Consider the following 72,089-nt stretch of genomic DNA (forward strand, 5'->3'; position numbering starts at 1 on the left):
CGAAGCTATGATATGACAAAGATACTTTTTTTTTTATTGAAGGAGTAATGGGAATAACAAAAACAAAAACAAGAGTAGGTGTTTATTGTGTGTATGTGGAAAATCCTGGAATAAACAAAATTTGAAGGGAAAGAGATATATTCTAGAACCTACAATGTAAACTTCTTTAAAATTACTTATAAAGATATGTTAAAAAAAAAAAAAAAAGAAAGAAAACCTCTCAACCAGGTTAGATCAGCTAGTATGAACTGGTTAGAACTCTTATCTTAGGATGAGTTCTTGAAATCTCAACTATTCATAAGAGTATAATAGTGTTTTTAATTGGACCTCTTACTACTCTTCAGTGAGCACTTTTCCCAGAGGAAAAAGCCCTCCTAATCCCATTATAAACCTGCAGTTTTCCTTCCTGCTGTCTGCTGAAGGCTTTCTGCACATAACCTTCAAAATTCTTCAGCTTGCCTCCCCCCCTTTTTTTTTTTTTAATAATTTCATTCTTGCATGGTGAGTTAAATAGTTTAAACTGATTTCTGAGACTTATCAGCCTGGAAATTAATTTTAAAATTTATTAAGAACTTTTCAAAGGAATGCTTGTGCTTATTTTTTCTCACCCACAACTTTCATAGTATTTCAAGCTCCCCTCCCAGAGCTTGTAAACAGAGGCCTCGAAGACAGCAGAGAAATATGCTGTTTTTATCATCAAAATAATTGTAAAATTGTATCTTGGTTGCATGGACAAATATTGCTGTTACCTTCCTAGTGGCATAACTAAACTGGAGAAGAATATGATCATTGTGCCAGATGTATCTTCAGCGATTTTATTTTTCTAGTGAAATATTCTTTTTTCTTATACTGGATTTGTTAATATAATTCTCTTGCAGTTCAGGTGACAATGACCTGTTCCCTTTCTCCTTACTCTCCAATATGAACATGAATTCCCCATTACTCTTTTGGGTCTTGTCACTATCTGTCATGGCACGTGTCTCCTGTCTCCCTTTGATTTGTAGCAGGGGAGAAATCAGACTGACTAAGCTTCAACTAGAGTGCCCTCTCCGGAGTTTCAATATAAAAGGGTTTAGGGGTGAAAATCTAATTGCAGGGAGAGCTACTAGTCTTAAGACTGCACTTGTTTAGAAAATACACTGTTTTAAATCTAACCTTGTGTTATTTAGCATGTCTTTGGGGTGGGAGGGGCTGAAACTGCATCAAGACTCTGCTAATTACCCTTAGAGACACTGCCACCTTTCAGGCTGCACTTTTGAAACTGTCCTCTTCCAAATCAGTTCTCAGAAGGAAAGGCAGTTGAGCTCCCTGACATTCAGTGACCCACAGTGATGTACAGGAAATGTGGTGATATTTGGCAAATAAGTAACCCAAATGTACTCATTATGGAGCGTGGAACTCTATTATGGTACCCCATATTTTCATACTTTTGTATTATTTTTTTCGAAGGTTTCTACATACATTATTTCACCAGGTCATTTGTTCCTTCAATAGATATTTCTCTGCCTACTTGTTGGAAGGCTTTCTGCTAGCAACTGGATATATACTAGTGGACATGACATCAGTATTATAAGAAAGGTATGGTCTACACAGTTATGAGGTATATATTATAGCAGGCTGGACAAATGCTGAATACCCAACTATAAAGTGAATAATGTAGCTATAATAATTATTAATGCTTCTGAGAAGTTTGGGAGCCCTGATCTTGTTTTGTCTCTGTGGTTCCAGAAGATTTCTCTAAGGAAACGGTATTTAACCGAGATCTCAAAGACAAGTAGGACTTTACTAGCGGAGGGGCTGGTGATGATGATGACAGTACGTCAAGTGAAGGGAGAGCATCTGCTGAGACCACACGGAGACCAAAAGGGACCTGCTTCTTCTGAGGAAAAGGAAGAAGGTCAGTGTGGCTGGAGCCTCAGGAGTGAGCAGAGGAAGAGAAGCCGATTCTCACACTCACTCTGTAAGGGATGTGAACATGCATCCTCTATGCTGTTTTAACAGATGCAGGTGGCAAACTTGGTCAGATTTCCCCAGAACCTTTGCTCTTTCTCTCTCTCAGCCCCTCTCTTCCTTCTCTACACACCCTCTGAGTTTCAGTTACACATCAGGTAGCATTTCCAGATTGCAAGAAATAGAAATATTCACTGACACTTAAAAACAAGGACTTTATTGGAAGCAGATTGGGTATCTTCCATAACTGAAGGAAAAGTTAAATAACCAGGACTGAGTTAGATAAAGAATGAGAATGATTCCAGAGAATTCAATAGTAGCAACTCATGGAGAGTCATCAAAAGGCCCAGTTACAACAATGTTATATCCTAGGAGAGAAGAGTTTGATTGGCCTGGTTTGGGCTAAGTGCCTATGTCTGGGTTTAGCAGAAGGAAGGTCCCGGGATTGCCAGTTCCAGGAGAATTACATGAGGGGTAGGAAGTATTGGGCACACTGGGCACCAAATGATTGCTTCAAAGCAGGTCTGTTACCTCCTTCTCTACTTCCTATTTTGCTCCCAGCTAAACTCCCATTTAGTGTTTATTGGCTGCTACATTCCGGAGTGACTGCAGGGGGATCTTGAGTCTACATCTAATTTATCTAAGGTGTGAATCTCTTATGTAAGTTCAAGGGCTTTGTGTCTCTGGACTTCTGACTGAACTAGTGACTGGAGCCCTTGCGAGCCCACTGTCTTCCAGAAGATATTTATGTTGAGGGACTCTATTCTGGGAAAGTTATGCTTAGATTACTAAGATTATTTTCCAATCAGTTACACAAGAACTACTTTAAAAATCATTGTAGCCATTTCTCTTTTTATTTTCAAATGAATCATTCTTTTTTTTTTTTTTAAATTAAACGTGTTTTTTAAATGGTGGCTTAAAAAATGGCAGCACAAATGGCTGTGCGAACAATGACAACCTTAGAAAAGGAAATTTGATATTGAAAAAGCTGATTTAATACACCTTTAAAAACACTTTTAGGACTATTAAGTGTTTATTTAAAAAATTTAAGCCTATTGGAAAAAATATATAAGCAAATATAAAATCATCCATTGTAAGATAAACACTGTTAACATGTGGCTGTACTTCTTCCAGTCTTTTTCTTTGCGTATTTATGTGTGCTTTTTAAAAGTGGTTCGTATTGTACATATTTTGTATTACTGCTTTTTTCACTTAACATTAGACAATGACCATTTCTCTAGGTCATTAATCTTCAACAGCACGTTCTTTCAGATGCCTGCTTAGAATTCTATGTTATGGATAAATCACAATTTATTTACTCATTCTTCAACTGATGAACATTTGGGAAAGTTGTAAGTTTTATTATAAGCACTGCTACAATGAGCATGCCCAATACATGAAACTCGGTATGCATGTCTGATGATTTTGAGAGATTATCTTCCTAGGAGTACAATTACTAGGTCAAGGAGTAAAGACATTTTAACCAGAAAATTTTACTGATTTACTCTCTCAGCAGCAATGAACCTCTGGGGCACAGCACCAGTTTCCCACTTCTCACAAAATTCATTGTAAAGAATTTGGAAAATGCAGCAATGTATAAGAAAATAAAAAATCCTCTGTCATCTCATCAGCCAGAGGTAACTGTGTGTAACATTTCAAATCTAATCCCTTCCAGGATTTCTTCTCTATAACTATGGATATACACTCTGCATGTGTGAAAGTTTATGCAAAACCTGGAGCTTTGCTCTGTCCACCGCTCTATTTCCAGCTTTATTCATTTTTTTCCTATATAAGAATAATCTTTAGGAAATTTTTCTTAACGGTTTGCAATATTCTCCCCTGTGGATTTTATGTGTTAAATATTTCGGTTGGTTACTTCTGATTTTTATCATAAATAATGCTCTGATGAGCATTCATTCACAAATCTTAGTGTACAGCTCTGATGAGATCCTTGGCATTAACTTCTAGAGGTAGAACTATTTTGAGCAAAGAGCATAAGTATTATAGAGATTTTTGATACATGATGCCAAATTACCTTTTAGAAAGGTTTTAGCAATTTATAATTCCACTAGCAGTGTATGAGAGCATCCATTTCACTCTAACTTCCTTAATGGTGAGTATTATTAATGTTTTCCCATCCTGGCTATTGAATATTCAAAAGTGGTACTCTGTTTCTTTAATTTACATGTCTTTGATAACTAGTGATTTTGATTTTTTATATCAACTGTCCATATGTATTTTCCTTTTGTGGTTTTCCAGTTTAGCATCCTTGCAATTTTTTAAATTGAGAGACTCATCTTTTGCTTTTCTTTTTTTTATTTTAATTGAAGTGTAGTTGATTTACAATACCGTGTTAGTTTCAGGTGTACAGCACAGTGATTCAGTTTTATATATGTGTGTGTGACACATATACACATATATATTCTTTTTCAGATCCTTTTCCCTTATAGGTTATTAAAAAATATTGAGTAGAGTTCCCTGTGGTGTACAGTAGGTCTTTGTTGGTTATCTATTTTATGTATAAAATCTTTTTCTAGTTGGCTTATAAGAACTATATAATAAGAACACTTTCTCTGAGGAAGAACAGAAAGCAGCTGTGCTCTCAGTGATTCCTGGTCTAGCAGCAGCAACACCTGGGAACTTTGTTAGAAATGGGAATTCTCAGGCCCCAGCCCAGCCTTCTGCAAGCTGTGTCTTACCAAGCCTTACAGGTGACTGGGGCATGCTGAAATTTGAGTGCCACAAGTTAGAATCAAGATGCCTTCTAAACACAACAGGATGTAATCACTCTCTCCTCTGAGTGCCTTTAACACCTGGTTTGCATAGAATGAACTCTATGAAACTGCTGATACGTGTTCTTGAATGACAAAAATGGCAGTTTCATGGGCTCCAGACTTTTTACAGATTTAACAGTCCTTTTTACCAGAGATGATATTCAAAATATCTAAAACCTGTATCCTCATCCATCAGAAAGAGTGCCTTCAGTGTGACAGGGTCCTTCATGGTCCCTTGCTGTGTAGGTTTTTAACACTTCAGTTGCCAGAGGAAGAGTTGGGAAAAGGAAGGTCCTCCCTGAAAAGGAGCTGGGTGGCTGGGATGGGGGCGGGCACTCGTGGGGCTTGGGGCAGTATTTATTTACCAACCTGTCCAGAAGTATACAATATTTTAATAATATATACAGCTGGACCTGTGCCTACATGACCTGGACGTCTGCTCTGTTACTAGTCTCTATTCTGTTTCAGTGTTCTTGATATAATTTTATTGTCCTCCTTCAATGACGACAAACTCTGTGGAGTTAGAAATTGCGCCCTCTTAATATTTTTTACAAGCCGTAGAGATAAATATTATTCATTTCACACAATAAGTACTCAAAAAGTGTTTGTCGAATGAATATTGATTTTCAATTATGGCTCATTTTGAGGAGGAAGAGATGAGATTTTGAGACGATGCTGCTTAAAGAGAATACACACAGAGAGAGGAATGAAGTCCTTGAGGATTTCATATTGTAACTCACCTAGCTTATTTATTTTCCTGGATCTGTATACACATGACAGAACATTCTGGTGTGATACTTAATTGCTGTCTGTAAAGAAACATCCTCTGGGAACAGGACTCAAAAGTAGTCTTAGTGCTTCTTGCATCAGGAGAATAGTTTTCTTCAAGACCCCACCTTTGCCTCCAGCACCTCTGCAGGCTTCTCCCCAAAAAGTGAGTTAAATGCTGGGCTCTTTGGTGTTTGTGTCAGTCCTTCCAACCCCACCGACTAGGCCAAGCGTACCCGTGTTCTGAACCCCACTGGAACACAGTTGCATCTTTGAGCAAACTGAGAACATTGCCAGTGACAAGGACATCTGTGATTTCAAAGCTTTTTTAAAAATATAAATATTTGTATATACTTTAAAAACATATTTCTGTATAAGATAGTCCATAGTGAAACTGTTTGATATTGAAACATGTAACCAGAGAAAAACTTTTACAAATCTTATTGAATCCTCCTAACACTTTCTTATAAGATCTAAATCAGTGCTGTTTTCCCAAATTCAGCAAGCAAGAGTTACTGCACAATATATCAGGTTGTTATGACAACTGATGATCTAGAACAAGTAAAACCTGTAGGGGTGAAGTACACCATTCAGCATAATGCACTTTATTCTGTTCAAAAGAAAAGTTATTTTTTCCTCTGCAAATGAGACAATATGATGGGGAAATTAAATTAAATGGTGATGTTATTCCCTGAGGGCAAAACAATTCCATTCAATAAATTAATTTTACATCAGTAACTCTTTCTTTTCTTGAAACTGACAGTAATAACCTGACAGCTTAAAGCTCTAATAAACTTCAAGATCAGAATTACTACTCTACTTGTACAAAAGGGAAGTCGGGAGTATCACAGCTATGATAATCATTCCCTGTTCATCACAAACAGGAGAAAATCCTCCAGATTCAATTGAACTTATTGCATTTACCTGATGAAACAGGGTACTTAAAATAGTTTTTGACAGCATGTGGTTTGAGCATCCTAACATTCCCTCCCATTCTTTGGGAAGGTCTCTAAACTTCCCTGCCATATGACATTAAGCTATTCTAAATAAATAATACTTGAAACCTGGAAACCTATCAGAGAAAGAATTGTATCATCCTAATGAATACAAGAAGGAAGAAGGAGAGGAGGGAGAAAGGTGTGATGGGGATCTGTGGCTTACATAAAACCAGCCAGGGCCAATGTTTCAATCTAGTGACGTAGGGATTTGTCGGGGCCGCTAAATTTGGGGCAATTGAGCCCATCTAGAAGCTACTTTTTATATTGAGCAGCAGCAAGGGGGGCACTCGAAGCTTTGTGCCTTCATTTCCCCATCTCAACCTCTGCTACCCTCAGTGGAGCCAACAAGAACAAATACTAACCCCCAGGCATAGAAGAAGTCGTCTCTTTTACTATTCTTCTCATAAAAACTTTATGTTTCTCTGAGAGTATTTTACAAGCATGACAGAAAACATTATCGCTAATTCCGGTAGACTCACACTGGCCGAAACCTGGGAATTCAGCCAGAACTGAAGACCAAGTCGCCTTTGCATCCTCTCCCGGGTATGACTTCATTGCTAACACTTCTGTACCTAGACACCAACTCTTGGGTAACACAGCGGCTGCACTGTGCCAAACATCCCTGTGCTTATCATTTTTCATTTCCAGGTGATACTGATGAGTGATTTGTGAATGTTAAAAAAAACCCATTAAGTGGAATATAATAAAGTTGCTCAGTTTCTTTGTCTCATTGAGTGGTTCCAATTAGAGGCCGAAGGAGCCCTGCTGGTTTTTCATCATTCAAGTTTATGACAAAGCACATAGCCCAGAGGTACCGGGACTCTGAAGACTCAAAGAGAGATGTCACCTGTACATCCAAATAGATTACAGAGGTTGGCTAATCTGCAAAGAAACGTGGGTCTCTCTAAAGCAGAAGGCATGTGCTGCCTGTTTTGCAGAAAGTACAATTTAATTGCCATGGTTCTGCAATTATTCACAAATCATGTTGAACAGTGAACAATTAAACCCCAATCTTAGCCCGGCGGTCTTTACTCCAGCTAGTGAGTTATATTTTAAAATGTTTAAGGCAGTTAGCAGAGCACATTTTTCAGCTCAAGCTAACAGACTACTCAAGGTTTTGTCATCTTTGCCATCAATCAGTCTAACCTAGAAACCCATGTTTTTTGAATGGAGTATGGAGGTGTCACATAAAAAGAGGGGAACACTTCTGCCTGAAAGAGTCCCAACCCCCCTTCTAAAGAGAAGGGTCTTATGTGCCATTTCCTCTGTGAATGGTTCCCTGGGAAAGAAAGGAGGCATTGATTTTGGTTTTACTACTGAAAATCTCTAGTGCCACCAGAGATCAAACAAAATACTCTCAACCTTATCTTTTCTTTGGAAGCAATAGCTTATTCTGTTGCCTAAAAGTGCAAAGCCAGAGAGGTACTATATTTTTGGCTGGACTCAAATGACCTATACCTACTATAATCTTAGGTTCAAAATGGTTTAGCTCTTGTCTCTCACTCGGTGAGTAATAAGATGAAAACAGGCCTGGAAAGGGCATGCAAGTGATTTCAACTGGCACCTTAAGGCAATTTTAGTCCTAAATAATGGCTCTCGAAGGGCTTGTGTAATTGCCCTATTATAGGTGTGATTCTGTAACAATAAAATTGGCATAATAACAATACCTCCACCAGTTGCTTTACATTTCAATTAAAGTCAACACTACAAAATGACCACTGTTACTTAGAATGAATGATATAAAGAAAATGACTTTCTAAGTTGAAAAACAACAAAAACAACTTTAACAAGACCCTCCAAAATGTCTCCTGTGGATCCCTAGTCATATGGAAATCCAATTCAACTTCATTCTCCTGTGAAGTTCCTGAAAGTGTAGGGCCAGTTGTATTTCATTCATTCATCATATATTCACCAGAAAGGAGATTGTTGTCAAATACCTAATATGCACCAGGCATGACTCTGAACTTTAGTGACAAAGAGGAGAGCAAAATAAACAAAAACCCATGTTCTTCTGAAGTTTATATTCACAATGGTAGAGAAGCCTTTTCTTCAAAGGGCTTGAATAATAAAACATTTTTGGCTTTGGGGGCCATCTGAAAGCAGCCATAGATAATACATAAACAAATGGGTGTGGCTATGTTCCAATACTTTACTTACAAAAAGAAGCGGGGAGTTGGCTTTGGCCCCTGGATGGTAGTTTGCTGACCCCTTTGCATCCAATGGGATAGTCAGACAGCATAAGAAAAAGATAAATAAGCGAAATCTTTATTAAGAAGAAAACCAAGCGATGAAATACACCGGCTTGGAATTTTTTTTAAAGGTTCTATCAAGGAAGTGAGGTGTACAATAGATGGCAAGAACACAGTTGTGTTTTTATGTCATACTGGAATTTCCGTTAGACCTTCTACTCGCTGAATTTTTGCTGATGGCTGCATTCTTATTGTGGATTAATAATAGGATAGTGCCCTTAGAAAACGTTTTAGTTTTGTTTTACATTTTAAATTAAGAGATTCTCAAATGCCCTCTTTTCCCTCATCTTAGGGTGGGATGAATTTTTTGTATATAAGCAGTATTTATTTAACTATTCTATAAAATTATCGAGGGCTTGCAAAGGCTTTTAAACATTCCTAACCTTCCTTTCCATCGTTCTTAAATGACATAAGTAATTGTGCAATGTTCCTGATTCTGCACCCAGCAAACTGCATCCAAACTCAAATCTGTTGTAATGAGTAAGCCAAAAAAATGCAGTTTGGATTACATCGCCATCCTTTGACTTTGTATGAAAGAAGTACTCTCCTACTCTCCTTTCAGTGAAGGATTAATTATCACAGTGTTCACTGGATGAGACTGACCCAGGGGTCTTACTGTGTTTTACATGTGCCTGTAAATTATGTTCAAAAAAGAAATAAAAAAGAAAAAAAAATAGTGTCTTAACATGGCAACTACCAAACTTCCTTAAAAATGAATGTTGGTGACGTAGCCAAAAAAAAAAGAAGAAAACCAAGGAGGAAGTGATGATAGAAGTGTTGAGTGCATGCACGTGAGTGTGTGTGTGTGTGTGTGTGTGTGTGTGTGTGTGTGTGCTTTTGGTGTCCAGTTTGCAATTTTAGATAAGGTGGCCAGGGAAGTTTGATTGAAGACCTCAAGGAAGTGAATGAATCTGGAGTAATAGCCCTCCAGGCAGAGAGAACTGTTGGCGCAAAGGCCCTAAAGAATCCTCCATCAGATGCTCCAGCCAATGGTGTCCAGTGATCAAGGGGGACAGGCAGTAGGAGAAGATGAGGTCCAAGAGGAAATGAAAAGATGGGCAGCAAATGTGGGAAGTGGGGCCAGATAGGAAATTGCAAAGACTGTTTTTTTAGCTGGGTGAGATGGGGCCACAGAAGGGATTTCAGTAGAGGAGTAGAATGATCACCTTTGTTGCTGCCCTGATAAAGAGATTGCAGGGAGGCAAAGGTGGAAACAGGGAGACCAAGTAGGAGGCCAGAATGGTTATCCAGGCAGGAGCTAATGGTGACCTAGACTAAGGTGATAGCAGTGGAGGTGATGACACGTGATGGGCATCTAGGTTATGTTTTAAAGCAGAGCCAGGATTTCCAGAGCATTTATAGAGTTTACGAGAAAAAAAATGAGTTAAGAGTGACTCCAAAGTTTTAACTCAAGCAACTGGAAGAGTGGAATTGCCATTTATTGAAATGACTACCCCTGCAGGAAGAGCAGAGTCTATCAGCGCCATGGTTTTGGAGGTAATGTCTCAGATTTCTTACACCAAAGTGGAGATGTCAAATAGGCAATTAGATATATGAGTCTGGAGTTGAGGGGAAAGTTCTAGGCTGCAGTTATAAATTGTCAGCATATAGATGGTATTTAAAGCCATGAGATTGGATGATATCACTAAGGATATGAATGTAGATAGGAAGGGAAATATCTGAAGACTGAGCCCCAGGCCATTCCAATGTTGAGAAGTCAGGGAGAATAGGAATAATCAGCAAAGAAGACAGAGTCCCTTTACACTTAGGTGCTTTAGATATCAGTTTGCATCTTTGAATATATGTCTTAAAATTGAAAATTTAATTGAAAGCTGAAAATAATGGCAAATATTTTGTACAAATTTAAAGAAAAATTTTAACATAACAATATTTTGTTCTTCATTAGGATTTTGTATATGTATATTTCTTGGCCTGAAGTCTACCAAATACAAACAACGCTTGGCAAGATCTATGTAAGCGGGCCTGGGTCTTTTCCATCTTTCTGCTTAGGGCCTGGCACATACTGAACTTTCATATCATTTTCTGCAGTGTAATTGATTTTATGTTGGTGCTTGACCAAATTACTTATACTAATCTGAGAATTTCTATGTTTGAGAAAGTACAGCTAGGTCTATGACTCTTCCATTTCATATTCAGAATTTTATGTTTTATATTCGCAATAAGTTTTTGCTAATGTCACTCCCACGCTGCCTGCACAACACAAGAGCTACCTGTTGAAAAGCAAATCAATTGTTTGTTTGATGTCAAACAATTAGACGTATATGATATTGTAGTGACAAGGAGGCAAATGACATATTCTAATCCTGGTTCTGCCATCAGTGTAATCTTGGCAAATCAGTCTCTCCGGGTACAATTTTCTTATCTACAAACTGCATGTGCTAACATTGTTTCATAACCTTTTGGACATTTTATCCTATTGCATTGATAAATTGTTTTGGCTTGGGTTAAATTTTCCAAATGATATATGCTATAATAATGGATGGTAATGTATGTTACATAATTCTTTAACTGTATTGTGAATTCAGAATTTTTGCAAAGTATTCCACAAACTTTTTATATTTTACACAAAATTCGAGGGGTATGTGTGGTTCTCCATTTGAACAGATGTGGTATCTTCTAGGCTGAATTTACATTTTCTCTACACAATAGCAACGAAACAAAACAAGGAAGACTTTCAAATAAAGGTGAAGAAGTAGATGGAAAAGATGGTCACTTAACAATAGCTGCACTGACTGCTTCCATCTTCCTTTTTTCTCCATGCTCTTTTTGTGTGCTGCCAGATTGTCTCCTAGCTGGAGGTGACAGACAGCCCCAGTCCAGATTGCATCTACAGACAACCCATCTGGGAATTGTCTCTGTGAGTTTCAAAGATGTTCCCTGTGGCAAAAACCACTTTATAAGTCTCTTTTCAAGCTTGAGGTTCTGTTTAAACGTGTTTGAACAGTTATGGTCTGCTGTGTGATGGGGGTGGGCAGTTCTGCAGAGGCAGGGTGGACACTTCCTACTGTGGTTTCTCAGGAGCCGTGTCCTGTGGGATGCACCCTGGGGGTGGAAATAGGCTTGGGCTGACTGCCCTTTACTGCCATTTTGTGTTTGACACTCCTGCTGTCTTATTCCTTCTGTGAAGACTTATTTCCTCATTTTTTTCAGATTCTCTACTTAGGTATACACAGGACAAGGGGAGTTTTCTTTTGGGGGGGGGACAATGTCTTTATCCACTTAAACTTTTTGATTTCTCTCATACTTACCCCTGTGGGTACAGGTCATTTATGTAATGTCTTGTGAAACATTTAATATATATAATACAGGGCATTTTAAAGTTATGCTATGATGGGTAAGGGAGGTTTGGCGTGTTGGTTCTTTCAGCTGAGGAACCAGGGTGAAAAAATATGAGTTTGTCTTGGCCAAATGAGATGAAAAGGAATTGCTGACTTAAACACATGGGTTGACAGTAACATACAACTGGGATCCTGGGTTGGGAGGAGAGAAGAGAAATATAGGAAAGCAACGAGGTAGACCAGGAATTCAGCGTCTCCATTCAAAGTGGAATGTCCAGATAAAAACTCAGTGGAATCAGTAAAGAAATATTTTGTAGCCTCTCTTTGCTTCTCAGAGCATTTGGCTATAAATACAGCTATTTCTCCCCCCTTTCTGATAGAAGATTGGGCCTATATCGTTTTCAGTTATAGCAGGATGGGATGACGTAGTTACATTTGTGAAGGCTAAGTTTCAAGACTATGGAATTTTGGACAGTAGCACTGTTAGCTATTCTCCCAAAAAAGTACACTACAGAAATGAGCTAGTAGCACGCTGTGTCATTTTTGGTGTTAGCAGAAGGAGCCATGGAAGGAGAAAAGTTCCAGTGTAAACATTTATGGTATTAGCAATATTCCCTTCTTGGGAGAAAAATCATATGAGGACAAATGTAATCATAGAAGAGCTGCCAAGTGAATGTAAATTTTAAAAATGGAATGATGCTTTATTAAGTGAGTTTCTTCAAAACATTCCAGTTAATGTTCTACAGGAGATATTGAGAAGGAAAACCCATAAAGAGTGATAAATTCCTTGGGAATTTTTTTTTTTTTAATAGTGGATTTTTGACAGGTAGAGATAAAAGCCCCGGGAACAATGTGGTGGCACTGGTGGAGAAATCCCAGCCAGTAAGAGATCTGGCTGTGAGGAGAGCAATAGAATACGTGATGCTACATGATGCTCAAAGATTAGAATTTGGGGGACAAAATAGATCAGGTGCCAAGGGAACTATGGATGGAACCCACTAGGGTAACATGATGATTAATTTATGTGTCAACTTGACTGGCCTAAGGGATGCCCAGATAGCTGGTAAGACATTATCTGGGGATGTTTCTGTGAGGGTGTTTCTGATTAGCACTTGATTCAGTAGACTGAGTAAAGAAATCTGCCCTCACCAATGTGGGTAGGCATCACCCAATCCCTTGGGAGGTCTGAATGGAACAAAATAGGCAAAGGGAAGGGAGAGAATTCTCTCTCTCTTCTTGAGCTGGGATGTCCATTTTCTCTTTCCTTCTGACATCGAAGCTCCTGGTTCTTAGGCCTTTGGACTCTGGAACTTACAGCAGCGGTTCCCCCAGTTCTCAGGCCTTTGAACTTCGACTGAATTCTATTATCTGTTTTCCTGCTTCTCCAGATTGCAGATGGCAGACTATGGGAACTTCTTGGTCTCCATAACTGTGTAAGCCAATTCCCATATAAAACTTCGCTTCTATCTATCATCTATCTATCTATCTATCTATCTATCTATCTATCTATCTAGCTATCTCATATTGCTTTTGTTTCTCTGGAGAACCCTGACAAATACAGGTCATGTTACCAGAATAGAATGCTTCAGCAACTTAAAATGCAGGCAAGCATTGGAAAACACAAAACAGTACACATTTAAAAGGGTGGCTCCTAGACAAGGCAGGCTGTTGATTCTAGAATAGACATTCAGAGTAGAAATCACTGAAGAAACGTATCCCAATATCTTGATCTCCAGGCAGAAAGAATATAAAAGAACTTCCAACTTTACATTAAGCCTAGAGAAATCTGTAACATAGGTTAGTTGAGATTAGACAAATCAGCAAAGACCAAAATAAGTTCTGGCAGTAGCTCATGAAGGGCCAGGCTCAGCTAGCCAGCTTCAGAAAGCTTGAGAGTCATGTGTGCCCTCCAGGAATCTCCCTGTTGTCACAATAAATTCTGATTGAAAGAAGAGAGAGCTAAGGCTATCAATAATCGGGAAGAAATAGAATGGTAACTCAGTTTAGATTTCTTCCTTAATAAATAAGCCAGCAGTAACTCTACAGAAGCTAGTAATTGCCCACTGCCTTATAAATGGTTGGAATTGGGAATTGATAAGCTTTTCTTTTATGAAGATGAAGGGAGTTGGGGACATCTCCTGCCTCCTCATCTCCCCTCCTCTATGCACGGAGCACCATCTCCCATCTGCCTACCAGTGTAGAGAGGCACTCTGTAGGCTGGCAAACTGTGGGACACTTGCAGCATTCCTCCCTAATGTCAGTGGGGAAAATGGGAATAGTGGAGGTGGCTTGGGAAACTGGTGTGGAGCTCAGGACTGATCAGATGGCAACAAGAAGTAAATGGTTCAAATCCCCAACAGCATCCCAAGCTCTGAACCTTCCAACCTGCGCTATAAAATTTCAATCAGCTCTTTCTCATGGAGGCTGGGAGTTTCACAGATTTTAAAGACAATAACAACATCTGCACAAGAGATTGGTGATTCTTATCCTTATGCACACACATATGCCAAATTGCTGAGTGTGGCACAGGTGTAGAGGTTAAATTTCTTCTTGGTTTACAGATCCATTCTGATCAAGGGAGAAATTTGGAGAATTGTGCCTTTGGAAAGAAATCGAAATGGCAGGAATCAAAAGTTTAAAGTTATGAGGCTAAGAGAACCTTGGTAACTCTGCTGGGTAACCTTGTGCAGGGGCAGGAGAGGCAGGAGAGCCTGCAAATGTCCATCTAGATCAGACCACATGGAAAGAAACCGCTGGTTTTACAATTTCTGTCTTGATATTTAGAAGGAACTCCAGCTGCCAACTGACCTGTGTCTTACGATTAGTGGCAAAGGAACAGTTCGGGAAGACCTGACTCAAGATGCAGCTAAACCAAAGAGAAAAACCTCAAGACCCTTTGTGGATGGCAGCCCTGGCCGTTTATCATAACACTGAACACTGTTTCACTTGGGTAAGGTGTCCTGAGTTTCAGTCAGGGATTGAGATCTTGTACAAGATTTGGGAGTAAGAGATCAACAAAGCTGAAGGACTGTAGAAAGTGCTTGCTCCCTGTATATATCATTGTGTAATGATATGATCACTGCCTCTGTACGATAGGATCTTACAGCCAAACCTGTGGCTATTAAGAACATGCAATTCACCATGGAAAACTTTTAGGAAGGGGAGAGGATTCATGTAAATCTAGGATAATGATAATAAAGTCCATGATTTAAATTAGTTATCATCAATCATGTAGGGTCAGTAAAGAAACCCCATCTTCACCCTCACAGAGGAGACAGATTGAGAGAAAAAGCAAACAGAAAGAAAGGATAATGAGTGACTTGCCTTAAAGGTACAGACTCAATGACACTGGCCTTTGGGGGGTGGGGTGAGATCTCCCACTGCCTCTCCAGGAGGCAAGTGCCTTCCTAGAGAGTAATCTGGAAGCCCCAGATATCAAGTCTGCAGGCCCTTGCCTGTCTAGGAGAGGAATGTGGGGAATGTATTGTGTTAGAAAGGACGAATACCAATGAATCAGGAAGAGCTCCCCAAAGGAGTTTTGGGTAAAGTCACTGACACGGTGACTATTCGAAAATTAGTGATCTCTCTCCAAGAAAATATTGGCTGGATGTCTATGGAACACGGACAGAATCCCAGTCCAATTTTTTGGAAAAAAATGACACTTTACTCTGGGAGGGCTCAAGTAATTTCCAGTTGGCAAGACAAAGGTCTTCGTCCCCTTAACCTCCCCATTCTTTCCTGTTCTCACCCACAGTAGGGAGGGTGTCTTTTAGCTTACTAACACTGCAAAGTATCAGGGATGATTTTTCGGGCCTCTCACTGTTGTGACCTTTCCCGTTGCGGAGCACAGGCTCCGGACGCGCAGGCTCAGTGGCCATGGCTCACGGGCCCAGCCGCCCCGCGGCATGTGGGATTTTCCCGGACCAGGGCACGAACCCGCGTCCCCTGTATCGGCAGGCGGACTCTCAACCACTGCGCCACCAAGGAAGCCCCAGGGATGATTATTATAATGTCATGTAGTTTCTCCCTTCTGAGTAACAGGGAGCGCTAGGATGAGATCGCTGGGTGAATGGACTGTGCTGACTTTGACCACAAAGGAAAAACAAAACAAGAGAATGTGACATCACCTGGACTTCCAAGGCTGATTTTTTTAATATGAAAAGGAGAAAGATCTTTCAGGGATAACAAAAAAGCACTCTCACCATCCTCCCACTTCAACCATGGGTTACCTAGATGAGGTTCTTTTCAGGACTCGAATGTGCCTGCATAGCCTTCAGACATGGCTGGTGCCAAGACAGAGTTACCTATTGATCACTCTCCTAAGCTTAGATTCCCCCATTTTTTTCTTTTCTGAGTAAAAGGGTTATGTGGTTCCAGTGAAGTAACAAATGACATTGGTTACCTGGTTGGATATAACAAGGATGAGGAGGGCAGTCTCCATTCTAACCTTAGATTCAGTTTGTACCTTCACATAGAGTGGTGGTGACCTTACATCACCCCAAAGATAGAATCAGCCCCCAGAATGGACGTACACAGAGGAATACATGTACTTTTGCTAAATTAATTTTAATGAAGTGAAACTGTTTGCAAAATGTTTTGTTTCCTTGGCCATTCTGAAAACTGCTTGGGTGGGGGCCAGGCATCTTCTCAAGACCCTTCTCTGGGGGTGTGTAACTGCAGGGAAACGTGAGCTGGATTCTTCTGACAAAGACATCACCCTTCCTCCCTACCCCAATGACTCCAGGCCAGGAGAAAGACACCTTAAACTATTTCCATCACAATAGGGTTATAAAATAGTGCTTCTGATTTTTGTCAGGCTAATTCTCTCTTTAAACCATCAGATTATTTCTCGCCTTAAAATAGGGAAATTCTGGTAATATAAATAATAGTATGCATATAACAAGATATAAAATACAGAGGTATAGCACTCATCACCAGAATCAATTCGGGGGGTCTCTGAATGAAAGATATTTCATTCATTTGTTTTAACTAGTTGAAAACTATATTTTATTTTACTAATTTAAAACTGAATCATGGCAGGAGGAGTGCTATTTCAAGTTTTTAAAATTCTTAATTCACTAATAAAATCAATCCAAAACAAAGTTCTTACCAAAGAATTATTTTGTATAAACGTAGATGGCTACTAGTTCATGAATTATATATTCATGTATAATTTATAGCTACAATATTTCAGCTTTTTGTAGACAAGAACATTTTACCCTATGATTTATTGTCAGCATATCACCTGCAACTTTACAGATAGTTCCTATCAATTATAGCTTCATATATATATCACTGAAAATGAAGGATAACATTTAAAGGGTTCTACTTCAATCAATTCTTATTCACAGACTTTGCTAAGGATGCCAAACTTCCCTGGAAACATAATACTGTACATTTGGATACTACTTTACAGTTTTCAAAATGTAGTCAGACATAATGTGTCCCAAATAAATTATTTTGTAGTCTTCTTCATATGAAACGATATTTCACAGTCAAATGTTGGATTTTAAAATATTAAAAAAAAGTATGAGGGTGTTCAAAAAATATAAGAAACTTGACAATAAGGAAATAATAATAAACAGGTAGTGCAATGGTGTGAACTCTTTCTAGCAGCCTTCAACTATTATTATGCAGTGTCCTGGTTAAGTCTCTGAACTTCTCTGACTCCAAAGTTCCATGGGTAAAGTAAGACTCTACTAACTTCACCGGGGATGTTGTCAAAACACACTTAAAAATACCTGATTTTATAAGCCAGTTAAGCAGTTTTATAACAATATGGCAGGGAGTTTAGGGGGGAAATATGTGAGTGCATATCTGGCCATTTCCTGCAGGCTAAGGCTGTTCAAGCAGAAGCTGAAGACTTGAGTGATGCATGAGCGTAGTGGTGTGTGTGTGTGTGTGTGTGTGTGTGTGTGTACAGGCACAGGTGGGCATGCGGGAATGTGCCCACATGGAGGGAATACTTGCTGAGAGATTTGTTGATGGGATGAAAGGTTAATCCTTTTTGTTGACAGTATAAGTTAATAAGGCCTACATTACCACCTTATCAAGGTGCTTTGGGAATATGAGAATACAGGTGAGACTTGGTTCCTGACTTCCAGAAGCTTAATCTCATTAGAGGGACAAGAAATTTACAGATGAAACAATTAGAGAACAAAACTTAATATATAAGTTTCTAAATTGACTCTGTGGGCTGTGTGTGTGTGTGTGTGTGTGTGTGTGTGTGTGTGTGTGTGTGTGTTTGGGGGAAGGCAGTATTAATGAAGGAATGTTCTTGACCAGGAAGAAACAAATGCTCAGAGTGCCACAAGGCAGTCATTCATTCAACAAAGCAGAGGATTGAAAACCCACCAGCTCTGTGCCAAGTATGGAGAATATAAAGCACATGTTTCCCTTTTCGTTATCACTTATTTACCAAAAAAAAAGTGTATTCATGATTCAAAGTACAGTTTATAGATCCTAAGGTAACCAGTGGGCTGACAGCTCAACAGAAACCCCACCTACTTTCCTTTCCTTAAGGACAACAAAGGAACAAATGTATAAACCCCAGAGCTCCAGCTCCAACATATTTTAAAAATCTATCTTTTATTTTATTTTTTCAGAAAATTAGATTAATTATCTTCTTAGGTCTGAGTGGATCCTTTTAGAATCAAAAGGCTCTGAGGGCTTGTAACAGAAACCACTAGAAACTTGTTATGAAATGATGCATTAACTTAGTAACCTGACAAGCCCTCTCTGTGCTTCCTGCTTACTTCACAACAGTTGAGGAACTTCCTATTCTAGGCATCCTTCCCCTCCTGCCTCCCTTCTGGGCTCCTTGGGTACCCCTGCTTCCCAAGCATCTCTCATACTTTCCTATGGTTCATCAATGGTTTATGTATTTGACTTCCCCGCCAGACTATGAACTTTTATATTTTCAGTACTTAGGACTAACATCACATCTAGCACCCAGTGGGTTCCCAAGAAAATCTGCTACACAGTGTTAAACAATTCAGAGTCCTGGTTAGAAACTGTGCGTTTTCTAGAGCTATAAGCCGTAGGGAACCAGCTTTTGCAGCTGTGGTTTTGAAGAGACAAATTTCACAGACTCCTAGACCTGAAGGGGTAAAAAATAAGGTTATAAAGGTATATATTTAATTCTTTCCTTTAGGAAATATATCACACAGGTGGAAAGGGGAAAAAGATGGTAGGCTGTGTCAAAAGAGTCAAGTTTTTCACTCTTGGAATATAAAGTAAAACTGAACTGAATGTTACTTGAAATTTTGTCTTTGGGTGGATGGGGTCGGGGAGGGCGGGGGGCAGAGAGAAGGAGAGAGAGACACTCACTACCATCTGAAGTCTAAGTGAATCCTTTTGGAAACAAAGTGTCAGGAGTGCTAATGCTCACAGCAAGAAACAGATTCCAAGAGTAAAGATCCGGGCTTTGAACCCTGCTGTGAAAGGCGACTCTTTCCAAATCAAAGGGTGCGGGAAGGCTGTAGTTCTGCTCTTCAACTCTGGCACTGATCAAAGCCTTTATTTGCTTCTGCTCTTTCAAACCGCAGATTAGTGCCCTAATCTTTGTATTCTCAACGCATCCAATTCCAAATGTAGAGAATGAAGATTCTCTAACTCCCCCAGGATGCAGAGCCCTCTACACCTGTATTCCTTCAATACAATAAACTCTCACTCATCTGGTTGTCAACGGTTTATAATTGACCATCAAATGAATACTTCCTTGTGATGCTCGTTGGACAGAGCTCTCAAAAACATCTTTCTTGTTTAAGCAAAGCCTGATGTGTTTAAACAATAGCAAAATAAAAAATCCTCAGGATGGGCAAAACAGAAAGATCGTCCTATTTCCCTGCTTGACCAATACAGCCCTGGGGAAAATGACTGGGATGTGACCTGCTTTAAGCCTCTCTCTGACTCTTTGCAGTAGTCCTTCAGTGCTCTCTTCCATTAGGGTTCAAACTCCTCTCACATCTCACGCAGTCTCTCTGTGCTCTCTGCATCAGATACCCAAAGCCCTCAGGCTGTTTCCATTCTCCCCTACGGCAGGCAGGTAACATTGGAGGAAGAGCAAGGTGGCTAGTGTGTCTGGAGCAGAGAGTGAGGAGAAAAGTAGGAGAATAGGTCAGAGATATGGGGCAGAGGTGGGTCATGTATCACCTTGTATTTTTTTTTTTTTTTTTTTTGCGGAACGCGGGCCTCCCACTGTTGTGGCCTCTCCCGTTGTGGAGCACAGGCTCCGGTCGCGCAGGTTCAGCGGCCATGGCTCATGGGCCCAGCCGCTCCGCGGCATGTGGGATCTTCCCGGACCGGGGCACGAACCCGTGTCCCCTGCATCGGCAGGCGGACTCTCAACCACTGCGCCACCAGGGAAGCCCTCACCTTGTATTCTTTAGTAAAGACTTTGGCTTTTACTCTAAGAAAAATGGGCTATATTAACAGGGTTTGAGCCATAGTCCAATTTATCTTGGAAAGGACCCCTTGGGTTGCTATGTTGAGAGTAGTCTAGGCAGCCATCCAGGTGGAGATTACAGTGGCTGGACAAGGTGATGGCAGTGGAGTCTGGATCTATTTTGAAGGTAGAGCAAACAGAATTCCCTGGTGGATTTGATTTGGGATGTGAGAGAAAGAAGCATCAAGAACACTAGAAAGGTGGAGCTGTTGCCAGCTGAGACAGAGAAGGCTGAGAGTGTAGCAAATTTGAGACGTCAAGGGTCCTACCAGAAAACAGGTGAAAAGAGAAAGCTTTTCTTCTTTTGCAATATGAGATGCACACGAATGGGCTTCTGCTCTGCCTACTGGCAATTAGAAGAGGTTTTATAGTTTATAAGCTTTAGGTTGGTCACAAAAAAGGGATGAAAGAGAGATTGGTCTGGAGATTACACTTTAGGAACCACTGGCCGAACAGCAAGAAAGTCTGAAACAAGTACATTCTACAGTTCAAATTTATCAAGAAAAGAAACAGTGTAGACCTAAGCCTTGCAATTCTTTATTGTAGGAAGATCTTAACCCTTCACGTGGGGTAATATGAGGAGCTTAGTTTTGGACAGACAGTTCAATCTGTGAGTCTGGAGTTTGGGTTGGAGGTCTGGGCTTGAGATAGTAATTGAGAGTTGCTGTCATATACACTTGTCTCTCTGTATCTGTGGGGGATTGTTTCCGGGACCCCCTGAAGATACCAAAATCCGAGTATGCTTAAATCCCTTATTAAAAATGGCTTAGTATTTGCATATAACTCACATACATCCTCCCGTATACTTTGAATCATCTCTAGATTACTTATAATACCTAATACAATGTAAATGTGCACAGTAAATTCAAGTTTTGTTTTTTGGAAATTTCCGGAATTAAAAAACAATTTTTCGATCCGAGTTTGATTGAATTCACAGATGTGGAACCTGAGGATATGGGGGGCTGGCTGTAGATGGAATTTAAAGTCATGAAAAATGAGAAACAGATGTTCAAAATGCTTAATAATATAAGAACAGAAAGGTGAAATAAGGATTGGAGGCAAAGAAGGAATGATATTGATGTCAAATTTGATTGATACATGTATTTAATAGCTGTTCTTTTGTTATGATGGATTTGTAGAGGCCCAGATCAGGAAGTTTTCTTCTCTTTATTTCTTTTTGTTCTCCTCTTCTAACGTGAGGTGTCTGAGACTCTGAGATGTTGTTACATGAGCACTGTTACACAGCTAGTGTAGCACATTATATTTTCAAAGATGGCCTCAACATTATCTCACATTCCAAGTGCTATTCTGAAATGTGACCTCGACACCCCTTCCATTGAAATGTGAGGTCTTTGTTCCCATTCTTAAATCTGCACAGGCTTATGACTTGCTTGTGAACAACAAAAGGCAGTGGATGTGAAGCTGCATGACTTCCAAGGCTAGGTCAGAAAAGGTGATGCAATCTCCACCCTATTTGGTGAACTACCTCTGTTAAAACCCTGAGCCTCCATGTATGAGGTTCAAATGCCATGTGGCTGCCATACTGTGAGGAAGTCCAAACCAGCCCTCATAGAAAGAACACATAGAGAGCTCGGAGGCTACAGTGAGAGAGAGAAATGACTGGCCAGCACTCAGCTGCTTGAGCTCTTCACTCTTCCAGTGCCAACCATTATATTGATAACATGGCAACTACATGAGAAATCCCAAGCTTTGCCCAGCCAGGCCTTTTCTGAATTCTTGATGCACAGAAACAGCAAGAAATAATAAAATGTTATTAAACCACTGAGTTTTGGGATGATTCATTCTAATTTGTTTAATTTTTCCAATTTGTTTGATCACCAAACCCTTTTTTTTGGAGATAAGGGAGACATAACACTCATTAACATGACTTAAAATTTGTGTCCCATCAAACAAACTTTGGAAAATATCCCCTGTATTCATCAAGCAAATTTTGGTTAGTGATTTGGTTGCTCACAGAGAACTTTCTACAGGAGAGAGGATTGCACACCAGTCAACATGTCTATTTGCAACTCAGTACAAATGTATAAATTAGGATTTCTCTATCATGATTGAATTTGGTTACCATGGATTAGTCCTCAGGGCCTCCTCACTTGGGGCAAAAATATCAAGTACTTAATATGCAAGGCTGAGCTCCATGCCTTGGATGTCTGGTAGCCATTCTATGGAATGAGGCAGACCTTCTACTGATATTTTCTAAATGTAATAGACGTACCTTATTTATTTATTTATTTACTTACTTACTTACTTTCAGAGGTAATTAGTTCTCTAAAAATTTGAGATTTGTCATGAATCATTAGAAGATAGTTTACCATTTTATACTTATCAGACCCTTTTTTAAAAAATATATTTAATTATTTATTTATTTTTAATTTTGTCTGTGTTGGTTCTTCGCTGCTATGCACAGGCTTTCTCTAGTTGCGGTGAGCAGGGGCTACTCTTTGTTGCGGTGTGCAGGCTTCTCGTTGCGGTGGCTTCTCTTCTTGTGGAGCGTGGGCTCTAGGTGCGCGGGCTTCAGTAGTTGTGGCTCACGGGCTTACCAGCTGTGGCTCATGGGCTTTAGAGCGCAGGCTCAGTAGTTGTGGCACATGGGCTTAGTTGCTCTGTGGCATGTGAGATCTTCCAGGGCCAGGGCTCAAACCCGTGTCCCCTGCATTGGCAGGCGGATTCTTAACCACTGCCCCACCAGGGAAGTCCCTATACTTATCAGGCTCTTAATTAGGAATTTCAAAATTTTCAAGTGGAGTTTCCACAAGTGTCTTTGTTGGATTCTGGGCACAGTGCTGTTTGGAACCTAGGGCGTCAAAATTTGAAGAGTGGGTACTGACTTCAGCCCTAAGCTCTGTATGTCTCTTGCTACCTTAAGGATGATAGGTCTTGGGAGTCTCCAAAAAGAGCCCCTTTTACTCTGATAACTGACCCTCTCATAATGGACTCCATCAAAGCAATAATGCAGAATCTTTCTGGAGAGAACCTCAAAGACAAGGTTGTATAGGAATATCCTCTGTTCAAATAAAAGTCTACTGACCAGAAAATAGATACAGAGGGAGAAGTTGTTTCTTTTCATTGCAGAGTCACTCATCCATACACATGGCTTTTTCTTAACATCTATAAGCTGCTTATTACCATATTTCTATTTCTAGTCTAGACCTCATATAATAACTATAAATGATATATAAAATTACCTATATAATGTCAATTTAAATCTCTCAGAGGTATTTCAAAATCAGCATATTCAAAACTTAAAACATGCAAGAACCCCTAAAATGTCACCCTCTTCCAACGTTTCACATCTCAGCAAATAGCAGTCAGCCATATATATAAGTTGGCAATCTTTTCCCTCATCTCATACGTCATCCAACACAATATATTTGATCTCCTTACCATTGTTTGATTCTGCTAAGTTCTTTCTCTTTCCAGCCCCACCACTGAGTGGAGATTACCATTAACTCTTACTTGAACTACTCCAATTATCAGAATTCTGTATTTCAGGCAACAGAAACCAACTCTGGGTGACTTATTTAGAAAATTAATGTAGCCTTAATATTGGGTAGGTAACTGATGGTTGAATGCTGGAAAAAGTGGTTTTAGCATATCAACAGAAACCATGGGAAGTAAGACTACAGATATCAAAGCCAAGGTCTCTTCATTCAAAGTCACACTTCTGTTTGAGAATATTTGATTTGCTAAGACTAGGAAATATGCCCATATCCCAAGTATCAGGGGATGGACATATCCGACTTATTTTGACATGAGACTTTCCTCCAAATTAGAAAATAGACTTTGATGAGATGACAAAATTCATGTTATTCTCATAATTGTCAACTTCCTCTCTATGGTAAATTAAAGATGGTTCAAAATTCTTCTTCACCCATGGCAGGGGAGGGGGGATTGTGTTCTAAATCTCCTCCCCATGAATCTGGGCTGGCTTCTCTGACTGCTTTAATTCATGCTGTCCCAATTTCCAGACTCAAGCCTTAAAAAACTAGCAGCTTGTACTTCTTGTTTTTGTAGTATTTGCTCTTGGAACCTTGAGACTACCATGCTATTAGAAGCCTAATCCATGGACAGAGACACTGGAGGATAAGATTTCTTGGAGGGACAGAGAGGTGAGGGAGGGAAGAGAGAGAGAGAGAGAGAGAGAGAGAGAGAGAGAGAGAGGAAAGGGGTAGGGGGAGAGAGGAAGGGAGGGAGGGAGAGAGGGAGGGAGGGAAGAAAGAAAGAGAGAGAACGAACCAAGGCGGCAGACATTTGATTTTGGAGGCAGATCTTCCAGCCCCAGATGCCTAAACTGGCACCACACGAATAAGAGAACTACCCAGCTGAATCCTTCCCAAATTCCTGACCCATAAAATATGTGAAAAATAAAAGAGTTGCATTAAATCACTAAGTTTTGGAGGTAGTTTTTTAGGAGCAATAGATAACTAGAACAGCCTCCTTGCATTCAACTTTGAATTTCTTCTATTTTCTATACTGCAGCCAGAGAGTTTTTTTAATGTATTTTTATCATATTAATATGCTGCTTAACACTTTTCAATAGCTTTCTAATGCTCTTAGGATCAAAATCAGTTCTTCAGCATTATCTTCAAGGTCTTGAATGATGTATCTCAGCTGTGTCTCATCTATTTCCACTGTCTGTCTCACTCTCTGAACTACAATCACATTGGCTATTTTAAGTTCCTCCAAAATGCCACACATCTTTCTGTCCTGCAGTCTTCACATTTGCTATCCCCTCTCCTAGAAGCCCTTCTTCTATCCACAGGCTTTTCCCTAGCTAACCCTTACTCATTCTTAAGATCTTAGTTCAAACCTCAGTTTCTCAGAAAAACCTTCCCTCATTCCCCAGATCTCTCATAGCTCCTATACTTCTCCAACAGAGCAATCATTATATTCTAATTAAATAAGTCATTATAAGAGTTTTTACCATGTCTTTGCTGCTAGAAATACAAACTTTATAAGATCTGTACCTATTGTTCTTCATTTTATCCTCAGTGCCTTGAACCATTCTCTGCACATAGTAGACACAATAAATGCTTATTAAAAAATGGATACATGAAAACTGACCTAATATAGATGAATCAATGCTTCTCAAACTTCAAATGTGCAGATGAATCATATGGGGATCTTGTTAAAATGCAGATTCTGACTCAGTAGGTGTGGGATGGGGCCTGAGAATTGAGTCTATTTCAAACGAGCTCCTAGGTGTTGCCGTTGCTATTGGTTCTGTGGATCACCCTGAGTAGCAAGGCTATAGAAGAATCATAATTAAGTCATGTGGGTAACATGGAGCAACCAGTTGGGATTAGTAATATTTTAAACCTGTGCTATCATTTTAATTTGATTCAATTAATTTCAACAAACAATTATTTAGCCAACTATTTCCCAGGATAGGCTAAACACGAATAAGATATGGTTAGTGCCCTCAAAAAGCTCACAGTATAATGGGCATAACTAAAACAGAAACAAACTAATGTGAAAAATGTACTATAATAAAAGAAGATTGAAAATACGGATTTGAGTACAAAATAGGCAGTTGCCAACTCAACTTGGGGAGCTCAGAAAATTTGAAACACGTTGGTGATCTAGCATGAATATAAACCACTGTTTTGTTTTGGTTTTGTCTTTTGTTTTGTTTTCTTATTCTATATATGTCCAGCTGAACTGAGTTATTGGAGAATTAGTGATTTAAACAATTGGCCTAACTTCCATATTCCATTTTCAGAATGAGCTGTGTAACTCTTTAGTCCTCCTCTGTACTATGGAAATCATGTTTTTGTTTGTTTCTTATGTCTGTTTATCTCTTTCATTTTCAAGTTACTGTACAATCTGTCATTTCTATCTTCAACTTGGTAAATCCTTTCTAGTCTTTATAGTTAGACTTGAATTAGAAAACAAAATATGCTAGAAAAACAATACCAGAAAGATGAAATGGACAGGAGCTGAGGTGGAGTCGGTATTAGTTAGGGTTCTCCAAAGAAACAGAACCAATAAGATATATGTAGATATACATAAAAGGAGATTTACCATAGGAATTGTTTCACATGATTATGGAGGTCAAGAAGCTCCACAATCTGCTGAGTGCCAGGTAAAGGCCCAGGAAGCCTAGTGGTATAATTTGTTCTGAGTCCAGAGGTCTGAGAACCAAGGGAACTGATGCTGTAAATTCTGGTCCAAGTCTGAAAATCCAAAAACCAGAAGCCCCGACTTCAAGGGCAGAAGATGGGTGTCCCAGCTCAAGCCGAGAGAGCAAATTCACCCTTCCCCCACCTTTTTCTTCTCTTTTTTCAGGCCCTCAACAGATTGAATAATGCCCACCCGCATTGGTGAAGGTGATCTTCTTTACTCAGTTTACAGATTCAGATGGGGATCTCTTCTGGAAACACCCTCACAGAGATACCCAGAAATAATGTTTTACCAGCTATCTGGGCATCCCTTAGTCCAGTCAAGTGAACACATAAAAGCAAGCATCACAAAGTCCTTTATTCAGTAACTTGGTCTTTAATGAGAAATAATTCTTTTTTTCTTAAACATTTTTCTAAATGTTTAAGCAATAGGTTGAGCTTTTTTTTTAGACAGGTATTTCCTCATTCACAGGTTGGGATATAGAACCTCATTTCAACCTCTGTGCCCACCCTTAGCTTTATTGCACTAATGATCTCCTGGCTTCGCTAAGGAACAGTCATCATTCTTTTAAGTTCTTCCCTTTCCAGCACAAAACTTTCCTTAAACACTTCTAAAACGTCATTTCCCCTGAGAGAAGCTAATTAACTATATCCTTCTTGTTATTATTTAATCATTATTTTTGGAGTACCCCAAATGTGTTAAATATCAGCCATTTCTAGCACCAAATCATTACTCAGAGTTTAGTCATTTCTTAATTTGGGGCCTTGACACCTCTTTATTTATCACATTTATTAATATTTATTAGGACCCACATTGGGTCCTAATAAATGCTCACCTTTTTAGGAAAGCCACATTTCCTGTCCTCTAAGAGTTCTCCAGGCCTTGCTTCATCTCACTTTTCCAATCAACCCAAGGTGTTACTTCAAAATAGTCTCTTTGACCCAACTCTGTACTCTTTGACTTCCCTCCCCTATTGCATGCATCCACTAGCTTTTCACTGCCCAGGAATGAAATTTAAATTTATCTGCGTCTCAAGCATTTATTTATTTTTATTTTTTCTTGTTCTTTCTGTACCAGTTATCTTCTACAATTCATGCCTTTCTCAGAATGTCTGCTGTATAAAAGAGAGATAAACAGAGGGGAAGATACCTTCAGGCTTGGAGTTTTGTGCCCACTCATACCCCTTTAGATAGAGGCCCACTTTCCTCAAGGTTGTGACGGCAGCTGTTTAACTCAGGCGTCAGTGATGAAATGTTTTTACATAACGTATGCCTCTTAGGAAAACAGAATGCCTCTGTTTAGAAGAATCAGCACATTTTCACCTACCACTTCCCAAAATGCAGCCACAGTACTCAGCCCTGAGCTCGCTCTGTGTCAGTGTGATGGAGGGCACAGTTTCTCCAGTCGGGGTTGTAGATCATATTCTCAGGGGTTGCACTTTACTACAATGTTTTTTTCAGTTTATGTTTTTATATCTTCATTTCAATACTAATATAAATACAATTCTGGATTATCTGCTTGATCACATTATAAGTAGGTCCTGCCTATGGGAGTTCAGTGAACATTATGAACTTACTGATGAATACATTGATGCCCATTGCTCTACACAGTGACAGTAATTTTAAGCTTTGTGGTATTGATAAGTACCACTACTACAATGAATGTTATGTGCCTAATGATATGCATGTATATTTTTAAGTCTGAAAGAATTTTCAAACTTGAGGAACTTTCATCAATGCGTAGAACATGGACTCTCAGGAAGACATTCCTATATTCTAATTCCAGTCCAATTTACTAGCTCATTGCTCTTGAGAAAGTTGCTTAGCCTTTGTAAGCCTCAGCTTCCCAGTCCATAAAATGAGGTTAAAAAATGAGCTACTAAGACCACAGGAATGCAGAATGAATTCAGATCATACACATATGCTTATTTGGTATATAACAGGTATTTAGTAAGTGTTATCTATGATTATGATTATATTTTGTCCTGTGAATCAGTTTAAATTAAGCACCCTCTGCATTATCTCTTTCCCTCTCAAAAGGAGAAGATATTTAAACTCATAGGCATAACTTTTAAAACAGAACTGACTTCTGAAGTGTAGCATAAAGTCACTGGCCACATACCTTGTATAATATAGTACATTATCTACTCTAAATATAGGTCTTTGTTATTATCACCTACAAAGTGTAGCAACTCGTACCCCGATTAAAGAGACTTCTGAAGGTGGTAGGAATAGAGAAGCCGAGTCAGAAAAAATGAAAACCCAAAAAAGCAAGAGTAGTTACCTGCAGAATAAAGAATGAGCAATTCTAACACAGTTTTGCTATATTTATCTCAATATTACTTTCTGTGTGGTCCTAAACTAGTTCTCTTGTTCACACAGGCAGCCAGAAATCTTCCACTAGGCCTAATAAAATAAAAAGGGAAAATTGCAGGGGAAAGATATAGCAAGACAGTAATCTATTGGTTTAGATAGATGAAATGCCTGCTGATACTGTTTATGGGAAATAAGTGTCATCCCTCCCTGCTAAACTTCACTATTTTCTAAAATGAACCCACTTTGAGATGTGATTTTTTTCTCCCACGTTAGACCAGTTGGATTCCATCGATCATAATTGTGACGGATAGCAAGTGATTTGTTTCATTACATTGTTAATGGCTGTAGTGGGAACATTTGAGCTATTACATGAAAAGCTGTGGTTGTGTCGTTGTGAAGCTTCCAAGGATAGAATTTTCTCTTCACTCTTTGTTTCTGCAATAGTCTCCCTTTCCCCTAACGGGGATGCACACTGAGTTTTAAATCCTTTTCCTCTTGGCTTGCGGGAGTTTGCTTTTTTCCTGTGTGTCATTGAAAAGTCTGGTATACACGTACTTTGTAGCCAGCCAAGACATGAAAGTGGCACAAGCAATATGCTGGAATTGATGTAAAAAGTTACCATTCCTGATAGACAAATGTGGAAAAGAAGACATGCAAAAAGGAACACATGCATCTGAAAAATTCTTATGAACCTCTCTACTTGGCCAAGTATCACCTCTTACCTGTGTGGATCTCTCTTATAAATCAGTAAAAAGCTGAGTGGAGCTGGGCCCGTCGAAGATAAAATGCATAGGATGATGAACAGCATTTGTCTGATATATTCACAAAGCAGGTGGGCTGGTTTATGCCTTTCATGACAAGCATAATCTAAAACAAATTTCAATCTTAACTTAAAGATATTTTAATGTGTCCATTTGACTCACAAGCTCAAGCTCACATTGAACTTAAAAGAAAACCCCTCAGAGCTCAGTTTTTAAAATGCATCAAGTAAGATTTTATATATTTTAAAATTAGTCCAGATGTCATCAAGTTAGTTCTTAATTAACCATTATCTCCCCTTGAATCAGTGACAGTGGTGGTTACCGCTGGGAGCAAGAGAGGCAGAGACACCTCTGAGTCATTTTAAAGGTGATTTTAACATTCTCAGCAACCTTCATCCCTAAGGGTAAAACCCTATGTAATGCAGGCATTGAAACCCTAGCCCTTTTGAATACAGGTCAAACGTATTCACTTCCCCAGTAGTTAAAAATTTTAAACTAACTTACAAACATATCTAAAAGTTGCTAACAAATATTTACCAGAAATTCGAAGATGAGAATCATTAATTTGAATCACCTTGAATTCAACGATGCTTCTCCTAAAGTTTAAAGTCCTTTCCTATAGGTTATATAATCCGTGTAACTATGCCATCCTTGGGAAATTGGTAGGAGAGTTGGTCTGTTTGCCCCTATTTTAGAAATGAGGAGAGAGAAAACCAAGTTGGTGACAAACTCAAGGTTATGCACTATCAGAACGAGAGCACACACTTTCAGCCTGTTCTCTGCCTTTAGACTGCCCACTGCCCTAGTGGATGCCTCTCCTCCCTTTGAGAACATACATATTCATGTGTTTGTAGTCAGCCGTGGATATTGACACAGACTACAATGAGTTGAAAAGAGAGGGGCAGCTAAAAGAACAATTAAGACTACTGAAAGAAAATAAGAAATTTAATAATTGAAATGTCTTCTATTTCTTAAAAAGAAAAAGAGAGTAGATGAACCAGATAAGATTCAAATAAAAAAAGAAAACAAAATACACGTAAAATGAAAACTGCAATTGGTTTTGTATCTTCAAATGCTTAACTTACAGGATGGGAGAACACACAATTTAGCTTGTTTGGGTTTAGTTCTCCTAATATATTCTACGGAGTAATTTATTTTCAGGAGAAGCCTCACTGCAGCGCTCCTATTATGATAATGGGAATTTATGCACATGAGTATTTGTGATCACATCGCAGAGCAATTTTTGGAAGAACTAAGGGGGAGGAATTAGCATTTTAAAAATAGGGATGAAGGCTTAAAATAAACCTCTAAATTTTCAATCTTTCACTCAGTCTATCTACACACACACACACACACACACACACACACAAAATTCCACAGTGAATTGTCTTATTTGGGCTAAGTGCTTCTCTGGTGAAGAACAAAACTTGCGAGTGAAAAACGGCATAATGCAGAGAATGCCTGCATGGATTTGTTGATGAGAAGGTGGCCGCCCCTGAGATTGGAAAACACAGCTCCTGCAGCCCCAGACCTCTCTGACCATGTTCACTTTGCTTACTCAGGAGCAGACAATGACAGGCAGGGACTTAGGGGGAGGGGATGAATCAAAGTCCCTCTTACCCTGTGTCTCTCTGCTAGAATTGCTGTCAGCCTGGTGAGGTGACATGAAGTAGGGGATCAATCCAGTAGACACAGGATGAAAATGTAAACAGGGATAAGCTCTCTGTGCAGGCACTCTCTTTCTCGCTCTCTTTCTTCCATCTCATTCTATCTTTTTACACAAATTCCAGGCATTTGAGAGGGTAGGTGTTTTTTGCTGTCTTGAACAAGAAAACGCTCAGCACTCAAAGTCACTGAACAGTAGGATCATCTTTAGGGCAAAGCCACACTGCTTTTCGTGAATCGTGTGTGGCGATTTCAAGATTGTGTTACAGAGTGTGCCAATATCAGTGTGTATATTAGATCACTGCAAATACAAATACCCTCGGGGAATATTCTTGCAAAGTCACAGCTTGGGCATATTAATGAAAATAAAGCTGATCGAAGTAGGTAAACTCATAGGTCCGTGCCCCAGTTTATGGGCACAAGTCAGCTGTCACTGGGTAGGCAAAGGGAGACATAATATTCCAGTCATTTCTCTAGTGGAAGGAACATTAGCCTACTCTCTCTCTTAATTGATATTCTGTGACTGAATCAAGCTCTGCTGATTGCTGACCAGCTCACACGTTCCCCATATGTCTCCAGATTGCTAAACTCAGAAATGTGAGACAGCATCACTGAGTTAGTCTGAGGACAGCCAACCTCAGTAGTGGTTGCTAGACCATTTGTTCCTATAAGGAACAGATAGGTGCAAATCAGGAGTCTGGAAAAATGTGTATTTTCACAATTTTCAATAAATTTATTATCTCATCTATAAGGCACGACTCAAGGATTCAAATTAATTTCACTGGACAAACATTATTAAATAGTGCCAATTTGCCAGAGTAGGTGAAATATACTGTACAAGAATTTTATTTTCTTCTTTTATATTTGTCCTTTGATGTACATTCCTGTTCTTATTTGCTTGTGAATAGTGGAAACAAAATTATGGATATAGTTAGCACAGATTAACTTCAGAGCAGAAAAGCTTGTATACTTCATCAATTGTTTACTAAAACTTGAGTTGTTAAAACTGAAAAGCAGAATGCAGAATTTCCTGTTCTCATCAGAGTCAAGGGCTAAAACTGTAACTTCTTCAATCACACATAAAGATATGCTAATATTTTACATTTTATTTTTGGAAAAAGTATCAAATATAATGCCAAAACCCCCAAGATGCGTGTTACTACTTTAAGATAATATCAGGGTGTATTCCCACATGCAAGGTCCTGAGCTCTTCTAAGTGTATTAATCACCCCAACAACCATACAGGGCAGGGACAGTTTTCATTCTCATTTTACAGATGAAAAAACAGGAGTTTATAAAGAGGTCAGAATCTTGTTCATTGCCCATAGCCCATCTGTGGGAGAGCTGTGATTTGAACCCAGGCAGTCTTGCACTGGAGCTCAAGTCTAATCTCTTTGCTATATGGATCCTTCAGTAACATTAAATAAATTCTTATAATTGAATCTGGCAATGTGTTTCATGTATTTTGAACATTGAGAATGTTTATCAAAATAGGAGAATGGGTACCATGTTTTAAACATAAATGCTTAAAAATGGATTGTATCTGAGGTTGCTGTTATGACATTGAAAAGTAACATATATACAAATATATTTAATCAATTTAACAAAAGAGACTTACCTTTTTATTAACCTACTTTTTATTATTTAAAAAAGGGAGAACATGCTAGGTTACTCACAGCAATTAGGGGTCTCATGTGTGTTTACATGGTTAGCAAGTGTAAATTATGCTGACCTGCTTAGGGCTTGCAAATAGCTTAGATATGATGATGGATCATGGTGTGACTTCCTGTGAGATCTCCTTGATTTTTGCTGAGAATATTTAAAAAGTAAAGGATGTGGCCTTCCCATAGGGATTATAACACTTCTTTGACTTAATCAGTTTGCTTTATGCTCTCAGAGAGAGAATTCTCTAGTTTCACTCATCTAGAGAAAACCATACTATTCTTGGTATTTGCAGTAGTGAAGAAAATCACTGTTTTCCTCAAGGGAAGCATTTGGTAAAAACTGTAAATAGTTTCTCAGCAAAATCTGATTCGTTAATGTAATCTTAAAAAGGAAAACCAAACAACAGGACAAAACAGATCTTATAAAATTTAATAACCTCAGTACGTAATCATGTAAACAGTAACCTCCCTCTCTCATTAAAATCAAGGAGAAAGAGCTCCTAGTTTGAAGGTGTTACCATAAAACACAATAAATTGTTCTAAAATATTTTGGAGGAATTACGGTGAAATTTTTCAAGAGATACAAATCCCTTCATTTAATGTATTGGCTTGTGCTGTTCTTGAAATCATTCCATTTCTCCATGATGAGATAGGAGCCATGAGTCTCGCTCACTTGTTTTATACAGTAGCGTTTGAACAGAGCTATCACTTACTGCATGTTTGCTCTGTGTCTCAAGAAAATAAAACAGCGAAATGAGTAATGCTTTATTACCACCAGAGTCTACTGAAAAGCAAATAATATTCTCAGGCCTAGAATGAAATCTTACTGAGTGTTGGTGAAGGAAAGGAAAAGAAAATGTAGAAAAAAAGATTTCCAGAATTTTATTAGGCAGACAGCTGAAACAGAGTCACAGGAAATGATTTGAAAGCATTGCTTGAAATAAAGTTTTTCTTTTCTGCTCATCAATTAAACGATTAGTGCACAATTCTCTCCTTTCTAGCAATGTTGAAGTTAGGGATGAGAATTCTTGATTTACTATTTTCTTCGTAATAAAGGCGGCGTCCAACTTGCAAATGGATTGTTTTACCAAAATGCATTTGTTAGATTGTTGTGTGGGACCCAAATGCCCTTTTCCAAAGAATCAATGTTATAAATCACTGTTTGATTTAAAGCTTGGTCCTCATAAGCCTAGTGAAAGCATAATGCTCCTCAGCTATACTACTGTAACTATTAGCCTGAAGTCTGAGGTCTGAGCTGGGGGTGACTCATTTTGAACTAGAAGAGGGAGGAAGAGACTTTTCTTCCCTTTTCCTGGGCACAAGGCAATTCCAGGATATGGTGACCATGCCTTCTGATTAAAACCTGGGGCATATGGCCCAACATAGGAAGTTGTTTTCTATGAAAAAAATAAAATTAGAAAATAAAAAATTTTCTCCAAGGACATTCTACAGATATATGGAGATGACTTTTAAAATCAGTACAACCCCAGAAAATCCAGCAGATGTGGACGCTCCACACTAGTAACATTTGGGGAGAGAAAGTTTTGCTTTGTTTGGTTTGGTTTTGAAAGCCCAGCTAGAAGCAGGAAGCCCAGAAGAGAGGTGATGGAGACTGGAATAAAGCCAAGCCAGAGGGAACAGAGAAGAGACCAATTTATTGATATGATAGATATTAAAAGTTGGAAATATCAAAACTTGGTCTTTTGGTGTGAGAGATAGGGAGGAGACAAGATGCTTGGGGGAGCTGACTAGCTGGACAGACTGAGGTTGGTGGTGGATCAAAATCATTGGCGGGGGCTTCCCTGGTGGCGCAGTGGTTGAGAGTCCGCCTGCCGATTCAGGGGATATGGGTTCGTGCCCCAGTCCGGGAAGATCCCACATGCCGCGGAGCGGCTGGGCCCGTGAGCCATGGCCGCTGAGCCTGCGCGTCCGGAGCCTGTGCTCCGCAACGGGAGAGGCCACGGCAGTGAGAGGCCCGCGTACCGCAAAAAAAAAAAAAAAAAAAAAAAAAATTGGCGGTAAAGGAAAATAAACCAATTAGCAGGGAAGATGAGTCTGCCCAAGGTCAGTTCTTTCAGCCACTCTTGCTTTAACACAGCTCCATTTTCTTCCCTACTTTGGACTTAACACATTCTCTAAAAAGCACTGAGATTTGGGCATTTGATCTTCACAACTATCCTAGGAGATTGTAGGTGATAACGAAGAATCAGAAAGGTTAAGTAACTTGCTCAAGATTATGGTTAAATGGCACTGAACTTGTATTAAAGAGATCTTTCTGACCAGTACTCTTTGCATTACTTAATCTTGCTACCTCTGTGTACACAACTAATCCTTCAATTCAATTCAATTCAATTAATTCATAAATTCAAAAAGTGTTTGATGAGTCCTTACAATAGGATATACTTGATACTGTCTCTAGGAATAGAGAGAACAAAGACATAGGTTCTGCCCTCCAGAAGTCTCATTAATGAGGTAGGCTTACAGAAATTTGAAAGCAAGCAAACCTCTCCTGAGAAAGAACCATATAAAGAAAGAAAGGAGTAGATAAACTTGATCCTCTGACTATAGGTGAGCAATATTTCCAGCAGAATTACTCACAGACCCTTGCTGTATCATTAAGTGGTGGCAAAACCTTGAAACTATCAACAAGATCTCTATATATCCCTGAGATGCAGGCAGTGCTGCTTTGGTGATGGTTGTCTCCTGTGGTGAAAAGAATGTAGACATTGAAGCCTAAGGACGTGGGCTTGAATTTCTGCTTAGTTAATTGTTAACAGTGTGACTTTGGGCCAGTCATTTAACCTCATGTGAAGTGGGTATAATGCTGTAAGAATTAGATGTGGTCTATATAAATAAAAATCCAACCTAGTGGCTACTATTATTACTACTATTAATAATAGTAGTATACTACTATTATTATATTTAGTATTATTAGATACTGCTCACCCACTTCTGAATGGCAAATGGGACAATTTAACCATGTTAAGGACCCCAGTTTATCAGACGCATGTGGCTGAGCAGGAGGTAGCAGACATACCAGAAGTGAAGCCTTTTAAGTGACTAATATGGGGGAGGGGGTTCTGGCAATGTGTGGGTGAGATGAGGTAGTTGGTAGCTGTGGAAGAATCCAGGAGAAGTCCCAGAACTCAGGAACAGTTAACAGTGATGACGCCCAAAGGATAGAGTCAGGCAAAGGAGGGGTGAAGAGGGAAGGGCAGAAGTCCCATCGTAATTCATTCATGACCACGTTGGCAAATTCACTCATCTATTCCTTTAGTCCCTCAACAAATATTCACTGAACACCAGCTATGTGCTAAGTATTGCTATAAGCTGCAGGGATGAGGTGCTAAATAAGGTAGTCAAGAATCCTGTCCTCACAGAATTCACAGTCTAATGGAGGTAAGAGAGATAAAGTAAACCGGAAATAGTCAAGGTAAGAGAAATCAAAGTGAAGATGTGCTAAAGCACAGAGACTCCAAATTGGAATGTATGGGAACAAAACACTAAAACTCTCTTTATATGCTGTTTGTGTCTATAAATTCATACTATTTAATTAACACTCTCCTAACACAGAGAGTGCAGCTGCTCCTGGGTCTGGTGTGCACAGTAGATGATGCCCTGTGTCCTGAGAGAAGGGTGGGAGCTCTGGTCCCTGGGGACTAGCAGAAGTGTTCTCCCTTTCCCTCTCCCCATCTCTCTCTCTCTCCTTCTCTCTCTCTCCCTCTCTTTTTCCCTTGCTCTCACTACTGCACTATTTATTCATCTTCTCTGATAGATCTGAGACCTGGACCCCTTATATGGCACTCTTTTCAGCCACACTGATATAAAAATGACAACCTAAACATATGTAACAAGAAATTGGCCAATATGTTTTCATATTATCAGTAAAGTTTGAAACGTGTATATATAGGCACAATGAACCTCACCCTGAGTGTAAATTTTACATTGTTTTTATAGGCCCTATAGACATGGCATAGAGGTCATTTATGTAATGAAATAAAATATAATGTAATAAAATGAAAGTAATAAGATAAACAACTTAAAATCAGACTTTACAGTTGCTGTATCAAAAATATTAAACAAGATTCTCTACCATGAACACAACCTTCTACATAAAATCAAGAAGTGTGCTCTCATCACACACCGTGTCTGCTGGCACCTTGATCTTGGACTTCCCAGGATTGTGAGAAATATATGTTTGTTGTATAAAAAAAATTAAACAAGATTTTCAAAAATAATGAAGCACAGTCAATCACAGTGTTCTCAGCTAAAAATTAAAATTATTTTGGAGAGAGCAAAATTTTATTTACTTAATAAAATAAATATCTTTAAAAAAAAGCTATAATATCATATAACAAATAATATATCTAAAACATGTTCCAGAAACATAATGTTTTAATAAAAGTGTAGTATTACTTTCATGAGTTAAATTTCACTTACCCTCCACTCTGGAAATGAAAGCATTCGTATTTTTACTATCAGCATTTGCTCAGCTATTTATAATCACTTAGAGACATCAACATCAGGTTTAGAGACATTTTCTTCTTTTATCTTTTCTTCATTCATTCTTTTTTCTTTTTTAAATTACCTACTGGGTTAAGACATTATCTAAAAAAAAAAAAAAAAAGAGATCACCCAAATAATGAAATACTCAAACTAGTTTGGACACAAACCACAGTTTTAGTTCTAAACTTCATTGAATTTTTAAATTTCTCCTAATTCTCCTCGTATACCGGTGTTAGGATAAAGTACATGGAGTGTTGAGGTAGAGCAGAGGTAGGGTGAATTATGAAGCTGCATATCTACGTTCTCCAGCCTTCTTCCTCTCAAGTAACAGCCCTTGAAATTTTTGCCTGGCATAAAACGGGGTAGAAATTTTTCGCCTGTCTGAAGACAGGAGCTGGACGAGATAATCCATTGTGAAACCTGGGTGTTTAGGCTGTATCCTAAATGGTCAGTAAAATCATTAGGAGAGTCTCCTAAAGTTGTTGAGTTATTCGTTTTAAAATTTTTTAGCTATGAATATGAGCATCAACTCATCAGTTTTGGCTTGGACTTCAGTCCTATATCTAAAGAATAAATAATATAAATTTAATTATCTTCATCTAAATTGACCACCAAAGCAGTAGTCATTTTGGTTATTCCTGGATCACTCAGTAAACCATATTTTACCTTATTAGTAATATGGAAGTTTTAGAGATGAAATCCATTGGCTTTTGAATGCACAGACCACACGAATTATCCACTTTCTTTTGACATGCATTTAACCCCAGGAACGGTTGTGAATTTAGTAGTGGTCAGAGGACAGGGACGGTCCCTACGTAGAGTTCCACGGCCCTAGCAGGCCTTCATTAGAACCTTGCTCCTGAACTCACTGGCCCAGAAATGGGCAACACTTTACACTAACTGGCGAGATAGGATCATTCAAAGCGAGGGCTGGAACATAGCCATTGTGCCAGCACAGAAGTGTCGTGGCTCATCACAGCATAACCTTCCCAGGCTGTAGTTCCCTGGAGAATGAATGACAGATTCCTGAGCTGCTGTTGTACAGTGGACCGAAGAGAAGCAAAGGCAGGCAAAGGAAAAGAAAATAGAAAAGCCTGGAAGTTTTCCTAGCTGCTGAAAGTCCAAGCACGTGGTGGGGTTGGGGACCATTGGGGGTAGACAGAGCAGTTTGGCATGCTGCAGTCAGAAGCGTGTGGATCTTTTTAAATAAAATATCTGGGCAGTCGACAAGTCTAAGAGATACTGAAAAGTAAAGAGCCATCTCTATATGTGGGAAGCATTATTGTACATTGGTTTCTTCCTCAACTCTTACATTTGGAGAGCAATCATGATGAGGTATGTCATCTTCAAATACTGAGGACAGTGGCAAGCTGTGAAGTGGTTTCGGGAGAACTTTTCTCATGTGTGAGATCTGGCCTAACAAATAAACAAAAATAATGCCACTAGGTGAAATAATACATTATTAGAAATTCATCATTTTATAGCATCCATGGTTTTTATGTTGAATAATACTGTGGGGAAGAGAAGACTTCTAATCAGGGCGGTAACTCCTCTTCAGAAAATATATTTATATTTTGCTTTTAAAAAAAAGGGTAGTAGGCGCTTCCCTGGTGGCAGAGTGGTTAAGAATCCACCTGCCAATTCAGGGGACAGGGGTTCGAGCCCTGGTCTGGGAAGATCCCACATGCCACAGAGCAACGAAGCCCGTGTGCCACAACTACCGAGCCTGTGCTCTAGAGCCTGTGCTCCACAACAAGAGGAGCCACCACAATGAGAAGCCCGTGCTCCGCAAAGAAGAGTAGCCCCCACTTGCCACAACTAGAGAAAGCCCATGTGCAGCAACGAAGACCCAACACAGCCAAAAATAAATAAATTTATTAAAAAAAAAAAAGGGTAGTAGTCTTTTGGTTCAAAATGTAAACAGTAGCATATATCAAAGAACGGATAAAGATATTGAGATTATAGTCTCTGTGTAACTTTAAAATTTTTATCTTGGCATATTTAAACGCTAGTCTTGAGGTTTGTGTTTCATGTGAAATTTCTTCAGTCATCTCGAGGGGCTGTTACACACCTTCCAATCTTCCTGTAATTAAGGCAGTAGTTTTGTTGTCATCTTGTCACAACTCATGAGAAAAACTGAAAACTCAAGAGCATATTCAGTAGTAAGTCAGTATTAGACAGCTATATGTAATTTGACTTTGCATCTTGAGGCGCTTCACTACACTTGTGAAGAGTCAGCTATTCCTTTCCCATTAACTACTTTTTCCCTCTAAAGATTCTTTTTTTTTTCTTAAAGTTTCTAAGGGGCATCTTCCAGGATATTCCAGGAACTCAGGTGTTGGTAAATCTAGCAACAAACTCAATTTAATTTTTCTAGGATTCACTAAAATTAAGACTTTACTGTCTAGTTTTAATGGAATTCTAAGTAATATATTATTATAAAATTAAGTCAGAGCTCATTTGGATGAATTTGTAACTAACCCATAATGTTGGCAATCATGTACTGAGAAATTCTTTTGTAATATTTAATGTTTTCTGGTAAAAAAACCCCCAGATCCTTTCATATAGAGAAAGATAATGTGGAATTTAAAACAATAAATTATAAACTTGTATTTATTATTTGATAAGCCTTAGGCAGAGCCATGTACACATTAAAAATATTTTCTTTGCTCATATTACTTCTAAACATTGAAAATATGTTGCAAATTTCTAGAGGTTAGATAATGACCAATAATTCATTACTAAACCAAAAGGGCCTTCAAGGAGAATCCCAAAGACCTGAATTTATTTGGTTTTATTGTAACTTAGAGCAGAGATCTATTATCGACACAGTGAACACAGCTGGAGAACAAAATTATAATTGGAGATGTAGTAGGCAGAGTGACATTAAATCCCCAAATATAAGAAATCTCACAATGACTTCACAGATATAAAATTGGTCATGACTGGGAAGAGCACTGTGGATTAAAAAGACCTGAGAACTGGGCTTCCCTGGTGGCGCAGTGGTTGAGAGTCCGCCTGCCGATGCAGGGGACACGGGTTTGTGCCCTGGTCCGGGAAGATCCCACATGCCGCGGAGCGGCTGGGCCCGTGAACCATGGCCGCTGAGCCTGCGCGCCCGCAGCCTGTGCTCCGCAATGGGAGAGGCCACAGCAGTGAGAGGCCCGCGTACCGCAAAAAACAAACAAAAAGACCTGAGAACTAACCATGAGTCAGTAATGCCTGTAGGTAGGAGATTATTGGTCTTGAAAAATGTATAGATAAGGACATAGCATCAAAGGCCCCACAGAGTGACTCTCCCTGTATCCAACATTGTTTGCCTGACTTTGAACTCTATATTTTAATCAGCTGACAAGAGCATAAAGGGGAAAAGTGGAAATAATGAAAGTACTGAAAACTGGGTAACAAAAGAATAGCAAAATGACTGGGGTTACTTGGTCTGTATAAGAGAAGGGGGATGATGATAATATTGTTGAGTACATATAGTGATACCATGTGTATGGGAGAGTATAAATTGTTTATCATTAGTACCAAATCTAGACTGTAATGTAATTGTTTTGAAATAATCTGTAATATTTTTCCCCTTAGAAAAAACTTTTTGATTAAAAAACAAAAGCCCTGGGACTTCTGAGTAAGTTAAGGGGGACAAAGGAGACTGATTAATTTACTGTTCATGAAATGCATACAAAGTTAAGTTCTTCACTTAAAATGGATAGATGAGATTCTTGGAAGAAATGGGACATCTGATGCACTTTGAATCGTTTCCAGGCCTTTTATCTTTGTGACAGCTGTAGCCAAAGTCAAAATTTTAGTCATTCCAATCCAGCTTTTTGAGCTCTGTAGACCCATGTGCCTTTAACAAGTAAAAAGAAATATTATAATGCCCTGAGAGGTACCTGATTCAGTTTCAGTGTAATTACCTTCCTGTTTCTCCTGCCTCTTTCTGCCATCCTTTATTTCTGACTTCCATGTTATACAATGCACCTGTCATTTAACTTTCTGTGCTTTCTCAGCTTTGGAACAGTTGGTGGTAATCCAAACCTAACAGCAAGCATCATTCTGTAAAGAACAATGCTTTCTTCCTTCTTATCTTCTATTTTCTTTTCTTTTTAAAAACTAATTTCTAAATGAAGAAAGACAAATTGCTACCCAGTTTCTGTCACCTGTTCATTTCTTACTGTTATGTCTGCTTTCAGGTTTCTCCATGGAGTATCTTTGATGCTATTCCTCCTAGAGCCAGGAAAAATCATCTCCTGCCTAAAATATTTTTTTCTGCAACATTCATTCTTGTCTGGAGATATGACACATTCATTTTGACATTTGGTGATAGAGGAGCTGAGACCAGCACTCACAAGACCGAGATTCTTGAGAAGGTGGAGATTAGGATCTTTGAGAGAGAATCTTAATCTTATAATGTAGGAGGCAGAAATTTTTACATCTGAGATCAAACTTGATGAAAATGCACTTTAACAATTACCGTTACGCAAAACATTGTTAATTTCATATATATGAACGTAGCATCAAGGACTTCAGCGAGTGACCTCTGCTGTTAACTGTGACCTCTTCAAATAATTTTGACTTTTATTTAAGCTTTATTTTACCCTGGGGAATATTCTCCATCTTTTGAAGAAGTTATGCTTCTTGTGTGATCTCATATATTATACTGGTCATAGCCTCATTCTGATCTTTAGAATGACCTGAAGATTTGGAAATGAATTCATGAGGTTAAGAGAAAATTTAAAATATCCCCATGGATTTATTTATTTTCTCTTTTTTACCAATAAAACTCAACATTGAAATAAAGGAATAGTTTAAAAGCAATTTTATTTATTTTAAAAAGCTACATTATCTTTTAAGTTTATTTTTCACCTTTATTCAGTTTTATTTCTTATTTCCTTATTCTTCTGCTTTTGGTTATCAGATACTTTTATCATTGCCTCCCTCCAACTCAAACTGTTACCTATTTCTATTCCATATACAGTTAATATTTACTCTGTTTAAGGATGTTATCAACTTCATGTTTTCAAGTCCTACTTTCTAAAAATATTTTAGTGAAATATTTCTAAAGATGAAAAATACTGTAAAGGTCAAACTACTTCATATACTTCCCACTTCAAAGGTTTTTCTATTTAATTCTAAGGTAAAATCATCTCGATTTTTTTTCCCCAAAGTGCTTTTCTGTAGTCAATATAAGAAATAAAATTAAAAATTTTAATTTATATAATGCTGAAGAGAAAACTGTCATCAGACTTGCTTATTAGTTTGCTTTTATTTAGATTCAGCTTTCAAGATATAAGAAACATTTCCTCTGTTCTTCCTACATGAATATTTGTGAACTGGTTGCCACCAAGTAGCAGGTTGTGTTATAATGTATCATACGCATACATTTAAGGCTTCTTTCATCATTAAAGGAGTCACTATCTTTAATTTTTGTAAGGGTTCTTAATTATTGGTGCTTATTTCATATTTTGATTAATTTTGGTTTTTAATTTCCACTACCTGTCATGGCATGTTTTGCCATGATCTTTCAGTTGGGTGCTATTTTAATTATTATTCCAGGGATTCATTTTCTCATTTATCATTACCTCAGTCCTTTTAGGTGCTTTCAGAGGGCTAATATCAACTTTCAAGGATAAAGTGTGAAGAACAGATTGCCTTCACACATTGATAATTTTGAAGATTTACAAACAAATTTAAAAATATGATTTCCATTAGTGCACTTAATAAAATTTGCTACAATTTAAGTAGTATAATCCTTGAAGTTTGCATTAGCAAAGTCCTGTGTCCCTACCTCCTGTGTAACAAGAGAAGCCCAGAAAGTTAAAAGGCACTAACTGGGCCAAGGAGGAAAAAGAGTTGAGAAATGTTTATGAGGTAAACTTAGAAGGACTTGATGAGGGTCTGTAAGGGAAGGAAGGAAGGAAGGAAGGAAGGAAGGAAGGAAGGAAGAGTGGAAGGGAGGGAGGAAGAAGGGAATTTTAGAATGACCCCTAGTACTCTGAGTTAGAAACATCCTAAGGAGCAGTAAGTTTTGACATGAATAGGGTAGACGGAGGAAGAAATGATGAGAGAAATTTTGGACCATTTTGAAAATGTGGAAATATCTCTGGCACAGCCAAGGAGAGATATCTCGTAACATTTATATTCAATTCTGAAACTCAGAGAACACCCTAGGGCTAGAGATGGCAGATATAAGTATATAAGTTGTAGTTATAACCTTGAGCATGGATGAGACAGCCCCCCTGCCCTCATCCCTAACCCCTACCCCCAACACACACACATCACTATGGACAATGTGCAGAGCAATCAACCACAGAGGGAGCCCAAGAACACTGGGGTTTTTTTTTGTTTCTTTTTTTTTTTTTTCCGTACGCGGGCCTCTCACTGTTGTGGCCTGTCCCGTTGTGGAGCACAGGCTCCGGACGTGCAGGCTCAGCGGCCATGGCTCACGGGCCCAGATGCTCCGCGGCACGTGGGATCTTCCCGGACCGGGGCACGAACCCGTGTCCCCTGCAACGGCAGGCGGACTCCCAACCACTGCGCCACCAGGGAATCCCGGAACACTGGTTTTTAAAATGGGAGCAGAGGAAAGGATTTGGCATCAAGAGAAAGATAAGAGAAGAAACTGGAATGAACTATGCCAAGGAATTCCTGCAAATAAAGAGTTTCTAAAAAGAAAGAAGGTTCAAAACTGACCAAGTTAGAAAAGTTTTAGTTAAGTGGTGTGATTGAAAGCAGAGGCAGTGTAAACCACACACGGAAGCAAGCTGGCTGACTGAGAGAGTGGGAAGAGCTGGGCACTTGTTAGAGAGAAACACCGGGCTGATGAGATTTTCCTTTCTTTTAGTGAGGGAAAAACTTGAGCATGCTTACAGAGTACAGGGAAAATATCAGTAGAGAAGGAGAGCTTTGAAATTCAGGGATAACAGAAACAGCTCCCTAAGAAGCTTTTCCTAGCACTCCATCTTCTTAATTCCCTTCTACTTGCAGCATGGATTGAGTATCCCTTCTATCTGTACTTGTGACTCTTTACATATATATTAGACAATTACCTATTTATTTGTCAGTATATCCCGGTGGAGAAGTGGGGGCCCTATTTAGTTCGTCTTTAAACCTCTTTTGCTTAGAGCCATGTTTATTGAAGGAAGAGACAGAAAGACACATGTTAGAGAGCAGAGAAACAGGATCCGTCAACCAAGGGGACTCTTCATAATATTTTGAAATTTGAGTGAAATGATAAAGATGGGCTTAAATCTTGAGTCGAGTTTACAGAGTTCAGACCGTGCTCTTACTTACCACGTTTGCAGACCCAGATCAATTTCACCTCTAGGGTATCTGACTTTAATTTTTTAGACTCTTTCCTGCTAGCCTCATTTTTTGTGTTCTTTACTTCAGAGGCACACTCCTAGCTGTACAGAGCATGTAGAGAGAATATATAACAAGTAGTAGTGGTGAATGAGACCATCAAATAAAAACATTCTGAAACACAGAAACCTATGAGTATCTGAACTAATTAAAAGCCCTCCAGGTCACTTTGTACAGGGAGCAGCAACAACAAAACAACTCTGTTTCACAATCAAGAGCTACTTGTTTTGTCCTGAGCAGCTATTTCTTAAATTAAAGCTGTTGGTCACAAATTAGACAAGGTAAGAAACTGGGGATTATAGTCTACTCATCAGCGATACTTTTAGCCCCCTAAAAGAAAGAAAAAGTAAATGTATGCCCGTTGATTGTGAATCGATAGCGTCATCTTCATTTGCGAAGGACAGCGCATTAGAACATGTTGATTTAGAGTTCCTTATTCCTGTTGAATAAACACACAGGTTGCTAATCATCAGCTACTAAATATATTTTCCAAAGGTGAACAAAAGAAGTGGGCAATTTGATGCTTCTTAATTAAGCTCACAACACAGAATTTTTTTATACTCTTAAAAGCATTTGTTTCTGAAAGCTAAATGAGTATAGATTTCTAAAAGAAAGATTCCCATCCCCCCAACACACCAACAGCTGTGAGTGATTCTGGCTAGTAAATTATATGCTATCCTCTACATTGCCTTGTAGATGACCTCAACCCTGACCTTGATACAGCAGTATTTCTAAGAATAATAATTTATTCTCTGTGTTAGATGAACTAAGCGCATGGTGATTCTCAGCTATAATTCCATACTATTTACTGAAAAACTGGTCCTATATATTCAGATAAATTATAGGTGGAGGAAGAGAGAAAGACAGAGACAGACACAGATAGGAGACATATAGACAGATTTAAAAATAGAAGCATAGATGGATTGGAGGGAAGGTGACCAGGAGGTAGGCAGGGATAAATAGCTATCTTAGTAGTCATCTAGCTAGTGTGGTTTCATATATGTGAATTTTTTCTAATTCCATGCACATTAATTAATTTTTTATTTGTTTTTAATTTTAAAAATCTATTTAACCCAAGACATGCAAAATATTATCACTTTAAAATGTTGCTATAAAAATTATTGATATTTTACAGTTAATTTCTCATACTAATTCTTTTTTTTAACATCTTTATTAGAGTATAATTGCTTTACAATGGTGTGTCAGTTTCTGCTTTATAACAAAGTGAATCAGTTATACATGTACATATGTTCCCATATCTCTTCCCTCTTGCATCTCCCTCCCTCCCACCCTCCCTATCCCACCCCTCTAGGTGGTCACAAAGCACTGAGCTGATCTCCCTGCATGCACATTAATTTAGTGTTACTACACCTTATGTCAGACTTCAAAACCTGTTTTCCATTTGTAGGGTTATAGCCACAGATATAGGTATAGATATAGACATAATCTCTGAGGACTTTATAAGGTCATAACACTAATTTACATTCATAGAATTTCTATACCTTAGATTAACATACCTGCAATGAAAATTCCACAATGGTTATACTGACCCATAAACATTTCCATATATCACAGCTCACTTTGGCCCATTTTAAAGCTTTGTTTACGTATATGTAAAGCTCTACATTAATGTTTTGTATTCTGAAAATTTCACCCGCACAGCACCACTCACTTAATTGCACTAATTATTATTCACACATTAGCGCCTATTAGTCAGCATGGGTTTTTTCTCCATTTTTTTAGAATGTTTTAGCCAGCATTCAGATTGCACTTACTTGGCAGAAACGACTTGTTATAGTGGTTTTCAAAATCTGGCAGTAAGCCTAAGAAGCAACCTCTTTTGCTGTCTGAGTTTCCTGTTCCAGTCATCGTTACAGATCTAGACAATCTGTTAAACTCATTGAAACTTGATGGGGAAAACGGTGGAGAGGAACTTCAGAAGGTCCCCAAATTCTGTTGTCAAAGCAATGGAGAACAATTTTCTAGTAAATGGGGCTTCAATTATACTGTGTTTGATATGCAATTACTGGTAGGAATTCATCCTTTATAAAATGTTATAGATTTGTTTTTAGTCAGTGTTATTTCACAGAAATCTTAGAATAACATTTAAGCATACTCAGGGGCATGACCTGCCTAAACTGGATCCCAAATATAATATATATTAAGATAGAACATTGAAGTTGTCTATAATGAAGATTGAGATTACTCTAATTTAAGAATTTCGGTACATATAGTAATAATGAAGTTGAAGTAAATTATAAATACTATATGTAGCTTGCTGGGGATACTAACTTAAGAGCTGGCATTGATAGAGAGGCTATTGCATTAATTACTATTTCCTGTACAATAATAGCGGGCACTTTTATTTTTCTAAACTCTATTAATTAAAAATCTTTCTTTTGGCGGTTTAAAAAAAAACCCTCTCAGGGCTTCCCTGGTGGCGCAGTGGTTGAGAGTCCGCCTGCCGATGCAGGGGACGTGGGTTCGTGCCCCAGTCCGGGAAGATCCCACATGCCACGGAGCAGCTGGGCCCGTGAGCCATGGCCGCTGAGTCTGTGTGTCCGGAGCCTGTGCTCCGCAACGGGAGAGGCCACAACAGTGAGAGGCCCGTGTACCGCAAAACAAAACAAAACAAAACAAAAAAACCCTCTCATTTTATGGACTGAATTCCTAGAAGGAAACAACAGATTTGTAGACAATAGAAGCAATAAAACAAACCATCACATTCTCCCATATGCTCAGTTTAGTTGACACTGCATCTTGCTGAATCTCAGACTTAGAGGGACTTTAAAGAAAACGCCAGTAGAGGAGGAGAGGTTGAAGATTCATGAGTGTCTTAGTCCATTTGGTCACCTGTAACAAAGTGCCATAGCCTGGATGGCTTATAAACAAAAGAAATTGATTGCTCACAGTTCTGGAGGCTGGAAGTCTGAGTTCAGGGTACCAGCATGGCTGGGTTCTGGTCAGGTCCCTTTTCTGTGTTGCAGACTTCCTTCTTCTCTGTGTATCCTTACATGATGGAAAGAGGGCAAAAGAGCTCTTTGGCGACTAATCCCATTCACGAGAGACCTCTACCCTCATGACCTAATTATCTCCCAAAGGCCCTCACTTCCATCTCCATCATGTTGGGGATCAGGATTTGGTCCATTGCACTGAAGAAGAGGAAGCCACTTCCTGACACTCTGTTCCCTGTTAGTTCCTTACCCAGTAGCTGAAAGTCTGTAGGTCTCTGCTTGCTGGTCAAGCTAAATCTGGGTTAAATCCTTAGCTCACAGTTCCTGGTTTACTGCATTTAAAATAAAGTGTTAACTTCATCTCTTCAAAATATTCTATAGATTCTGGAACACTTGTTTCAAGGCAGTCAGTACTGTAGCATCCCAAAAGGATTAAAATGGAAATCTCTGGGCTCTTTGAAAGCTGGAGAGAACAGAGTGGAGCAAAGCCTTCAGGGAACCCAGATAGTAACTGTAGCAGGGCTGTCAGTATAATGCAGTACAGGTGGACTAAAAGAGTTAGGGGGCGAAAGCAAAATCAAAGACAAGGCCCAGTTAGTACCCACAGGATGAAGGAACCAGTGAAAGAAAGAACAAACTGGGAATCACTTGGATCTGTTGGGGTTAGATAAAAACAAGATCGCAATATAGAGAGGATTAAAGTCGAGCCAGAGCCATTACAAGGACTAAAGTTTCAAGAAGCTATGAGAGCTAAGGAGCTGCTAAGAGGTCATTTTGGTGTGATAACTTGGGGGTTATTCCTGACCTTAAAGGATTCCGTAGATGTGGAAAGGCACTGGGATGGAGTGAGAGATTATCGGGGTCACCACACAAAGCTTTTGCTATTACCTTACATCTGGGTGAGAGTTCTTCTGGCTTTGTACCTCCATGGCACTTGGCTTGTCCTCTCTTAGGACCTGTGTTCGTCCACACACTTGTTACTGCCTCTCTCCTCACACTTTAAGCTCTAGAGGTCCAGACTATGCATCTGTTCTGCAGTTCCTAGTGCACTGTTTTACAAAGTACTAGTCTAAATTAAACTATCGATATGAACTGAGATATAAATGGATTGAATGATAAATATGTCCACATCTCTGCGGTTGTGTTTCATTCCATGCAGTGTTTGTTAGACTTGTCTTTGGCTATTTAATTCAATTGCTTGGGGTGTGATGAAAATGATGCAGAGGTCACAAGTTCAGTCCTTGTGTGAGCAGCTTGCTGAGCTCTATTTTATGGCCACTGAGCCCATTGGCCAGCTGTTTTGAAAATGCATAACATTGGCCACCAGAGGATGAGAAAAGATATGGGGGAATCAGAGGACCCTTATCACTTCTGATAACAATACACCTCAGAGTATTTGATTCATAATAAATCGGTCTTTGCACATAGGGTCCTGCTTTTTCCCTCAGGAATACTATTTAAAATATTACAGTACTATCCTTTTGGAAGTCCAGGAAGGAATGAGCCCCAGATAGAATTAGGCAGCAGAAAGGAAAGAGCAGGAAAATCATCTTTAAGAGAGACCAAGGCGTGAACCTCATCTATGCCGCTTGTGGCTAATATGATCCCTCAGACAAGCAGTCTTTCTGAGCTTCAGATTCACTAGATGTAAAAACTTAATTTATAGGACTTTTGTGAGAATTAGAGGAGATAATATTAATGTCACAAACCTAATATCACTGTCACAGGTAAATACTTAGTAAATGTTTGCTGTTAGTGTAATATTTCCATAACATCTTATGGAAAAACCCAAATGAACTTTTTGGCCAACCCAATAACTTAGACTTGCAAGTAGACTAAAAGAAAATGGCTGGCCACATATGAGAATAGCAGGGGTGTAAGAATCAGAGTTATCGTGGCTGTCAAGGATCTCAGAGAGATACCCAATCCTGAGTTTTACAGATAAGAAATGGAAGAATCTCAAATTTAAGTGCCTTGCTTGGTAGTCACATACTGGCAAAGCTGAGACTTGAACCTCCATCTCCATGTCCAATCTCACCGCTCCTTCATGCTTAGCAGGAGGAGGCAGTCTGAATTTCAATGAGGAAGTTAATATTTAGAATACCTTAGTAAGTTCTCTACTGAACACAGAACACACTCTGACTTGGTTACTTAATGTAGGCAACACTCATTGAATGCTTATCTTATGCCCAACCTTGCCCTAGGCACTGGGATGTTTGAGATTTGTTAAGATAAATATAAAACTGGCCCAGCCCTTGTGAGGACAAATCTCCAGAGAAAGAGCACCATGTAAACAAACAAATACAATTCAGTGCAGCAAAAGCCCAAGGAAGGAGCCGTACAGTAAAAGAAGTCCTGGAACTTCCCAAGGAGAGGCAATTGAGCTATGCCTCCGAGCAACTACGTGATGCTCTGCAAGTGCTATCAGAGAGCGCCAGTCAGCCATTCCTTCTCCTCCTACATTTGTCCATAGAAATGTCTGTCAAAGAATATGTTAAGAAAAACTGCCAGAATTTTACACATCATTTTAGTATGTATGGTTGTTCTATGGCCATTTGATAGTAGGATATGAACTTGAGATTCAAACAGAAAACAGTCTTAAGTTTACTTATGTGGCTTTTCAATACACTGAATTGCTTGGCAATAGCAGAAATTCTATTTTTTTTCTTCAGTGTTTATACTATTCTCACTCTCAAAAGGAGGGGGAGGCATTTACAACCATCCTTGCTCACCGTATGCCACATCTGCCCTTGGGTCTTATTCTCATGTAGTCACCACAGTAGGAAGCCTGCACTCAGGAAAAAGTGCCGGAATCATTGTTCCATCGCATTTGTTTGGAGGAACCAATGGTTAGATAATATTTTGCTTGGTTGAAGAATAACTCTGATACGTTGTCTTAACTTTTAAAAGTAGATTTACAACCTTTTGAATATTTCCTCAGCGTTACCTTCTGTGTTCTGCTTTTTGTGATCTTAGGCTCCTCTTTGATCAAAGAAATTATCCCTTGATCAAAAATTAATACTGACAAAAATAATTTGATGGATGCTCTGAGTACTCATGTTAAAATTCAAGAAGCAAGAATTTGTATTATATTCAAGACTATAATGAATTAATCTAATTTGAAAAAAAGGATACATTTTCAATCTAAAAAATTAATTAAGTAGAACCCCTAATGTTGAATAGAAGTAATGCCCTAAATAAAATAAAGATACTGCTAAAAAGATTCTTGTTTGGTTTTTTAAAAAGGGGTAAGGACTGGGGAGGAAAATAATATTTTTCTTTAGATATTCAAAAAGATCTACTTTGTCAAATGTTACAAATAACCCCTCCTGCCAAAATAAAAAATTAAAAAAAAAAGCCACCATCTTCAATTTCTTTAACCAAATTGAGCAGGTATCACGGTTTTGCAGCTTTACATTAGGTTAATGTAAAGGTTGTGTTCATTTCACTTACTGTATAATTAGGATTTGAGTCCAAATCCCAGAGTGCGTATGATAGGGATTTTTCTTAAGGTGACTATCTGCTCTTCTCAAAATGGTCTTCTTATTTCTTGTGTTTCTAAAATCAGAAAAGTGAGTATAAACAAACAATAGATGACCTTTGTGTGTAAAACATCTGAGCATAGAAAGATTAATCAACCTGCATCAGTCGGTCATTAAATCAAATAGGAGCTTTTCTTGTACTTTTAAACCTCCGATTTACAGTCAGGCAAACTGTATAAAAAGGCTGGTAATACAGTGACGCCCAATGCCACTGGGCTTTAGAAAGCTGACAGTTCCTGTAAAATAGTCATTAAACAACCTCTAGAAGAGACTCATCAGCAGATGCCCCCAGGTGAAGGAGAGAGAAAGCTGAGAGAATGAAGGAGAATCTAACATCTTAGCATGACTGAATTAAACAGAGCATATTATGCTGATTTTCAGAGTCAGCCCAGTAATTTAATTTTCAGAGCAGTTCCTTTGATTGTAGCAACCATTTTATGAAACATTAATAAAACTTTGTGTGTGTATGTATAACACACATCTCTTTTCCATTTCATTAAGAAAAAGGAGTCAACATAGTCAAATTTGCTGACCATTCTGTAAATGCCAAAAAAAACCCAGAAATATTTTTGTTGTTTTTATTTTTGGAAAAGCAAAGGAACAGAATAATATAGCTCCCACTGTATTATTCCATAGTAAGCACAAAACAGGGACAGGAAATCAAGTACATAAATTTATTACATGTTGGTCCATGGGATTTTACATTAAGACTCTGAGCTAAATCATTACTGCAATGTATAATCCAAATGTGATTTTGTACCTCCTGGATAATGATGTCTACTGTGCATCCAAATTAATTATTGTAGAATATACATTGCCCTGTATACTGAGTGTTTAGCAAAGACATCTAAAACAATAGATATGTCTGCATCAAGATACCCAGTGGAGAGTTTTTTTTTAATGATTTTTGTTTTACATTTTGAATAACAGAAGATTCACAGATATGAATGTGTTAAAGAAGGAAGGACCTTTAAATAATTAATACAGATGGGCCTCACTTTACGAATACGTATGTTCTTGAAATGTGCATCATAAAACTATTTTCTTTGCAAGTTAACTTGTATTTTCTCATTTATTTCCATCATAAAACTGAAGGTCCATTCTCACTGAAGTAATTTTTGGCTCAAAGACAAGGATCACATTTAAGAATGAATCAACCCTTTTAAATCAGTGGTGAATCTTATATTCAAATCTAGTAATTCTCCTTAGTCTGAGCTTTTTGGTTATAACTCTCTTTTCTTTCATGACACAGCCCTTATTTTAGCCTTATTGTTAGATACCTTGTATTCCCCACTCCTCTATATTATATTTTTAAAGAAATAAGCATATATAAATGATAAAAAAATCAGAATATTCTTTCAAAGTAACATATAAATACAAATAATACATTTGTTAATGAATAGTAAAAAATAGCCCACACTGCCAGTCACAGCAAGGATGTGGGGAATGTCACAGACTAGGCTGCTCTAGAGGACGTTAGGGGACCAGAGACCTGAGTTCACTGCAGATGATGCAGGTGACTCACCACAGATCTTGCTAGGTCACTTGGCCTCTCTGGGATTTGGTTTCCTCATCTTTGAAATGAGGAGGCCACACTAAAGGGTGAAATGTTTTTTTCCTTCATTATAGCTCTGGGATCCCAATAAGGGCTATGTAGGCCTGGTTAGTACTTTCTATGATTCCTGACGTGCTTATTAATGATAACGTCTTTGTTAAACTTGGCAGTCCTTCCTCATAGTATGATACCATTAAAAAGACCATGGCCACATGTTATCATATCCAAGAAAGCCATTTCCCAAATAGTGTGCGTGTTTAATGATTATTCTTATGTTTGATTTTCAGTTTTTATGCTTATGGGTTTTCCCAGCTCTTCTATTAAATTATAAATTTCTATAAATATTTCTGTTCTGAGTTTACAATTTGGACCTTGATATTTGTTTCTATATTTGAGACTCAAAATAATACCCAGGTGGCACAGATAGAATTCAAGTTCTCTTGGGTATTACTATTGTATATAAAAGCCTGCAGAGGATTGTCAGAATTTGTTTCATCTCATTACACCAAACATGTTAATTAACTCTTTAAGTTCCATAATCTTATAAAATGAATAACCTGTTGGGAAAATCATAAAGATTCACATTTAAGCACATACCTTAGGCACTTGTTAATCACCAACTGTAAAATACCCATAAGATTAAGCACCACACATTCAGGGAAGGAAGGAAATGAAAATCAGTTGTTTAACAGACTTTCATCTGGGAGAGATTTTATTAAGAGCCTCTTTCGTATATGCCAAGATATGAATGCTTGAATATAATTCAATCTCATACAAAAGAAAATTCCATTCAAATCTAAAGATAGAATATTTCTATTCCAAGTTACTTTCCACTGAATCACTGAGAAGAATTGAAAGATAGCAATCCCAAATCCTAAATGTATGAAACAAGTCTTCAAACAGTTTAAAAATAACATTCGCAAATTCTTGGAGCCATGGTTGACAGCAGAATAAGGCCGACTGCTCAGTGGGTTAAGGTTAATTCCATGGTGTGTAGGAGGAATATAGTCAACTTGAATATTGGTAGCAAACCTTCTTGGTGAGTGTGGCCAATATCCTGTGATTCTTTTAAAAGGGAAACACAGTGTGGAACCCCAAATGCCAGCCCTAAGTTACACAATCCACTGGGCTACACTTTTTTCAAAAGTTTAATTTCCATTGTTAGTCCTATGAAGAACAGCCCTGCCCTCTCTATTTCCTTACAGAGCTGCTTTTGATGGAAAACTTTGTGGGTGTTTGTGATATTGCTCAGAGCCCATTGGCAGATGAGCCTCTCTTGCTGTGGCCTCCATCATTATTTGCCTGTCTTGTCTATTAACGAGCACTATCATCCCATCGTGGGATGACAGCTGCAACACGTACTCAGGCGCAATAAACAGCTAAATGAGGCGCACAGCAATTTCACTTGTCACCAGCGCCCTCGGCACGACTGGCTGCACAGCTTGATGCATAAATTCATGAGGCTGTTGCATATGATGGAGTATGCTTGGCTGAAAGAGGTGATGGATAGCAGGGCAGCTAAAAATGGCCATCACCTTGACTCTGTCAGGACATTTTTTAAAACTACCCCATCAGCTTTCTGGTATTCAATGCACTATCATAGCAGAGAAGACTCTTAAGGTACTGATTTGATACTTTTCTTCAATAAAGACTTTTTTGGGGAGTTTTCTCTGAAAGGAGGTACCATGAACTGAGACGGGTTTCATTTATTCATCATTACCTTTGATGCTGCTAGATTAACTTATGTTTAAGAGTAGAATTTTCTACATAAAAATCTCAGAATAAATTTCAACCTCAATAATGGGATGAAAACAATATGGAGTTTTGAAAACATTTCTGAATTGTACCGTAGAGCAGTGGATTGGCTAACGTGAGATTTGAAGAATTTGAAAATAAAGCATAGGGATATTTAAACACATAGTTTCCAGAGATAGAACTTAAGTACAACTCTTTATAACATTAAATTAAATTCCAAGACACATCATTACATCAGTGTTGGCAATTCATTTTTTAATTGGTATACAAAACGGAAGGACTAACACTTTATAAAAGTACCTCCATCAAAGAAGTGCTACAATGGGGACTTTAAATATAATCAATGATACAATGCATTCATTTCTCTAAAAATATCCCTTTAACCTCTTACTTACTCAGCTGCTTGAATTTAAGCTAGAACTCCAACCCCCATAGGCAGGGCCCTGGGTGTCCCACTGAAATGGGCTATACATCCTCCATCTATGTTAGTGGAAGTCATCTAAAGAAGACAAATATAAAGGCAACAAAATCAATGAGGCAGTCTCCTGCAAAGCTTTATGCATTAATCTCTATCACACAGAGAAATATACACACACCAGTGTAAGGGAAGGAAGTCACTTGTTCTCTAATAAAAGAGAAAACCCTTGATAATAAGCAATTAATAAAGTTGTCATGATTAGTTATGCAACTATGAATCAACAAGCACAGTAAAAATGACCACTTTCTATAGACATAAAATATCTATGATTCAATCATAGTGAAAACAGTCATTAATGTGGGTGATTATGAATGATTCTTATGGCTACTTTCCTTCTCTTCCTTTTGTAGTGAAGTAGGAACTCCTGAGCGAGAGTTAATCTAACAACTCAGACACATGTAATCTAGATCAGAGAGCACATTTATTAGCCATTTCCACTTTTGTTCTTATCTTCCCATATCCAGACTCATGTTTCTCAAACACGCATGTTCAAAATCCCCTAAACTTAGCAAAAATATTTTTACAAGCAAGCAAGCAAAAGGTGAAATCAGTGGGGGTAAATTTTAGTATTCATGTGAATGCAAAGTGCCATTCCAAATGATGAAAAACATGTCCAAGGATGCAGGAGGAAAATACTTTTGAATTGTTTGAGAGGAAGGCGACTTTTAAAGAAGATACTGTGTTGGCCAAAATGTTGGTTTGGGTTTTTTCCATCTTATGGAAAAACCCAAACGAACATTTTGGCCAACCCAATAGTTACATGGCATGATATCTGATGATATCCTTAAGATACTGCTTTAATAGCTACTCACCTGGCTAGTCCCAAGACTAGGTGGCTCTGATGTGGGTATGGAGGTATAGATACTGGCCATTGGTGGGGAGGGCAGATGGAGAAGAGAAACTTTGAAAGAATAGGGAAGATTAAGGAGATTCCTTATCAATAAGACTAGGTTGGAGAACACTGTGAACTAATAGAGATAACAACATGCATTATATGCCTACTTGAAGTCAAACATTGAAAGATCAGGAGTAGAGTAGGTAAATGAGACAATCTACTCAAGTACAAAAATTAACAGGGTACCAAAAAAGCTCAATAATCAAGATAAGTGATAATTTAATACGATATATTTTAAAATAGAAATTAATGCAAGATACTCATAATTGTATTAATTCTATTGTTGCATACAAATTACTGCAAATTTAATGGCTTAAAACAATAACCATTTATTATTTCAATTTCTGTGGGTCAGAAGCCCATCACAGGCATGGTTGGGTCTACTTAGGACCTTACAAGGCTGAAATCAAATTGCAGCTCATGGTTCTCATCCAAGCTCCTTTCTGTTAATAGCAGAACTCAATTCTCTGTGGTTGTAAAACTGAGGTCTCCATTTCCTTGTTGCCTCAACCTATTGATTATGCTCATTCCTTGTAGCTGCTCCCCAGTACTTGCTTGTGGCTCACGCCTTCAAATGCAGTGCTGGTAGGTTGAATCCTTCCCACACTTAGAATCTCCCTGCCTTCTGCCTTTCTTTTTCACCATCAGCCAGAGAAAGCTCTCTGTGATTAAAGGCTCATGTGATTAGATCAAGCCCACCCAGATAATTTTCCTATCTTAAAGCCAACTGTGACATACAACATAACATAACATAGCAGGACATAAAATTACATAACAACACAGCACAACATATCATAACATAATCATGAGAATGACAGCCCATCATGTTTACACATACCGGGGACTGGGAAGGACATTTTGGGGCAGCTATTTGAGATTCTGCCTACCACAAGGATGAATAAAATATCAACATTTTAAATAAAAACAGGATTTAAACCTGCCCTTGTATGACCCTGACTCACTTCCTCACCCAAGCCCCAACTGTGTTTCTGATAAAATCTTTTTTTTTCAAAAACAGGCAGCTGGCCTATGAATCATAATTTCCCACTTTGAATTTTTAAAATATTGAATTAAAATATTATTTATTTATTGGTGCCACTCTCTCCTTAAATTTTTGTACCCACAGTGAGTGCCTCAGTCACCTCACACTAGTCTCAGCCCTTTGTGTTTCACCTGCACCTTCTCAGGTAACTTTCCTCACAACCTTGTAAGGTGGGCCTGACCAATCCCTATCACAAATGGGCTCACAGAGAAGTTAAGTAATTTGCTCACATTCATATAGGTATTAAAAGACAGAGTTGGGATCCTAACTCAGATTCACCTGACTCCAGAAACCAAGCTACTGTCAGCACATTGTGGGCCTTACTAGGAAGGGTCGATGAACAGAGACTATGTCAGCAACTCAGATCATGGATTCAGAATACTTTACCCAGCACTCCCACACTGTTGATTTAACTCATTAAAATGTTTAAGCCTCAGGTTGAGATAATAAGAGGCAGATTTTATAGTCTATGGAACAAGTAAGTGACAAGACTATAAATTCTTTAAGATCTGGGACATCTTTGATTTTATATATAGCTAGCATGCAATAGTTTTGTGAGCAAATTAATATAGAAGAAATGAATGAGATAAAATCATATAAAAACTCTATGACTGCTATGATCTGTGAAGTACCATGCAATCATGATATGCCTTCTACAGAAACATTAGGTGCTTCTGTTAGGGAAATATCCAATTCTATAATGTTTTATGGAGTCATCTCCCATGATCAGTTTCCTTAATATAATAATTAGTTGAGTCTGAAGACCTAGATTATATATATAGTATTAGACAAAAATAGTGGTTTAAGGTTGGTCTCCTGTGTTCTCTAAACTGATAACATAAGACAAAGCAATGTAGTGACCAGAACTGGCTGTAAAAAATGTAAACCAAAAAACCCCTCAATGATAAATTAGCTTTTATTTATTTATCAGAATGCACGTTCTGTTAGACTGTGGTCTATGAACAGGAAGAAACCAACAACCACCTGGTTAGTTTAGCCAAGGAAAGAAAAAAAGAGACAGGAAGAAAAAGAAAGAAAGGGAGGAAGGGAAGCAGGGAAGCAGGAAGGGGACGAGGGGAAGAGAAAGAGGGAAGAAAGAAAGAAAAAGAAAGAAAGGGAGGGAGGGAGGGAAAGAAAGAGAGGGAGGAAGGAAAGAAGGAAGGAAGGGAGAAAGGAAGAAAGGGATGAAAGAAGGAAGGAGGGAAGGGAGGGAGAGAAGGAAGGGAGGGAGGGAGGAAGGGAGGGAGAAAGGGAGGGAGAAAGAGAGAGGGAGAGAAAAAGACCTTTCTTGGATAAACTCAGATAATTAGATAACATGATATTTTGAAATATGTTACCTAGAGTCATAACCAACTCTATAATTTGAACTTTAGAAGCATTTGCATTTCTTAAAGAACTTACTCTAGAATATTTTTATATTGAAGTATGTTTTCTTCTTTAAAAAAAAAAGTGACAATCTAACCTAAATGAACATTAGCCAAAGCAGAGGGCAAAATGTTGGAGAGGAATCAGGAGTACATTTTATACTCAACTTTTGGCTAGGCTAGGGCTCCGCACTAGTGCACTCCAGATGATAGATTGGAGCTGTGCTTGGCTCGTTATGGATTTGGCTGATATCTAGCTGACCAGAAACACTTTCTTCCTCTGGAAACCCAAATACCTTTTTCTTTCTTTTTTTTTTTTTTGTGGTACGCGGGCCTCTCACTGTTGTGGCCTCTCCCGTTGCGGAGCACAGTCTCCGGACGCGCAGGCTCAGCGGCCATGGCTCACGGGCCCAGCCGCTCCGCGGCATGTGGGATCTTCCCTGACCAGGGCACGAGCCCGCGTCCCCTGCACAGGCAGGCGGACTCTCAACCACTGCGCCACCAGGGAAGCCCCCAAATACCTATTTTTTTGAGCAAAATTATCCCAATTCAATTTACTTCTAATATCCTTATTACACTCTTTTCTGTTTATCTGTTGCATTATATAGTCACATCTACAGTGATATATATTTAAAATATGAAAAAACTTATTAATTTGTTTCAGGCCATATGCTTTTAAAAGTTTTAATAAAACTTCAAACTTTTATTAATTATATATTTTAATCCATGGATATGCAAATACTAGATTCATACGCTAAAACATGATAAAGATGCCATTATCTATTATTCCTGTATGCATATATGTTTATAAGAAATATATGTTTCCATTCTTTAATTTTGTCCTTTCTTTCTTTCCCTACTCATTGACAATGATGCATTATGTGGCATCATTTTTATAAAAGAATACCACATAGACATACATATGTTTCTAGATATGATGGCTCGAGTTAACACTACCTTTTCTATTAGCCTCCTGCTTTAACTTGTCTTTTCTTCAGATACATTATTATCCTTTCTCTTAATTATTCTCTTTTCCTTATACTACACAATGATGAGTCTTTCTATTTTAAGAGGTATGAAACAGAGCTTCTCTACCAGAACCTGATCCAGATTCCACTTCAAAATGACAAATGGCTAAACAGATACCCTGGTATGTTCCAGAGAGAAAAAACAAGTTTAATAATCATCATCATAACTTCTTTGCTGAGCTTCAACATTAGTCCTGTATGATAGAGCTGATCATGTTATGTCCCTGCCTGAAACGATTCGAGGTTTTCTCCGGGTCTTTGGGATAAGAATTTAGGCCTCCAGAGCACATGGCCTGGCCCTGCTCCTGCCCAGCTGCTTCCATGTCACCCTACTCGTTACTCTCTCCCCTCTAGCTATACTTAATTTCTTCTACTTCCACCCATATGGACTGCATACTCATATGGATTAACTCTTTTAGTTTAATACTCAAAATGACTCTAGGAATTAGACAATAACGTTATCTTTACTTATATGTGAAGAAACTGAGACACAGAGAGACTAAATAACGTACCAAGGACATGTAGATAAGAAGTCACAGAGCTAAGATCTTGACCCATGGGGTGGAACTTAAGCACTCCTGGCAATTTCTACAAAGAGGAAAGTCTACAGATATTCCTCAACTTATGATGCGGTTATGTCCCCCAAAACTCATCATAAGTAAAAAATATTGTAAAATGAAAATGCATGTAATACACCTAACTTTACCAAACACCATAGCTTAGCCTGGCCTACCTTACTTAAACATACTCAGAACACTTATATTAGCCTACAGCTGGGCAAAATCATCTCTACATGAAGCCTTTTTTTTTTACAATAAAGTGTTGAATATCTCATGTAATTTACTGAATACTCTACTTAAGTGAAAAACAGGAAAGATGTATGGGCACAGATGGTTGTCAGTGTATCAGTTGTGTACCCTCATGATCACATGGCTGACCTGAGCTGCAGCTCCTGCTACCGCTCAGCATCACGAGAATTTGCATTGCGTATCACCAGCCTGGGAAAAGATCAAAATTCAGAATTTGATGTATGGTTTCTAGTGAAAGGGTATCACTTTTGCACCATTGGCAAGTAAAAAAATCCTAAATTGAACCATTGTAAGTTGGGGACTGCCTGTATTTTGTTGTTTTATTTGGTCTAGTTACTTGGCAAACATCTTTAGAAAAACAAGAATAATTAACTGCTTTCTAGGCAGTAAATGTCAATGTACCAGTCCTCCAATTACCTTCTCTAAGAACCTATTTATCCACACCTTGATCTAGTTTGATGTGCATTTCTGTGTAAATACTTCTAAATAGTTTACAGACCAATCCCTCAAATATCTATAATGAATCTGACATTCTTTGAACATGTGTATTCTCAAACTATTAATTAGTTTGTATAATATTGAGATGAAGATATTGATTAGTTTATATGGTAATTTTGAGACATTATGACTAAGATGATCAATATTTCTGGCAAATGCTCATCTACAGGAAATCCAAATTGAAAGATTTTCTTCTAAAAGGCTATTAGCCCAGAGATAACTCTTTAAAAAATGGGCAGGAAAACATCAAGTCAAATTTATGTATGACTATACTATTGTAGTAGTAAATGACAATTGCAGAGATATGATAGGAAAGATAATTGTGATACTTTTGTGATAAAGTATCAATTCCTATCCCCTTCTCCAATGACAATGATATTAAATGCTTATTAATGAATTCTTTATTATTTACTGGTAGGGTGCATTTTTAGTGAAAGGTACTTGGACTTGGAAATTTATAAACCTTGCTCTATTAATTACTAGATGTGTGTCCTTGGGCAAGTTAAATCTTCTTAACTCCAATTTCTTCATTTATAAAATGGGTGATTTTACTTGCCATGTAGGTTTTGAGGATTAAATGAGATAAGATGAAAAATGTATAGCTCTGCACATTTACATATATTAGAAGTTATATACCTAATGCTGTCGCTTTACTTTTAACTCCTCTCTAATTAGATAGTCTAGAAGATGTTAATAGTAGTTATTTCTTTTTAAAACTTATTTCAGCCTTCAATATTGTTGCGAATTATTCTAGCCATACAAAATAAGAAGTGACTACATCATGGCGCTGAGATTTATAGGTGAAATGAACACCCTGATCACATTACTGTTTCTTTTAGGATATAGATTTCTCTTAAATAATTATAAATTTCAGATTAGCCCAAAATAAACTTGAGTATTGCTTGTCTGATACAAAATAGAATTAGCCAACCTAGCTTTTGGCTTGATAAAGATGAATGAAATTTAAAAATCTAGAGTCCCATTAAAAGCAAATATAAATGAGAATTTCAACTCTTAATTGGAATATTTCCCAATATATGTACATTTAATAACGCATGTCCAAATGCCTTGATTTAGGAATAGAATTTTCATACTCATGTGAATATGTCACTGTTTTACATATAAAGTATAAAAATAAGGAAATGTTCAGAAAAAAATATTGTATTTATGTAAAAATATTAATATGAAAGGATTATTCTTAAAGATTATTTGGAAGAGGAGTTTAGAGGTTCATAATCTATCCAAAATATAAGTAAATAATTAAAACTTCAATTACCCCAGCATCTACTGTAGTATGCGATATCCTTTAAATGATCAGTGAATGATACATAACAAGCAAATGAAGGAATGAATGAACACACTTAAAAAAGTGATATCCCATTCTTGTTATATACATCTTCCGCCTCTGGTGCAGGTGACAGAATTCTGTAATTCAAGATTCAACAAAAAGGAACTGCATCAGTCTATAACTTCTAAACCAGTACAGTTTATTATTGTATGTTGGCTTGGTATACAATAGAGATGCTAAGGGAGATTACAGTAGATTCAAAACTTAAACCAAAATCATGTTTTAAATAAAAATGCACACACTCTTTCAGTTAGTGACATTGTTAAGTTCTCAGTCATCCATTCTGAAAATCTGAGTTAGTATCTATTCTACTTCTTACAACTAGTCTTTTTTTGTAAATCAAGAAGAGTTGCTGTTTGATTTTATAATATCAAAGCCACATCTTTTCTATTCTTTAGTTACCACCTAGATTCAGACTCATACAGTCCCTACCCCTCATTCAACCTACCCTCTCCATTTTTCCCAGTTACTTGTTTAAAGGTCTATACTGGTCATTTCATTGTCTTGTTCAAAAATTCCTCGTTTGTTCCTTTTGCTAATAGTTGTGTTTTTCAAGCTGCTCCACAGTTTCTAGGGGTCTTTTGAGAGGCCTCGGGGTCTTCTGGGAGTGGGGAGGAAGGAAGATCCAAGGGATGCAGGAGGGTAGGAGTCTAGACCTCAAACCTACTTCAAACAGGGAAGCATTGCTTTTATCTGTTCCATAGATGAGGCTTCTGTTAGAGATTTTATTTGATGAAAGCCTAAAAACTGTTTGAAAACCTTAGGTCTATATATGGTCTCAACTCCCATCAGAGTCCCAGCCGTGGTCCTTCTCCAGTGAGTGAGGGCACACCTGTCCAGATCTGTGTTATGCCATACTTTTCCAGGTCTCTTGTTTCAGCCACACCAGGATACTCATGGCTTTTGCCATGAGTTTTGTATTCTCCCTCAGGTTTCCTTCATAGGCTCTTCAATCCTGAATCCCCTCCAATCCCTCCCTGTTGAATTCCTCCTACACTTCAAAGCTCAGTTGAAATGCCACCTCCTTCTTCTCAACCTCACAACATTCTCCTTTTGATTCTTTGGAATCTCAATTGCTCTTTTTTGAACCTCTATTGTAACTATTACCATAGTTTTCCTAGGTACTTGAATACATGTTTACTTATCCGTGAGGCTGTAAACTGATGTCAGAAACCATAATAAATTCAAGTTTTCTTATTGCACGCCTATGTTTAACTCAATACATTTATTAAGTAATAATCAAAGTAATAATAAGTAAATTAAGTATACTGTACATTAGATTAACTTTATTTATTAGATTAACTTTATTAGATTAACTTTATTCAGTAAGCCTCGATTACTGAAAAAAAATCTGTATCCTGTTATACTAGATGCTAAGGATTGTATTCAATATTTTTTTAAATAATATTTTAATGAATATGGCTAGAATTGATCTTACCAGTCAAAACTCTTAAGTTTGCCAAAGAGGGATCATTACTTCTGATTTTAAAAATGTGGAAACTGAAGGACTAGGAGATTACAGCATTATTTTCAAATAGGAAAATAGGGCTAGAGAACCAGAAAGCTATACTTATTTTCTCTACTTAACCCACAAGGGAGCCCTTATTTCACCTTAACTTTTCATTTTTAGTTTTCCTCAGAATGTTCCCAATAAGCTTTGCTTAAACTTCCTTGAAAACTTTCCTCCCTTTCCTCAGCATGGGAGCACCTTCCATTTTGTGTGATACAGTCTCTATTTGGATAAGCCATACATATTTAGTTCTTTTTAATCTCACCTCACATCAGCCCTTCCAGCCTCTCAGTCATTTTTGTAGCTGTCTCTGAATTCCCTCCAGAACGATGACATCCCTTCTGCTACTGAGGTTTTCATAAATGGACACACTTTTCTGACTCACGATGTGTTATCTCTGCATGTGCTACCCAAGCAGTTTTTATAAACCACTATATCATCCCGTGCAATCTCATACTAATTTTCTGTAACTATCATTCCCAGGTTTCATTCAATATTACTACTTTCCAAGTACAGTAGCTTCATTTCCCTGATTATCTGTGAATTTTCATCCAAGATGCATTACTTTACATTTTTCAAAGCCTAATCTTATTTTGATATTGCCTACTCAGAGCTGTAACCTCTCTATGTTCATAAATATATTTTCATAGCTAGTGCTTGCAAACCATCCAAATTTTGTGATATTTCTAACTGTAATCTATGATTCAGCTACCCTTTCTAATTATTAGTCTTAAATCAAGTTAATATATTATACAGACTCTTGTCCTTTCCCTTTATCTCTTTCCCAAAAGAGAATACATACAAATCTTAGGTAGTCTCACCACTCAGTCTATTGTCACATATTTTATCTTTTGCTTAACATCCACATGCTTTCATGTGGATGAGTGACTGATGCATCACACATTTCCCAGCCTATCGGGGTTAGTTTTCTAAGTCATATTTTTAATATAACATATTAAAATACACATCAAGCCATGTAATGCATCCTCTATTGCATAAAAAGTGTTTTCTTTCTCTTGTTTTTACTAGACTTTGAAAACTGTAATTCAAGAATTACAGTATTGAGCTTAAGTTACTCTTTTAGATAAAAAGAAATAATTATTCCTTGCACTCCCGTTTATAATGGAGAAAAGATTTCTTTTTAGGAATTATCCCTTTATTCATCTTAGTTGGACAGACAAAGCCTCAGAATTCCTTCTACACTTCCTTCTAAGGCATTCTTACCTGTAGCTCCTGCAGGGGAAAGAGGCCCAGGTGATCCCTTAAGCATAAAATGGATGATCTGTTGTTCAGACCTGGGGTGAGGACTTGATACCAAGGTAGTCCATCTGGAGCCTACTAGGTAGTCTGATGCAAGAATTCTGTCCATATATAGATATAATGATGTAACATATATTAATATTTTTATATATCTGCAAAGGTAATGAAAGTATTGTTATTAAAATTTTATTAGTGGGAGACTTGAGATATAAAGAGTTTGAATGGCTTGTTTAACTCCAAACATATCAGTCGAAAGGCGACTTTTGCAGCACCGGGAATCAAATATTTATAACTGCAGGAAAGCCCAGAGTTAACCCAGTGTTGGATTTCCATTGACCACAGAAGTCTCTCTTCTTCTGCACATGCCCTTTAAAGCCAAAGCTTGGGGCCACCCAGGACTATAGTTTGCTGGTGGCTACAGGACTCACCTACATCCTGGACCTGGAGGATTTCTATTACTATCTTGTGACGTCATTCATCACAAGAGGATGCTATATGTATTTTAACTGGAGTATTTAGATGTTTTGTAGTGGGAAATTTTCAGGACGTCTAGCTTGCCATTTTGCCAGGAGGAAAAGACTGCAATGGCTTCATGCATCTGTGTGTATCCCTGACCTGGAAAGTCCTTGAGGCCTCCTCTGCATGTATGCCCTCTGCCAAACCATGCCCGCAGATTGAAGGTGGCAACACATTTTTTTTTTTAAGTAATTGAACAAATGAATTCGTCCATTTGACTCATTAGTTGACTAAAACAATAGATCAATGACAATTCATTAAAACCTCAGCCTGTTAAGCATTAATGTCTTGTAGAGATATCTTCTAAGGAATAGGTGGAACTCAGAAATGAATAGGGCATCTCAGTAATGCTGACCTACTCAAAGGCTCTTGGCCCATCCTGGGTCGTGAAATCCTTTGCCTATCTGAGGAAATCTAGGGATTCTTCTTAAAGAAAAATGCATGTATGCAGAGAATATATGTGGCCTATGGTTTTGTTTGGTTCATAGCTCTCGGACACTCATCCACAGACCCCAAGATATGTATGGCACAGACAAAATTCCTCACAAGAAGAGTCTGATTAATTTGTAGCTACTGGCATTATTACCCCTGGACACATGACCATACCTCTGTTTTACACAGTCACTTAAATTCACCAATTACTCACTCCCGAAGTCTCAGAGTCATGGACAAGAATGTCTAATGGGATCTGCCTATGTCACACTCCTAAAGGATTAGATGCCAGGTTGCTGGGGAAGGTACCAGCTACCCCTTTTCAGCATCTGTTGTGGGAGACCCTACCTCCCACTTATTCTGGGATATTCTTCCAAAGAGGAAGGGTGTTTGAATCTGGGTAGTCAAAATCACAAATATTCATTGAATCCTCAAAAACAAAGCAAAAGAACAAAATTCTTGCAAAGCTGAAAAGAAACATTAACCACATTCCACTACTCCAATCCAGTGTTAAAATGTTTCAGTATTTCCTTCATTTTTCCCCTAATTATTTTTCTTATCATTGTCTTATCTTCAATTTTGTTTTGCTTCTCATTCAATATCAGTATTACACAATAAACAACAAACTATAAGCTCTATAATTACAGTTATGTTTATATTTATGTAATATCTGTTTATATATCTGTGTATCAAATAATCTATCCATCTTTTCCTGGAACAAAATGAAAAATAATACTAATAGCATTTATGTCTGGATAGTACAATTTTAATTGTTATATTTTACTGTGTTCTATGGCTTCTAGAGTGTGTTCTAAAGTTTCCTTTTTACTGGGAATTCCCCGGTGGTCCAGTGGTTAGAATTTCTAGCTTTCACTGCTGAGGGCCCAGGTTCAATCCCTAGTCAGGGAACTAAGATCCCACAAGCCGTGTGGCTTGGGAAAAAAAAAAATATATATATTGCCCAAAACAACCAAAAAAAAGACTAAGGTTTCCTTTTTACTAGAAGAAATGCAGTAAAAGTATCAAAATAAATCAGTTTCCATACGTCCATATTTTTCATAGCATGGTATTTGTAATACTAATTTTCAGTTGTAGCATAATGTCCATTGAGTAATTGAGGGCAGTAATATTAGCTCTTATTTTTTTTTTACTGTCATAAAAATGAATATTTTTGGATTACTTTTCCAAAATAATTTTCATAAACGCAGTTATTGGCTCAAAGGTTACAAACATTTTGTTACTCTTAGTAGATATTGCCAAACTGCTTTCCAAAATCTTGTACCAATCCATAATGCCTCCAACCAAGCATGAAGGGTGATAATTTCATGGCCTCCTTGTCTACATTTGTAATATAATTTAAAAGTTTTGATAACCCAATATAAAAAATGGCAATTGATTTTTGTTTTACTTTGTCTGCCCCTGGTTATCTGAGCAAGGTTTAATATGTTCCATATTTATTTGCAAACTTATTGCATTACTCTGCATATTCTATTTTGTGTAGTTTCTATTCTATACATACTCAAGTATTTCACATACTTGAAAGTGTAGCATATACTTTTAAGTGCTTCATTTACCTAACCATGCATGCTGTTTGTAAACAGGGAATCACATATTACACTCATCTGCAATAAGCAAGCAAACTTAAATTTTCAGATTTGCTCAAATGGGTCTATTTTCCTTACTATGGCTACATCTTCCATTTCTTCCCAAGCAGAAAAAGTAAGCAAACACAGGCACACACAAACACACAAAATCAAAACAAAATTGTCAATAGATAAATTCAATGATTTTTTAAATGTTAGTTTTTCTTACTGACAACTCCAGATCACTCATTCTCCCAGATAACTTTTTTTCCCCTGATTCTGAAATAATTTTCTTTCTGTTTGTTTGATGAAAGCAAGTTTGCTTGCCTGATCATGGAGTATCAGATGAGTCGATAGGGTTGGCTACCGGAGAATTTACAGCTTCAGATCAATCATCTGTATTAGAGACAGTGGGGATTTATGATGAAGAGTTATGGTGGCAAAGGGATAGATGAGAAAGATGTTTGTGACCCTGGGGATTTAGTCTGACCACAATGAAGAGAATAGGAGGAAAGGAATGTGTGCTTGTCTGGCATAACAAGAACAATGGATTTGGAAGAGAAGGGTGAAAAGAATTAGGTTTGAATGAAAGTCTGCTCCATGCAGGAGGTATTTGAGTTGTTCATTTGCTCCAAACAAAACATTTTCTCATTTTTACTCCCAGGACAGCAGGAAAAGAGGGAAATGAAGAAAACTTAGTGATAAGTTGGAAGAAGCAGATAAATAATTTTGGAGTAGTCTGGTTATGACTGAAGAGCAAATATGAATAAGAGAGGAAAACTTTTGCATATTATAGAGGTGAAAAAATCAGCATGAAATTTTGAGAAATAATGAAGTCTTCAGTGCATAATCATGCCCTGTGAAGGTATTAGCAAAACACTGAGAAAGGCAAGACTGGCAGAGGAGACAGCAATGAAGACAGAAACTGGGGATTTATCTACACAGACAAGGTAGTCAAAACCATCTGTGAAGCATAGTTCTTTAAGAGAAAAAAAATTGCATCTATCTCCCCAAATACTATACAGGAAGGTATTGTGAGAAAGCTGAGGAGTCATCAGAAAGGATCCACAGAATCAGCGAGCAGTATTTATGGAAAGGCCATTTTGTGGCATGTGCTAATTAGTTATATATGTAGAAAGATGAATAAGATGTATTTAGTATGAAATTTTTAAATTTTGTTCAAGGAATAGTAGGAAAATAAAACAAAAGGAAGAAAAAAGTTTTATCTAGTCATATTTTAAAAATCCTTTCAAGAAAGTAAAATAACTATGCTATGTTTTATTTGCCCTGAAATCCTAAAATGACAACTAACAGCCAGAAAGCCACAATTATGCTTTGTGCTGAGGTGTCATCAAATAATTTAGTTTTTATAAAATCTAGCATACTGTGTGTTTCTATTATGACTATAATAATAAATATTTTAGAAATTTTGGAAATTGCTGAGAAATAGAAGAAAGATTAACAAAACCATCTATAGTCACATCATTTGGGGGAAGTGCTTGAATGCCTTTCCACTAATTTAGCCTTGCATGGTATTTGTTTTTAGGTTTGACTCTTTATTTTTTTGGTATACTTATTTTCTCATAGCTATAGTCACATGTGAAAATAATATTGTGATGTCTTTTTTCACACACTTTACAAACGAGTGCTTTCTAAGTTATTTCTGCACTTCAAAAAATTTCAAAATAGCCAAGCAAGCAGTTAAAATACAATTTACCTATTTCCTCAATATTGAACATTTAAATAATGCTGAACTAGGTAGCTTGATAAATTTTAAGTATTTTTATTATCATTAGTATTATCCACTCCCATGAGAATCGCTATTTTAGGGAAATCATCAGAAAGTACCTAAATAACCTTAATATAAAGCTAATACCTTTTTCATTTATCTACTTGCTGCATAATAAACAATCTTAAACTTAAAAAAAAAAAAAAGCTCCCAAATCAACAAATTGAACAGGGCTTGGCAGGCACAGTTCAAGAAGACCACAAGCTAAGTCATCATCATTAGTATCCAGAAGTATCTATTGAGCCTCTGTAAGACTTGATGCTTATCTCATTGAAAGACGTGAGATGGTATAGAATTTTCCCAGAGGAGAACATGTGGTATGTATTCAGGAAGGGCTGTCTGTATTCAGGTATGTGACTGGACTTGAATACCTTGAATGAGAAACCAACAGGTGGAGAACAATTTCAATATGATGGTAAGGGGCAACTCTGAGGCATCACCTTAAGTCTTTCTAAGGTCTTAATAAATGATATTACCATCCTTGATTTGATCTTTGGCCAGGATTAGTTTCTTAATTTGAGAATGGTTTGCCTTCAGGAGAGATGGGAATGAGAAACAGTTTTATTTTGGGACCCCCATAAGTCCTGGATCATTTATATTTCCTCAAATTTCGCCTATAAACAGATCAGTTCTTAGCTCATCTCTGATCTCTCATTTTAGTCTAGGCAGCTAGAAAAAGTCAGGTGGTACCTTCAGTAGTTTTTCTGGAAATCTTCTTAACTAGCTCATCGAGTTCATTAGACATTTCTTATTTTCCACGTTAACTCAAGCACTTTTTTTGTTTGTTTGTTTGCTGTACGCAGGCCTCTTACTGTTGTGGCCTCTCCCGGTGTGTAGCACAGGCTCCGGATGCGCAGGCTCAGTGGCCATGGCTCACGGGCCCAGCCGCTCTGCAGCATGTGGGATCTTCCTGGACCGGGGCACAAACCTGTGTCCCCTGCATCAGCAGGCAGACTCTCAACCACTGCGCCATCAGGGAAGCCCAACTCAAGCAAGTTTTGTCAAACTTTCTGGTGCTACATAAGAAGGGTCCTCTTCCCTCCAGTGTCCAATAACACTTTTTCACTGATCTTTAGGGTCTATTTGATAGCTTCCTCTAGTCTCGTTAGGCTTCTGCTAATACTCTCTTCGAAGACCTGTGAGCTTTCACTAACTGTCCTTGAGACTTTTGCAGCTTATAGTTGCTGTCTGATCCCAAAGGCAATGCCACATATTTTAGGACTTTTGTTATAGGAGCGCCCCACTTCCAGTACCCGACTATATTTCAGTTATCTATTGCTGCATAACACACCAACCCCAAACGCCATGGCTTCAGACAACCACAGTCATATAATTTGCTCAAAAATGTGTAATTTTGAACTCAACTATTACAAAGTCAGCAGGTACAGATTATCTCTGTTGCATTGGGGTGTTGAGAGTAGATCAACCCGGGGTTGGGAGATCTAGTTTCAACTTGTCAGAGAGATTGGTGCTGGAAATCAGCCTGGACGTGGACCAGGACCCTGGTGCTTCTCTACATGGGCTGCTTGGGCTTTCTCACAATATGCTGGCTGGGTCTTGGGAGTAAGCATCCCTAGAAAATCAGGTGGAAGTAGTACCATCTTTTACAGCATATCCTTGAAAACCACACAGTGTCACTTCTGCTATAGACACAAATCCACCCATGCAAGAAGAGGGAACCTAGCCCGTGCCTCTGAATGGGAGGAGTGGTAAAATCACATTGTAAGAAGAGCATGTGGGAGGACAGATATAGTTGTGACCCCTTTTTGGGTAATACTATCTGTCCCACACCCACCAATATTCTTGAGGACAATTAAAAATTCACTATTGATAATATGAAGCATTCTGGTTGGTAATGTAGCTGTGGCCATTTGTATTTTGGGAGGGAGTATGTGTGTGTGTGTGTGTGTGTGTGTGTGTGTGGTATTATATGTTTGATTTGGGCATGTTGGGGTGGAAGTTGGGTAGAAGTGTGAGGAAACGTTTCTTTGTAGAGCATAAACTAAAATAGACCTTGTCAGAACTGTTGCTTGTTGCTTGTTCCTATGGAAATGGGCAATGTGGGAGGTGGGGGCAGGAGAGTGTTTTCTTGTGTGTAGGGCAGGTTGAAAGTTACTTTTATGAGGAAAAGAGCAGAGCATAGACGCTGAAAGAAATAATCTTATAATAGTCAGGTGGCAACCAGAGTTGCTTAGAAGACCAACTAATTAAATATGGCTGAGACATTAACAGAGGGGTATTTCTTCTCATTTCCATATAAAATCTAGTAATTCTCTGGAGGGTTTGAGAACATGGAGATCTTTGCTTAAACATAGGTGTCTTATGACTGTCACATCAACAGGACCACTGTGAGGTTTCTCTAGATGGACTTGAAAGTGGAGGATGGACTTGAAGGTGGAGGACCTCAACTGGGCACAGTTGTAGCAGAAAAGAGGAGCATGGCAGATGCCCTTAGGAATGGAATTTGACAGAACTTGTTTGTGAATACATATGATATATACCCTCTCTGGGGGTTCAAGAAATAATTACAGAATAATTCTGGTGGGATAATTTCTGACGGAGGAATTGTTTTGACATTTGACAGTTAAAAGAAAGAGCTTCAAGCCAATGTAATGTGGGCATAAAAATTAATGTGATGTCATTTTACACTCATGGGCTGGAGTGGCCTGGACAGCTCTTTCCACAGCTACCATAAGGTCAAAGACTGTGACTCGCCTTCTTCCTGGAGAGTTGTTACCCAGGAACTGTTGTCTCTGAATGCAAGTGAGACAGTACCTTGGGTGAAGTGGTACCCTGACCACCTCAGTCAGAATAACAATGCCAGTTTGGG

At 38.2% G+C, this 72,089-nt stretch overlaps 1 long non-coding RNA gene across 2 annotated transcripts; it reads right to left on the reverse strand.

Moving 5' to 3' along the window:
* Positions 1–30,265: 30,265 nt before the first annotated feature.
* On the reverse strand, positions 30,266–44,945 carry LOC125960609 (uncharacterized). Of its 2 annotated transcripts, none has more exons than XR_007470419.1 (3): positions 44,833–44,945; positions 37,471–37,638; positions 30,266–30,387 (listed from the first exon to the last, which is right to left on the reverse strand). It is a non-coding gene; the product is annotated as an uncharacterized LOC125960609 (long non-coding RNA). The 2 variants fall into 2 exon arrangements; XR_007470420.1 differs by lacking the exon at positions 44,833–44,945 and adding an exon at positions 38,203–38,222.
* Positions 44,946–72,089: the final 27,144 nt, after the last annotated feature.

This window comes from Orcinus orca, chromosome 12 (assembly GCF_937001465.1).
Source record: "Orcinus orca chromosome 12, mOrcOrc1.1, whole genome shotgun sequence".
Taxonomy (NCBI): Eukaryota; Metazoa; Chordata; class Mammalia; order Artiodactyla; family Delphinidae; genus Orcinus; species Orcinus orca.